Genomic DNA, 72089 nt, shown 5'->3' with positions numbered 1-72089 from the left:
ATTCTCCCTTAATATCTTGGAGGTGATCCTCAGCCTTCTTAGATTTTACTACCATGTCATCAATGTACACCTCCATGGTGTCCCCCAGCTTATCTTTGAACATCATGTTCACCAATCTTTGGTATGTTGCACCTGCATTTTTTAAACCAAAAGGCATAGCAGTATAACAATAAATACCTGTCAGTGTCATGAAAGCAATATCCTCCTGATCTGAGGGTTCCATTTGGATCTGCTGGAATCCTGATGAGGCATCCATGAAGGTTAACATTTCGTGGCCAGCAGTAGCATCCACCATTGAATCAATATGAGGTAGAGGAAACGGGTCTTTGGGACAAGCTTTGTTCAAGTCTGTGTAATCTACACAGACTCTCCATTTCCCGTTTTTCTTTTGTACGACAACAACATTTGCCAGCCATTTGGGAAACTTCACTTCCCTAATCATCTTGCTCTTTAACAGTCTTTCAACTTCTTCATGAATGATTGTGCTCCGTTCTGGAGCAAATTTCCTTCGTTTCTGTTGGATAGGCTTGAAAGACCTATCAATTCCGAGCTTGTGAGTTATAATATCCTTGGAAATTCCTGTCATATCCTCGTGTTTCCACGCGAATGTTGACATCCTGCATTTCAAAAAGTTAGTCAATTGGTTTTCAATATCCTAAGGGATATTGCTTCCTACGAGCACCGAGATATCCGGATTATCCTGATCCAGGATAACTTCTTCACATCCTGTTCTGTAGTGATGTGCACAAAAGGCAACATATAAATTAAATCAATTGTGGCTTAAAACTAACCCTTTTTAGTACTAATATTGGAAAAAGTATGCTTTTGTCTTCCTTTTGTTCTTTCAGGATTAAATGAGCTCAAAATAACAAAAGAAGCAAAAAGACAGCAAAATCTAACAAAAATACAAGAAAAGGAACAAAAGTGATATGCCCGACCCCTCAACAGCATCTCCCCAAGCAAAACAGAGAAGCCAGAAGACTGAACACGCCCCGTGCTCAGCGAGCACGAGGCCGTGCCCAAGAAGCAGCAGAAAAGACAAACCTATAGAAGCTTCTATTGCCCACCACGGGGCCGTGCCCAGCGGACACGAGGGCGTGGTCAGGTTGCTGCAGGCGCATTTATTGTAATTGCGAATTACAATTAATGAAGAGAGAGTGTGTTAGATGGACACGGGGACGTGCCCAGGCTTCTGTTCAGCCTATAAATAGGAGTGCTTGGAGCCATTTCAAATCATCCCTTGGCACACCACATCTCTCACACTTCATCCACCACCCACCACCACCATAACACCATCATCCACCACCACCATCCATTGTCCATCATAGAGTGTGTGAGTCATCTCGGGATCCAAGATTGATCGTAAGAGTTCTTGACAATCAAAGGCCATGTTTGCCTAAGTCTCTTACATCACTTGGTGAAGACAAGTGTTTAGTGTAATACTTTTTATTTTTAATCTTTTGCACTTTTTAATTGGTTTTGTATTAATGACTTTAATTACTAGTTTCTTATGTTGAAGGTGATTCTTCCTTATCGTTTGTCCGTGGTGTCTTGGCGTTATTTTACTGTCTATATAAAATAAAAGATTTTCACCATTCATATCTCCACGGTCTATATGGAGGTATGTTGGCTACCTGGTCGGGGGTTAAGGGAATGGTTTGGTAAGAGTCTTGCCATTTTTCAGTGTATAGATCCTGTAAAGGACCTGGGTCAAATTTCGTAGGACCTCCTTCAATACCCAAAGGTATTGGATGGCGGGGGTCCAAACTCTTTGATCCCCTCATAAGTTAAACTACTATTAAAACATTAACCCGGCTACTTAGGACTGTATCCCTGCTGACTCAGACTACTTAGCCGAGGGTAACATCGCCTTCAAAAGAGGGGCCTACCACATTATGCATTAATAACTTAATTAATTATCTTTCAATAATCCGACCATTTAGGATTGTATCCTTGCTGACTCAAACTACTGGGTTGAGGGTAACGTCACCTTCAAAAGAGGGGCTTACTACAATAACTAAGATAATCTCTTAAACAAGTGCAAAAGTGCGAAAATAATCAAAGGTTACACTAACACACGAGTCGGATCCAAGTGATTCATCTTGTCTATCTGTTTTTATTTTTATTTTTATTTTCAGCATTTTAGTTAGTTTTATTTTCTTAGTTTAAAAAAATCTTTTTCTAACATTTTGATTTGATTAGACGTTGAGGATAAACCGGTACTAAAAGCTCTTGTGTCCTTGGACGACCTCGGTATCTTACCAACACTATACTACGTCCACGATGGGTGCACTTGCCCATATGTGTGTTTAGTGTTAGTAATATCGTGTTTTATAAATTTAAAACTTGGCTAAAAAGTGTAAAAGGGCTTAAAATATACATCTAATATATATAACACCTTGCACACATCAAGTTTTTGGCGTCGTTGCCGGGGACACAAGGATTTTAAGAAAGCTTAAAATCGACGGCCTAATCTATTTTTCAAAACCTTTTTAAAACGCGCACACATTTTTCTGCATTTTAGTTTAGTTTGCATTTACAGTAGCCTGAACACGGGGCCGTGCTGCATATTTTTAGTTAGATACCCAGATACAGAGTCTGAACACGGGGTCGTGCTCACTTAACACGCCCCCGTGCTCAACGAGACCAGTAACTTTTATTAAAACGCCTAGATACAGACCCTGAACACGGGGCAATGTCCAGCCTCTGTTTCCGTCTTTATTTTCTGTTTTCTGGTCCCGAGACTCAGTTGTGGTCTGTTGAGTGATTCTTATGGATCAATACTCAAGAGGCTACAACTACACCTATGAGGAGGAGGATTTTATGGGAGACTATTGCACTAATTGTGGTAACCCGCACCCGGTACAATATTGTAACTTATTTCAACCATCCACTTCATACAACTATTATGAGGAGCCCAGGTACGAGCCATCGACTTCATACACATCCTATGAAGACCAAAGGTATGAACCTTACCCCTCATACTCATATTTTGATGAATCAAGGTATGAGCCTTCATACTCATATTTTGAGGAATCAAGATATGAACCACGACCTTCATACACTTATTATGAGGAACCATGGCGTGAACAACCCACCTCATATGAGTATTATGAAGAACAAAATTATGACCCTTATCCATCATATACTTACAATGAGGAGCAATGGTGTGAACCATCTACTTCATATGGGTACTATGAGGAACCAAGGATCAAACAACCAGATTCAAGCTTTAAGGATCCCGATCCTTTCTCTATCACAGAAGTGGCCGATAGGATAATAGAAAAACTTAAACTATCGAACGTTACATAAAAGAATCTCGCGCAAGGGAAGAGGAGTCCCGCGCAAGAGAAAAATTAAATAAAGAAACGACAGTTGAAGAGTTAAAAATGGAAGAACAAATAAGTGAAAAACCGACACATGAGCTAAACAACGAAAAAGGTGAGGCCGATAACGTTAAAATTCAAGAAGAGTCTAATTTGAAGAAATTAATCTCCTGTCACCTTCTTTCAAAAATCATTGTTTAGTACCAACTCATGCTAAGTTTTTAAAAGAGCTAAACACTAGCACTAAAATTGGAGAAATGGTAAGTGTTAAGTTAACTAATGATCAAACTTCGCTAATAAAAGAAAACCCTTTTGAAATTAACATTACACCGGTTCCATGTTTTTTTTCAAAATTCATTTATTAGTAACGTCACCATTGATAAAGATCGTTGTGTTAACATAATGCCTAATTACATTTTTGAAAAATTAAGTATTAGTGATTTTGCTCCACTTCAAATACCCATTTTTCTATCCAATCGGAAAATAATAAAATCAATCGGTGTAGTTGAGGATATCTTGGTTCAAACAGATCAATTGGTTATTCCAACCGACTTTGTCATCTTCGATGACGCTCCTCTAGTGTTGGGAAGACCTTTTGTAAAAACTCATGAAGCTTTGAAAAACCGGAAGTCTAATAATCTACCTCTTCAATTAGGGGCATTCAAAAGGAGCATAGATCTTGAGCGTTTAATGAAATATCATTTTGGCAATAATGACCCCCTAATTGAAGATGAAGATGAGCCACCTGATATAAGTGAAAAGATTGACCACTTTGTTGAAGAAGAGGTCGCCATAGAACAAACCTTTAAGGTTCTTGATCTAGATGAGCCCTAAAATAAGGAGTCTCCTAAAGACCCACCCCTTGAGCTCAAAGAACTTCCAAAAGGTTTGGAATATGCTTTTCTAGACAAAGATGGTAAATCACCTGTAATTATTTCGTCTAAATTAAATAGTGTAGAAAAAGAAAAAATTAATTAGACTTTTGAAAAAACATAAAAATGCGATCGCTTGGAAGCTTGTAGATATAAAAGAAATAAGCCCTTCCATGTGCACGCACAAAATTTTAATGAATGATGACTACAAATCAGTAATACAACCACAAAGAAGAGTAAATCCAAATGTCCAAGAAGTGGTTAAAAATGAGGTCACCAAACTCCTTGACGCCGGACTTATTTATCCTATCTCAGATAGTCCATAGGTAAGTCCCGTCCAAGTAGTTCCAAAGAAAGGAGGTATGACGGTAATAACTAATGAAAATAATGAATTAATACCAACGAGAACCGTCACAGGATGGAGAGTATGTATAGATTATAGACGATTAAATGAAGCAACAAGGAAAGACCACTTTCCTTTGCCCTTCATTGATCAAATGTTAGAAATATTATCCGGTCATAAATTTTATTGTTTCTTGGATGGATTTTCAGGTTACTTTCAAATCCCAATAGCACCTGAAGACCAAGAAAAGACAACTTTCACATGCCCCTATGGAACTTTTGCTTATCGACGCATGCCATTTGGTCTATGTAATGCACCTGCAACATTCCAACGTTGCATGGTGGCCATTTTCCATGATATGATAGAAAAGACAATGGAAGTCTTCATGGACGACCTTTCTATCTTTGGAGATTCATACGACCAATGCCTCGATAACCTCGAACGAATGATATCCCGATGTGAGGAAACTAACCTCGCCCTTAACTGGGAAAAATGCCATTTCATGGTAACAGAGGGAATAGTACTCGGTCACAAAATCTCGAGCGAGGGCATGGAAGTTGATCGAGCAAAAATTGACACAATTTCTCGATTACCTCCACCATCCTCTGTTAGAGCAATCAGAAATTTCTTAGGGCATACCGGATTTTACAGACGGTTTATCAAAGACTTTTCAAAAATTTCAAGACCTCTAACAAAATTACTTGAAAAAGATGCGCCTTTCATCTTTGACAAGGATTGCAATCAAGCATTTCTAACCCTCAAGGAAATGCTAGTCAATGCACCTATCATGATAGCGCCCGATTGGAAACTACCTTTCGAAATCATGTGTGATGCAAGTGACTTTGCCGTTGGAGCTGTCTTGGGACAGAGAAAAGAAAAGCATTTCCACCCAATTTATTATGCTAGTAAAACACTTAATGATGCACAAGAAAATTACACAACCACTGAAAAAGAATTACTAGCTGTGGTATTTGCTTTTGATAAGTTTCGTTCTTACCTTGTTCTTTCTAAAACTGTAGTCTATACAGATCATGCAGCTATCCGATACCTCTTCAAGAAACAAGACGCCAAACCCCGTTTGATCAGGTGGATTCTACTCCTCCAAGAATTTGATATTGAAATCAAAGACAAAAGAGGAGCAGAAAACACAGCAGCAGATCATCTTTCACGCCTAGAAGACCCAGCTTTGGAGGCAACCACGGATGAGCAAATCAACGAAAAATTCCCAATAGAGTCCTTGGAAATGGTGGAGTATCGACAAGAACCATGGTATGCCGACTATGCTAACTACTTAGCTAGGGGTATAGTCACCAAAGGATGGCCACACCACCAAAGAAAGAAATTCTTTGCTGATGTAAAGCATTACTTTTGGGAAGACCCTTATCTTTTCAAAATGTGTGCTGACCAACTCATCCGAAGGTAACGAAGCACGAAGAATTCTCCGCCATTGTCATGAAGGTCCATATGGAGGACATCATGGTGCCGCTAGTACCGCACGAAAGGTATTTGATTCAGGATTTTATTGGCCGACCATTTACAAAGATGCACAAAATCTTGTCAAGACATGTGACGCTTGCCAAAGAACAGGTAATATTTCTTCCAAAAATGAAATGCCACAGAATGGCATTCTCGTTTGTGAAATTTTTGATGTGTGGGGACTTGATTTCATGGGACCTTTCCCACCGTCAAAAGGAAACAAATATATACTTGTGGTAGTCGATTACTTGTCAAAATGGGCAGAGGCCGAAGCACTTCCAACAAATGATGGAAGAGTAGTGGTAAGATTTCTGAAAAAAATTATTCTCTCGTTTTGGAACACCTAAAGCATTGATAAGTGATAGAGGTACCCATTTTTGCAATCATCAACTCGAAAAAATCTTAACAAGATATGGGGTCTATCACCGGGTCTCAACAGCATATCACCCTCAAACAAACGGACAAGCCGAAGTGACTAACAGAGGTTTAAAATGAATACTTGAAAAAACCGTAGGGTTAAATAAAAAGGAATGGGCCGATAAATTAGATGATGCTTTATGGGCTTTTCGAACTGCTTATAAAACCACTATAGGCACAACCCCATATAAGCTAGTCTATGGAAAAAGTTGTCATTTGCCGGTAGAAATAGCTCACAAAGCCTACTAGGCAATAAAAAATGTAAACTTAGATTTAGATATTGCAGGTAAAAATCGATTTTGTCAAATAAATGAATTAGACGAATTAAGAAATTATGCATACTCTAACTCGGAAATTTATAAGGAGAGAACGAAAAATTTACACGACAAAAACATCAAACCTAATGAATTTCGAGTTGGGGATCTAGTTCTATTGTTTAATTCACGACTTCGATTATTTCCGAGTAAACTAAAATCTAGGTGGTCAGGACCTTTTTCCATCACCCATATTTTTCCTCACGGTGCAGTAGAAATTAAATCTCGGAATGGAATTCCATTCAAAGTCAATGGCCAACGGCTAAAGCTCTATCGAGGATCCATTGAGGATGAAGAGGAAGAGATCTCGCTCCAAACGGTCGGCGAGTAAAAGGAATCCACATCATACCTGGTATGTTACGAACAAGTGGGTAAACATCGAAACCGGTAAGTCTTCTAACCATGTTTTAGGGAAAACCGGGGTACTCACACGAGTACTAAAAAAAACTTTCAAAACTTTGCTCGGCACGGGGCCGTGTCCGCGCAACTGTTGGGATAAAACCCTCTTTTCACAACAGTTACACCATTCCATACGCCCCGTTTCCCCGAACAACGCTCTGGTCCAGGCGATTTTTCGAAGATTTTCGACGTCTCCTCTCATTCTAACAACATCAAGTTATGATTCTATCATCATTTTTAGTTAGATTAGTTACTTGCATGTAGTTAAAACATCAAAAATTTGGGGAAAATCTAGGGTTCTTGAAGTTCATCCGGGTCAAACCTCAAATTTTTGCAATAATCTGTTAGCATTAGTTTAGATTAGTGTAATGGGAAGTAAATACACTTGTATTGTTGATAGATTTGCCCGATTTCTCATAAAAATCCCAAACCCTCGTTTTTGAACCGAAAAAGATAAAATTGAAGGGGTAAACGGTTTGTTTTGGGAAAAACTGTAACGCCCTGCGTTTTCAAACTTCCTACATTTAGAAACCTTACGTGAAATTCTATCTTTCGAAATCTTGTGTTCTTATAACCATTCTTTCATCGTAATCGTTGTAAAATACGGAACTTGCTTCGTAAATAAAACTTGTACATTACACTCTTTACCTAGTTAAATCATGTTTTATTTCATATTTCACCTTGTTACAAGTTAGGGGAAACATTGTTGCACATTATTACACAAATTAACTAACAAAATTACTCATTATAATGTTTTAAAAAAATAAAAAATAAAGAAATATGGCAGCCCCAATTCAGCAAAATTCAGCCCATATAGTTGGGTTTTGTGGGCTGGTTTCAAGGTGTAACCCCTTCTAAACACTTCCAAAGCCCAACCCATTGAAACCCTAATCCTTCCCCCTATAAATACCACTTATAACCAGCCTCCCTACCACTTTTGCAACCCTAAAAACTCACAAAACATCCACCAAACCGTAGCTGAAAGCAAGGGTTCGAGTAGATTGACACCCCTTCACGAAAATGAGCATAACTCACTCAATTCTTATCCGATTCACTCGATTCTTTTTCCTACTTGCTTGTATAATCATGGGGTTCGATTCCTAGACTTCTCCTTGGAGAAATCAGACCTGGAAATGCCCCGCAATTGTCCATAAACTTTCTGTTTGTTTTTATGTTCATCAAAAACTTGTTTAAACCTATGTAACTTGTGTTCAACACATCTCATACCTATGTCCTAATGCTTACAACTTATCCCATGGTTGGTTAAGCTTAAAAACAAGGTTGAGACATTTAAAATCAGAGGATTAAACCTCATAAACTTGGTGTTTTGTTTAGGGTTTCAACCCACAAATCATGTCAAACATAGCCTTTGATACATGAGTGATTATGGAACAACTTGGGTTGTCCTACATACAATCCTCACATGATTTGATGATTTCTCAATAGTTAGGTTGTTTATGTTATTGTGCAAATCCTAGTTCATGACCCTCCTTGGTTGTTGTTACACCAAGTGAAGTGGTGAACATTCAAGGGGTTCCTAAATGGAAGCATGTCCTTCCTACCCCATACATGACATCTATGATAACACGAGGTGCCTAAATGAAGATTCTAATCTTCTACCTCCTACTTGAATTATTGGACTAAATAATATGTAGTACTTAACCTAGATATATACATACACTCATTCGAACCTTTAATGTTGAACTCATGTTTATATGTTAAAGTAGTAGAACATCACCTAAGACCTAAACCTTGTTGTGATTCTTATGGGTGTTCAACTCATGAAAATATTATCATAACCCTTGTGGTTACCAAGTGTCATACAAGTGTTATGGGTTGAAGATGATTACTTTCACATGCTATTCTCATATCTTACTTTTATGTTGTTTTTAAATACCGAATCTCGACTCTAAGCATACATGAACTTTAACCCTACACATTCAACCTTCTAACCTCATCAACTCGTCAACAATTGGATAATCGGAAAACATATGCAAACTTTGTGAGTATACTCGTACTTTTCCCCTTTTACTTTTACCACTTTTGGGGTGTAACATGTTTACCTATTGAAACTTACACATGAACTTTTGTCTAAACACACGAACATTCCTATAACAATGCTTGTATATGTGATGGCTTGATACTTTAAATTTGGGTGATTCTTATGTGTTGAACTTATCATTAACTTCGTACGAGCCAAACCTTGACATATGTAGCGCTATAGGATTAACGACCCGCCTCTACTGAAACTTTGGTTATGTCATGAGCAAGTTGCGTTTTCTTGGTTTAATATGTTATACACATGCCATATTTAATGTTTATCTTGAATCGCATGCTTGCTATGAGGAATTGTTCACATTTTTATCTTATGCTATGTATGTACCAAACTTGTATACTCGCCTTTGCTTTTGCATTGAACTTTATTTTAAACATGTTACAGGTTGAGGACGATGATGCTATGAAATGAAGTAGCGTTGATGCCTAGATACACATATAGACGTTTAGGTTTAATCCTTGTATCAATGTTGATTATGTTGTATTGTATTTCCTTTGAACTTGATGTTATTTGATTTCTTTGTAATGTTGACAAAAGAATTATGAAATGAAATCGGTTTATTAAATATTGTCACAAATAGCGTTATGATGTCTCTAGCAATCTTCACACTTCGTCTCATCCCGATGTTTCCGCCATTGGTTGGGGTGTGACAGATTGGTATCAGAGCCATAACTATAGGGAATTAGGAAAAGTAGGAATGCTTTCACCTAGTCTATAGTTTTAGAGCCTTATTCGTATGCTTTGCTTGGGCTACTACATGATACTTTATTTGTTACTTATTCATGCTCTTTTAAACATGTATGTTACTCGTGTGTAATATTTGACATATTGTTCTTACGCATTAATGCTTGTTTTATTATGTGTTAACACTTGTTTCGTTGTTCGATTCTTTATGTGTTATTCTTGACATATTTCTCTATGTGTTAATACTTGTTTTATCATTTCATTATTTAAGTACCATTCTTGATATGCTTTCCTATGTGTTTACACTTGTTTGTGTATCTCATTCGACATACACTTCCCTCATGCATTTTACTCGATTATTCTAAATCCGACAACACTCATATTGTACAAATGAGACGAATTCACCAAAATAGGCGTGAAACCCACAATTTGGTGAACGACTCTCAATCTACCTATTCTTTTTTTTACACGAGATATCGCCATTAAGCTAGGAGTGAAATCCACATCTTAATGGTAAATCTCAAATTTCAAATTCTATGGACCCTCGTCAACACGTCGAAATTAAATTTTGACCCGACGAGTACCAACCACACTTAGGATACGAAATCGTCAAGTTAGGGGTGAAACCCGCACCTTGTCGACTAGTTCCACTCCTTGGCATTTTTTTTCATAAATCCCGCCAAGTCTCGAAATTTCGATTGATTTGGGACATGTAGTAACCGGAAGGGTAAATACCGTTAACCGACTTGTCGGCGAGAGTATTTTACCTATTAGGCCAAAGCATGCTCCTCAAATTCAAAAGACTTTTCGACCACTTTGGTTAGTCAAAGTTCCGTTTTGGAACACTCCAAACTTTGGTCAAACATGTGTTTCTATTGTTTATTTTATATGATGCAATCTTTCAACCTCGAGTTTACCTTTGATTTCTCTTTTCACACGCACAACATATCGAACCTTTTCGATACATTTATATATGCATGATTTTCATATAATTTAAATTCATATTCCTTGTAACAACTAGTGGAGAGGTATCATCGAGATTGGAGTGATTTCCTTACCTTGACGATTAACTCCACTCCCCTTTTCTTAAAAACGACCTCACCAACGAGTTAGGGGTGATTCCCTTACCTAGGTGATCGTTACCAAAACGTCTCTTCAAAATATCTTATTATGCAAACTCGATCATATTTTATACCCAAATTGTTTATCATTATTCAAAATACCCACTCATACCGATTTCAAAATACATTGATTTGTCAAAACGTACTCAACTCATATACACGAGATTCTTAATCATGTCTTAAAACGTTTTATTACTCAAACTTCAAAACCTTACGAAATGCTACCTATCAATTTAATCGGCCCAATGAAACTCTTGCCCATGAACTTCGTATTCGACTTAATCACTAAAACTTGCTCACATTATATCGTCATACTAGAGACTTCCACTCTTAATTGAAACAAAACCAACCTTTCTCAATTACGTATAGGATCTTATAGATATTATGAGATCGTTTTACCAAACAATATTTCCAACATCAGCGAACCATTTGTCAAAACCCTTTAAAATGAACACTAAGACCTTTGATAAATCCCTTTTCCAAGGATCAACGTATTCACAAAAACTCCAAAATTTCTTGTTAGGTGAAACGAACTTACCTTTTTCCTACACCTATTTTTCAAAACACGTGGGCAAGAAGACTCCATGGGGACCGACCATCTTCGGATCTCGTAAACTCTTTTAAAAAAAGGTAGCATTTCCATTCATTACGAAATGCGATATGCATGACCAATAAGTACTTTATATCCTCTTACATATGCAAATTATATTCTACCCTAATAAACCAATCTCAATCTAAATTTGATTCAATAAACTCAACGTTTCGTTTAAACAACTATACATGCATATCATCGTACACATTTTGGTCGACACCTCGCGATAACATCATTTATATCATTCGTATCTACATACTCGACCTTTTGAATGTTTTATACACTTAGATCCGTGGTGTCCCAACAAAAACTATATACGCAATATTTATTTTTCATACCTACACCTATGTTCATACGTTTTATGCTTGTACTTATACGCATACTACTTATACGTTTTGCGCTTCTACTTGTACACATACTACTTACACGTTTTATGTTTATGCTCATACATACATGTGTATTCATACTTAAACTTATGCTCATACTTTCATCCTTACTCATGATTCATACATTCGTACCTATACGCGAGTGTAACCTGAGGGATTCGCTTGCGTGGGTCCCACACATACTAAAGCATGGACTGGCTTATATACTATATTCTTGTACGTACACATTCTAAACTTTTTATGTATACCCTGATTCATACACAACTAGTACAAGCTATGCGGATCATGCGACGATCAAAATAATCACGGGTGCACACGGGATTATAGTGATAGGCGTATGAGAACCAAAGAGTGTACTACTGTGTATGGTAAGACACGGAACGTAACATGACCCCGAGTAACGAAACGAAAGTAATGTGGTTAAAACATGGTGGATACGCCGCTGGTACTTCCTATATATAAGTGTTTTCACCATGTTACCAAACTTTCGTAAAACGTGCCATGAGAAATTCAGTGTGTTGCAGACCTTTTGGACCTAATACAACTTCACGCAACTCACAAACGCATTATATCCGATTATTCATGACGAGACTTCATCCTTAACACACTACATTCATCTATCCAACACTTGTGCTATTCACATACTTGTACTCTTTAAGAGCCGTTCGTTCATTCTATACTCGTATTATTTTATACAAAACTCGTTCGCAATCCAGCTTGTTTAAACATTTGAGTCCTAACTTACCTCATTACCTATAAAATAGCCTCCCTATTCTTGATTCTTGTGTAACTATACTTAGTATACCTCTATTGCTTTATTTAAAGTAACAAACCTTTTCGTTCCTCTCAATAAACAGGTTTTACGAAAGTATGATTTTTTTATACTATCCTTAAAAACTTCCCCTTGCAAATCTACCTTGATGTTCTCCAAAATTTGGTACTTTTCAAAACTTTCAAGCCTCCCAAGTTTCAATTCTTAATGATCACCTTTATGTCAAAAACTCTTTCAAGCCTTCCTCCTGAATAAATTTCGGGACGAAATTTCCTAAAGGTGGGGAGACTGTAACGCCCTGCGTTTTCAAACTTCCTACATTTAGAAACCTTACGTGAAATTCTATCTTTGGAAATCTTGTGTTCTTATAACCATTCTTTCATCGTAATCGTTGTAAAATACGGAACTTGCTTCGTAAATAAAACTTGTACATTACACTCTTTACCTAGTTAAATCATGTTTTATTTCATATTTCACCTTGTTACAAGTTAGGGGAAACATTGTTGCACATTATTACACAAATTAACTAACAAAATTACTCATTATAATGTTTTAAAAAAATAAAAAAATAAAGAAATATGGCAGCCCCAATTCAGCAAAATTCAGCCCATATAGTTGGGTTTTGTGGGCTAGTTTCAAGGTGTAACCCCTTCTAAACACTTCCAAAGCCCAACCCATTGAAACCCTAATCCTTCCCCCTATAAATACCACTTATAACCAGCCTCCCTACCACTTTTGCAACCCTAAAAACTCACAAAACATCCACCAAACCGTAGCTGAAAGCAAGGGTTCGAGTAGATTGACACCCCTTCACGAAAATGAGCATAACTCACTCAATTCTTATCCGATTCACTCGATTCTTTTTCCTACTTGCTTGTATAATCATGGGGTTCGATTCCTAGACTTCTCCTTGGAGAAATCAGACCTGGAAATGCCCCGAAATTGTCCATAAACTTTCTGTTTGTTTTTATGTTCATCAAAAACTTGTTTAAACCTATGTAACTTGTGTTTAACACATCTCATACCTATGTCCTAATGCTTACAACTTATCCCATGGTTGGTTAAGCTTAAAAACAAGGTTGAGACATTTAAAATCAGAGGATTAAACCTCATAAACTTGGTGTTTTGTTTAGGGTTTCAACCCACAAATCATGTCAAACATAGCCTTTGATACATGAGTGATTATGGAACAACTTGGGTTGTCCTACATACAATCCTCACATGATTTGATGATTTCTCAATAGTTAGGTTGTTTATGTTATTGTGCAAATCCTAGTTCATGACCCTCCTTGGTTGTTGTTACACCAAGTGAAGTGGTGAACATTCAAGGGGTTCCTAAATGGAAGCATGTCCTTCCTACCCCATACATGACATCTATGATAACACGAGGTGCCTAAATGAAGATTCTAATCTTCTACCTCCTACTTGAATTATTGGACTAAATAATATGTAGTACTTAACCTAGATATATACATACACTCATTCGAACCTTTAATGTTGAACTCATGTTTATATGTTAAAGTAGTAGAACATCACCTAAGACCTAAACCTTGTTGTGATTCTTATGGGTGTTCAACTCATGAAAATATTATCATAACCCTTGTGGTTACCAAGTGTCATACAAGTGTTATGGGTTGAAGATGATTACTTTCACATGCTATTCTCATATCTTACTTTTATGTTGTTTTTAAATACCGAATCTCGACTCTAAGCATACATGAACTTTAACCCTACACATTCAACCTTCTAACCTCATCAACTCGTCAACAATTGGATAATCGGAAAACATATGCAAACTTTGTGAGTATACTCGTACTTTTCCCCTTTTACTTTTACCACTTTTGGGGTGTAACATGTTTACCTATTGAAACTTACACATGAACTTTTGTCTAAACACACGAACATTCCTATAACAATGCTTGTATATGTGATGGCTTGATACTTTAAATTTGGGTGATTCTTATGTGTTGAACTTATCATTAACTTCGTACGAGCCAAACCTTGACATATGTAGCGCTATAGGATTAACGACCCGCCTCTACTGAAACTTTGGTTATGTCATGAGCAAGTTGCGTTTTCTTGGTTTGATATGTTATACACATGCCATATTTAATGTTTATCTTGAATCGCATGCTTGCTATGAGGAATTGTTCACATTTTTATCTTATGCTATGTATGTACCAAACTTGTATACTCGCCTTTGCTTTTGCATTGAACTTTATTTTAAACATGTTACAGGTTGAGGACGATGATGCTATGAAATGAAGTAGCGTTGATGCCTAGATACACATATAGACGTTTAGGTTTAATCCTTGTATCAATGTTGATTATGTTGTATTGTATTTCCTTTGAACTTGATGTTATTTGATTTCTTTGTAATGTTGACAAAAGAATTATGAAATGAAATCGGTTTATTAAATATTGTCACAAATAGCGTTATGATGTCTCTAGCAATCTTCACACTTCGTCTCATCCCGATGTTTCCGCCATTGGTTGGGGTGTGACAGATTGGTATCAGAGCCATAACTATAGGGAATTAGGAAAAGTAGGAATGCTTTCACCTAGTCTATAGTTTTAGAGCCTTATTCGTATGCTTTGCTTGGGCTACTACATGATACTTTATTTGTTACTTATTCATGCTCTTTTAAACATGTATGTTACTCGTGTGTAATATTTGACATATTGTTCTTACGCATTAATGCTTGTTTTATTATGTGTTAACACTTGTTTCGTTGTTCGATTCTTTATGTGTTATTCTTGACATATTTCTCTATGTGTTAATACTTGTTTTATCATTTCATTATTTAAGTACCATTCTTGATATGCTTTCCTATGTGTTTACACTTGTTTGTGTATCTCCTTCGACATACACTTCCCTCATGCATTTTACTCGATTATTCTAAATCCGACAACACTCATATTGTACAAATGAGACGAATTCACCAAAATAGGCGTGAAACCCACAATTTGGTGAACGACTCTCAATCTACCAATTCTTTTTTTTACACGAGATATCGCCATTAAGCTAGGAGTGAAATCCACATCTTAATGGTAAATCTCAAATTTCAAATTCTGTGGACCCTCGTCAACACGTCGAAATTAAATTTTGACCCGACGAGTACCAACCACACTTAGGATACGAAATCGTCAAGTTAGGGGTGAAACCCGCACCTTGTCGACTAGTTCCACTCCTTGGCATTTTTTTTCATAAATCCCGCCAAGTCTCGAAATTTCGATTGATTTGGGACATGTAGTAACCGGAAGGGTAAATACCGTTAACCGACTTGTCGGCGAGAGTATTTTACCTATTAGGCCAAAGCATGCTCCTCAAATTCAAAAGACTTTTCGACCACTTTGGTTAGTCAAAGTTCCGTTTTGGAACACTCCAAACTTTGGTCAAACATGTGTTTCTATTGTTTAGTTTATATGATGCAATCTTTCAACCTCGAGTTTACCTTTGATTTCTCTTTTCACACGCACAACATATCGAACCTTTTCGATACATTTATATATGCATGATTTTCATATAATTTAAATTCATATTCCTTGTAACAACTAGTGGAGAGGTATCATCGAGATTGGAGTGATTTCCTTACCTTGACGATTAACTCCACTCCCCTTTTCTTAAAAACGACCTCACCAACGAGTTAGGGGTGATTCCCTTACCTAGGTGATCGTTACCAAAACGTCTCTTCAAAATATCTTATTATGCAAACTCGATCATATTTTTCCTCACGGTGTAGTAGAAATTAAATCTCGGAATGGAATTCCATTCAAAGTCAATGGCCAACGAGGATCCATTGAGGATGAAGAGGAAGAGATCTCGCTCCAAACGGTCGGCGAGTAAAAGGAATCCACATCATACCTGGTATGTTACGAACAAGTGGGTAAACATCGAAACCGGTAAGTCTTCTAACCATGTTTTAGGGAAAACCGGGGTACTCACACGAGTACTAAAAAAAACTTTCAAAACTTTGCTCGGCACGGGGCCGTGTCCGCGCAACTGTTGGGATAAAACCCTCTTTTCACAACAGTTACACCATTCCACACGCCCCGTTTCCCCGAACAACGCTCTGGTCCAGGCGATTTTTCGAAGATTTTCGACGTCTCCTCTCATTCTAACAACATCAAGTTATGATTCTATCATCATTTTTAGTTAGATTAGTTACTTGCATGTAGTTAAAACATCAAAAATTTGGGGAAAATCTAGGGTTCTTGAAGTTCATCCGGGTCAAACCTCAAATTTTTGCAATAATCTGTTAGCATTAGTTTAGATTAGTGTAATGGGAAGTAAATACACTTGTATTGTTGATAGATTTGCCCGATTTCTCATAAAAATCCCAAACCCTCGTTTTTGAACCGAAAAAGATAAAATTGAAGGGGTAAACGGTTTGTTTTGGGAAAAACGGCACTTGGGGTTTCATTTTCGGGGGAAACCGCACCTACTTGGCCAAAAATTTTCAAATTTTCGGGACCGGGTCGAAAAATGAAGTTTTTGAGTAACACACGCCTGGACACGGGGTCGTGCCCGCTGAGCACGGGGCCGTGTCCAGCTAACTGTTTGCAATTTTTTTTCCGAAAACCTCACTGTTTCATGCTAACTTTTGGTGTATTCTTTCAGATGTCGGCAAAGTTCACAAGATTCAACGCAAATGAGCTCGATGCTAGGGCCAGATATGACATACTTCAAACAAGACCCGAAGAATACCCAAGGCAAGCATGCACGGACCTCTTAGCCATGGTGAATCAACTTGATCGGTTCAACAACCTCGTTACCAGACCACTAAGGATTGCCCTAACCACTCGACTTCGATCCGTACACGAGTGCACTTTGGAGTTCTACAGTACCTTCACCTTCACTTCAAGGTGTGACCCGTTTGACAATGAGGGGGTTGCGTTTCGATGTGGCGGAACTAGGTACTCGATCTCTATGGCGCAATTCAGGGCAATAGTGGGGCTATATTCAGAAGTGGATCCGGGAATGAAGAAAACACCGGGGGAATGCGAGAGTTGGACGAAAACGCCCGCCAAGCTGCATGGGCTCAGATTGGTGAGGGGTTTTACAATCCGAGCAGTACTAGGAGCACTAAGCTAAGGGATCCGCTCTATCGCTACATTCACAGGCTCCTTACTTACTCTCTTAGTCAGAGACATGACAGCAGCGGCGTTGTTGGGTTAAGAGATGTGGTAGTCCTTCACTGCATCCACAACCGAAGACCCCTCGATGTTCCATTCCTCCTACTCCGGAACATGCATCTGAACCGACTTGCTCATGCACCAACCCCTATCTTCTATGGGGGATGGGTGTACCGCCTCTTCAAGCACTTCACGCGCATTCCAGGTCTTTTGAAAGAAGCCCATGGTCGGGGCGGGTCGCTGTGCACATTTGCCGCGCCATGAACCTAATCTGTGAGGCGGAAGATGGATCAGTGAGCTTTCAAAGGATGCAAGGTCATGCATGGAACCCGCAAGAGGCGCTAGTCCTTCACGCTCCACCTCCCCAATACCAGTACCAACCCCACGGTGATCCGGGGCAGTCCTCCTCACAAGGAGGTGGTTTTCCTAACTTTCAAAGTTTACATGATCTTTTGCAGGAAAACCTTATGTGCACCAGGAACACCTACAACCTTGCCAACAACACATACCACCGGGTCGGAGCCATTAAGAGAAACATCACCGATATCCAAGACGATATCGGGAGCATCCGGGAGTATATGGCTGGTCATGAGGGAGGAGGTGATGACAGTGATGAAGACATGGACTAGGAGGGTAAAGAAGGAGTAGGAGTGGACGGTTGGTGAGCCCACAGGTTAATTTCCCTTTCTATCAAACAATTTCCGGCCTGTGTGCCGAAGTGTTGAACAATTTACTTTCCCTAACTTGTTTTTATTTTCTGCTTTTGTTTTTACTTTTAACTTGATGGTTTGGATGTTTGACTTGGTAATTTAGGACGTTTGGTATTGTTTGGTGTGGTATTTATTGATAAAACGGGTACAAAAGAGGCTTAGAGTACTAAACATTAGTACTACTAAAGCCAGGATAGGGAAACCGGAGAAAGAAACCTGTTTTTCAGCCTTGCAGACAGTCCACACGGGGTCGTGTCCAACCGACACGCCCCCGTGCCCACCTCTCAGACCTGTTGTTTGTTTAAAGTTTTATGCAGATTTTTACCAAACACGGGGTCGTGCCCAGCCAACATGCCCCCGTGTTCAACTTCTGTAAGTTTTCGTTACTGGCACCTGAACACGGGGCCGTGTCCAACCAACACGGGGCCGTGTCCAGACTGCCAGTAACATAAAATTTTGCTTTTAACACCATTTTACACATTCAATCAACCTAAAAACTTATTTTTAGGACACATTGAGGACAATGTGTAATTTAAGTGTGGGGGGGGGGGGATGCTAAAACCTTGAATCTTGCAAGTCCTAATAACAAGCCTTACACAAAACTCTATTGGAACCGCTAATCACCCCAAATTTTTTCAAAAATTTTCATTTTCATTTTTTTTACTTGTCTAAGTTTAAGCTAGGAATTCAAGTCTTAACAAGGTTATATTTTTACAAGTTTACAACCGATAGCGTCGTGATAGAAAGAACCAACATAAGAAAATTATGAAAAGGCATGACAACCTTAGTTAAAATTTAATTATATATACTTGATCACATAAAAACCCTTTCCCACAAAAGTGAGTTTTGAGCCTTTAACGAGCATACAAATATATATCTTTACACTAAATGCTCATTTTTCGTTTCTTGTGTGAATAGCCGCTTGGTTCGTACGACTCTAGAACTTGCCACAACAATACATTCCCGGTCCTTACCAACTTAAACCCAAGTAAGTAAATGATGGAGGCATTAGGACTAACCCTTTTTCTTTCTACACCATTATTTTTCATTTTTTTACCACCTACCCAAAATCCCCCTAGTTAACCCCTTTGAGCCTAAACCTTTTCATTTCTTAACCCGAAAACCATCACCCTTTTTACCCACCTAAACCTTTTTATTTTTAACCCTTTATTTTAGTAACAACGTTCGGTTTTCTAATGACTCTATTCAAAAAAAAAAAGATATATATTTTGATGAAACCAAACAAACAAACACGTTCATCAAAAATAACCTTGTTTGAAACAAATGGTTCATCAAAATAAAATAAAAATGTAAAAAAAAAAAATAAAAAGTCTTTTGAAAAACCAACGTTTGTTACGCTTTTCGTCTTTTTACTAACCACTAACCCAACCACCCACCTTTAGCCCAAGCCTAACCCTTCACCCAAAAAAGTCCTCTTGATATTTACAAAGGTATATAGTTAAAAAGGAGGAGGATTGATTGCTTGGCAAGCTTATGGTAGGAGTAAGTTCCATTCCGCTCTCGAGTGATTCACTAAAAATACACATTCGGCCGAGTGTTGAGTGATTCCCCCGTGAGGTATGTGAACTTGTATATAAATGGAATTTTAGAAAGGTATGTTATGCCCTAATAAATAATTTATCTTGTGAAATGTTTTTAATAAATCATAACGAATAGGATTGTAAATAAATAAAAATAAAACCTAAATAATCTTGGAATTCCCGACACTCTATGACAAGCCCAAAAACCTTCTCTTCTACCCATTCCATTTGGGAGTGAATAAAGCCACATTATAAAGAGTTTTGCTTGACGACAAGCAAAGATTCAAGTGTGGGGGTATTTGATGTGCACAAAAGGCAACATATAAATTACATCAATTGTGGCTTAAAACTAACCCTTTTTTAGTACTAATGTTGGAAAAAGTATGCTTTTGTCTTCCTTTTGTGCTTTCAGGATTAAATGAGCTCAAAATAACAAAAGAAGCAAAAAGACAGCAAAATCTAACAAAAATACAAGAAAAGGAACAAAAGGTGCCCGGCCCCTCAACAACATCTCCCCAAGCAAAACAGAGAAGCCAGAAGACTGAACACGCCCCGTGCTCAGCGAGCACGGGGCCGTGCCCAAGAAGCAGCAGAAAAGACAAACCTATAGAAGCTTCTATTGCCCACCACGGGGCCGTGCCCAGCGGACACGGGGGCGTGGTCAGGTTGCTGCAGGCGCATTTATTGTAATTGCGAATTACAATTAATGAAGAGAGAGAGTGTCAGATGGACACGGGGCCGTGCCCAGGCTTCTGTTCAGCCTATAAATAGGAGTGCTTGGAGACATTTCAAATCATCCCTTGGCACACCACCTCTCTCACACTTCACCCACCACCCACCACCACCATAACACCATCATCCACCACCATCATCCATTGTCCATCATAGAGTGTGTGAGTCGTCTCAGGATCCAAGATTGATCGTAAGAGTTCTTGACAATCAAAGGCCATGTTTGCCTAAGTCTCTTACATCACTTGGTGAAGACAAGTGTTTAGTGTAATACTTTTTATTTTTAATCTTTTGCACTTTTTAATTGGTTTTGTATTAATGACTTTAATTACTAGTTTCTTCTGTTGAAGGTGATTCTTCCTTATCGTTTGTCCGTGGTGTCTTGGCGTTATTTTACTGTCTATATAAAATAAAAGATTTTCACCATTCATATCTCCACGGTCTATATGGAGGTATGTTGGCTACCTGGTCGGGGGTTAAGGGAACGGTTTGGTAAGAGTCTTGACATTGTTCAGTGTATAGATCTTGCAAAGGACCTGGGTCAAATTTAGTAGGACCTCCTTCAATACCCAAAGGTATTGGATGGCGGGGGTCCAAACTCTTTGATCCCCTCATAAGTTAAACTACTATCAAAACTTTAACCCGGGTAGTTAGGACTGTATCCCTGCTGACTCAGACTACTTAGCCGAGGGTAACGTCGCCTTCAAAAGAGGGGCCTACCACATTATGCATTAATAACTTAATTAATTATCTTTCAATAATCCGACCCTTTAGGATTGTATCCTTGCTGACTCAAACTACTGGGTTGAGGGTAACGTCACCTTCAAAAGAGGGGCTTACTACAATAACTAAGATAATCTCTTAAACAAGTGCAAAAGTGCAAAAATAATCAAAGGTTACACTAACACACGAGTCGGATCCAAGTGATTCATCTTGTCTATCTGTTTTTATTTTTATTTTTATTTTCAGCATTTTAGTTAGTTTTATTTTCTTAGTTTAAAAAATCTTTTTCTAACATTTTGATTTGATTAGACGTTGAGGATAAACCGGTACTAAAAGCTCTTGTGTCCTTGGACGACCTCGGTATCTTACCAACACTATACTACGTCCACGATGGGTGCACTTGCCCATATGTGTGTTTAGTGTTAGTAAATATCGTGTTTTATAAATTTAAAACTTGGCTAAAAAGTGTAAAACGGCTTAAAATATACATCTAATATGTATAACACCTCGCACACATCAGTAGCCTCCATGATATCCTGGCCTCGCATCTTTAATTGCTATGCTGCACTAGGCTTTGTTGAGGATTTCATCGAAGAAGAATAACACTCCTTCGCTTCCTGTTGATCACGTTCCACCTTGACTACTCCCCAAGGGGTAGGGATCTTGATACATTGATGATAAGTTGACGGCACAACTTTCATATCATGGATCCAAGACGTACCTAATATAATGTTATAGCAGGAAAAGGAGTCCATGACACAAAAGCGCTGCATTGAGTTGACCCCTTCAACATACACGGGCAACTTTATCTCTCCTACTGTATTTCTGGCTTCTCCACTGAAACCAATAGTGGATTTCGAAGTAATGTCCATTGGGGATACATTCATCCTCTTCAACGTTTCCAGGTGAATTATGTTGACGGAGCTGCCATTATCCACCAGTATCCTGCGCACAAAATGGTTAGCAACATATAATGTTATTACCAGAGCATCATGGTGAGGATCCTGGACGGTATCCCTGTCATCGCTATCGAACGTGATTACTTTGTCAGTCGTGAGGGTTGACAACCTGGTTGGCTTATCTCCCCTCTCTGCTTTGGCTTCCTTCGCGTGCCTTTTCGCCGCAGAATATGACGTGCCGCAGATGTCGGATCCTTCTGAAATAAAGTTAATTATTTTGGCATCCGCAGGAGGTGATGCTGCTCGTTCAGGATCCTTCTCAGGATCCTGACCTTTATTCTTCTTTCTTCCCAGGAGATCCTTCAGATATCCCTTGCTCAAAAGATACCTTATTTCTTTCCTTAGAGCAATGCAATCCTCAGTAACATGTCCGAAATCCTCATGGAAGGCACACCATTTGGACTTATCCTTCCAATCAGCTTTTTGTTGATTCTTCTGGGGCCATCTTGCTTTGTCTCCTAAACCCTGCATAGCATACATCAGTTCAGGTATATTAACAGAGAAACAATATTCAGACAACTCAGGATACTCCTTAGGATCCTCGTCTTCAACAGCATTCACTTTTTTGCTGTCATTTCTGCCATATAGCTTAGAGCGATATGGTTTATACGAGAATTCTGATTTCCTGTTGGTCGACTCATAGGTTGTTAACGAATTCATCCTCTCTTGCATCTTTTTGTCATCCTCCAACCGAATATATCTTAAAGCCCTGTTACGAGCTTCATCCAGATTCCTGCAGGGATTCATTACAAGATCCTGGTAAAACTGAGAATCCTTTCGCAACCCCATCTTGAAAGCCTGCACAGCTGTTGCAACATCAAGATGCGGGATATCTAAGGATTCCCGGCTAAACTTGTTCACCTAATCCCTCAAGGATTCCTGAGGTCCTTGAGTTATCTTGTAAAGATCACTGGTTAGTTTCTCAAAACTTCGGCTGCAAGAAAATTGACTATTAAATAAATTAACCAAATGAGCAAATGAAGTAATTGAGTGAGGAGGAACGTTTAAGAGCCATTTTAAGGCTGATCCTATTAAGGTAGAACCAAAACCCTTGCATATGCATGCTTCCTTGAGATCCGGAGGGATAGGGTTGATTTCCATCCTTTCCCTATATTGGGCAATATGCTCTTCAGGATCTGTAGTTCCGTCATAGAGCTTCATGTTAGGGGTCTGAAATCTTTTTGGGATTTCAGCATCATAAATGGGATATTCGAACTGGGATATCCTGTGGCTGTCTTGGGATACTTCTGGAATTGGTTGGACCACATCAGGTACACTGGAGATCATGTCCTTCAATTTTTGAAGCTCCCTGGAAAATGCTGATGTCACACCTGCATCCTGCAAAGATCCAACACCATTAGTAGCAAGAGTATTATTATTATTGGATACATTACCAATCTAAGGATTCTGGCAATATCTCGAAGCATATCCTGAGCTTCTCACAGTTGACACCCTGACTGAAGGAGGTATCTCAGTAATGTGATTCTGGGAATGGCTAGGCACAATATTCCCCCTGCTATCCTCAGTATATACTGCAGAACTGAAGTTCAAAGCTCTGGGTTGCAAGGGAGTGATAGTATCTTCAGCAGGCCTGCTTGAACTGGATTTCAAGAGTTGTATCTCTCTCATCAACATCTGATTGGTTTCATCCTGCTGCCTCATCTGTTCCTGTACACTACCAAACAAATTTAGAATTTCTTCATTAGAGGCCAAAAAAGGACCAGATCCCTGAATATTGCGAGCGGGGATAACATCCCGAGCCACATGAATTTCAGTTCCTTGTGAAGAGGCTTGCGTTCTCGGAGGGGGTGGTGGAAGCACCGAACAAATTATTGCAAAGGTTGTAGCAGACACGTTGGAAGAGCTCATGTTTGATCTCGAGGCCATTGAAAACAGTGTAGCAAAAATTTTTGAAAATAGAAAACCAAGTAATGATTTTGCAAAAGCTTTTAGTAGAAATAGCACCACTTGCCTCACGGTGGGCGCCAAATTGTTTTGGTAAAAAATTATCGAAGCAATTAAGTAATCAAATTAGTTAAGTGAGGTAGTGTGCTAAGAATGTGTATTGAAAATATGCTAATTAAGTTGTTTGCAAAAACAGTTTTCAGGATACGGCTCAGGATATTGAGCTATATCTACAATCAAACAATGAGCAAAAATGTAAAGGGTGACACGGGATATACGAGGAAAGCCCTTCATCAATCTAGATCGCCGGCACAAAACCTCGGGAGCTGACAATCGCAGCTGCCTTGTTCTTCTTATTGCTTCAAATATCAGGATACAGTGCATGATATGATACGGATCGACTGAGTGTTACAATGTAAATTCGATACAAGTGAAAGTGTATTATGAGTGTTTGCAGCTAGAGAGAAAAAGTGTACGAGAGATTGTGTGTCCCTAATCTGACCCGATCAATCCTTTTTATAGTAAAAGAAACTAACTAACTAGCCTATTATTCCAGGATTCAGCGAATATTTCATATGTGAACGTTGTAGTCCACGTCTTCCGGCTTCAATGTCCATAATCCAACTAATTTGCCCGAGTCTTGAGGAGAAGAAGTCCACTTGAACGTTAAAGACTTGCACCTTTTTTTCAATCTGCACGTGGTTAAATTAGTCACTACCAGGATATCGTATCAGGATGTTACCAAGATCCTGATCTGGTATCCTGGTCACAAATAAACAATCAAAGCCAGAATATTAGTTGGGATATATGTCCAGAAAACTACCCATAACAATTATTATTATTATTGTTAAAATTTAACCACGTATTTAATAGTCAACAAGCATGTATAAGTTATGAGTACTAGTAAGTCGAGTATCGGTTGCGCGTATGCATTCGAGATTGGTAATATATAACCCAAGTATTTGCAACACGTATAAGCATGCACGAATATGTAACTTGTATGAAATAACGAATTTTATTACGATCAAAGTCTCAGATTTACAACAATACAACGAAAGACGATTACAAGGAATACAAGACTTCCAAAAATAGAAATACGAACAAGACTTGCTATAAATGGAAAGTACAAATAAGCAGGATGTTACAGGATAGGTGAAAACCACATTGACTGTGGCATTTATACAATGCGCCATATGGAAACTTATTTTGGTGTTGAAAACTGGGATTGCAGCTTCTCGTTAAATGAGAAATCTCATAAAGAACAAATTTCTGAATTGAGGAAAAAATTCTTGACTAAAATACTGTTGTCGAAAATGAACAATATGAAAGCTGATTTTATAAAGGATGCACTCAAATATCAAAAAATGGATGATAAAGTTAAGGCGGAATTTCAAAAGGATTTGAAGAACATGATCGATGAAAGGCAAAATCAGTTCGTTTGAATGTATGTATGTTTTAATTTGGTGGTTTGAACTCATGTTAAATGTTTGGATTTAAATTCTTGAATTGTATGACTTTTGAATATGGTTGTTTATTACAAAATGTTGAACTTTATTTTATAATATAGTTTGTTTCACTTTATGCATAATTAAACTGCTTATCCAATAATTACACTACGTCCAAAAAAGTCATTAGCATGTTACACAATTGCTATAATTTAATGTTTTACCCTATAATTAATCTTCTTAAATATTTTAAGATGTTTTTGTTAGACAAAATACTTAGTTTTTTTATATTTAACTCTACAATAAAGATGATAACATAATAACAGTAATACTTATACAAAAATTACTCTACTTTTCAATATTACTCTATAATAATTATCCTACAATTAACATATGTATTATTTGACAAATTTAAAGGTCACTTTGCCGAACAAGAGGAGGTCGAACAAACAATGAATACACATCATAAAGAAGGCAGTCTAAATGATCATAAAAATGAAGATGGTGGGCTAGAAGGTATAAGATATAGTATTTACAGATAATTATTCTTGATATAATTACTCTACTGATAAGATCAACTGTTGGTATTGTTAAATTCTGATAGTTACCCTATATATTGATATAATTACTCTACTGATAAGGACAACTGTTGTTATTTGTAACAACTACACATTGATATAATTACTGTACGCATAAGATCAACTATTGGTATTTGTATAATCCAATAATTACCTTACATATTAAAGAAGAAGATTAATCTATAATAAAACTATTCAATTATAAAAAAAATGCGAATCCAAATCCTTAAGATCGATGATACTTTACAAAATTTCAAAAATATAATAAGCTATTTATCCATAGAAACTGCACTCTCTACAACCGGACGAACAAGTGCCTTGCAAGTTCGAATATTATGACCAATTTTCCCACATACCTTACATCCTCGACGCCTTTTTCCCATACGACTAGCTGCTTTTTCTTTTTTGGATTTAATTCTCCTATGTGAGCCATGTCCCTTGTTTCTAATACAAGGAGGAAGTTTAACAGATGATGTTGATGGTTGATTATATCCAAGAAGAGAAGCCATCATATCTTTTTTCTTCAAAACCGGACTAGTCTTACTACTCTCATCTGCCTTTTCAATCATTCCTTTAAGTTGATCTCTAATCTTGATCAGTTCTTCATTATTTGTAAAATACCGACTACAAAGGCATTCACTAGCAAACATAATCTCATGGACAACCTGATTTGCCATATCAATGTTGACATTCGAACTATCTTCAGCAAAAAAAAAAAAAAAAACAATTGGCTCTATTTGTAACTGCTTCCCTTCTCCAACGCCTCAAAATATACTTTTCAGGAATTTCCTCAATTTCAAACATTCTAATGACAAGGAAAATATGTCGACAGAATAACCCATATTACTCAAATCTTTTACAAGAACACGAAGTAGAAAATTCATCATGAGCTTTAGCTAATACCTGTCAAAATAAAAAAAAAGATAATTACCCTACATATGAATACAATTAAGCTACTGGTATATTCTCTGTTGGTGTTATTGTATTTCGTATAATTACCTTACATATATTTATAATTACTCTACTGATAGAATCACAGTTGGTATTGTTATGAGATTTCGTATAATTACCCTACATATTGATATAATTACTCTACTGATACATCAATTGTTAGATTACATTTAAATAAAATTACTCTACTAATAGATCAACTGTTGGTTGTTATACTTCAAATAATTACTCTACAAATAAATAAAAATATTCTATACATATGCCATCAACAAAAAAAATTACCTTAAAGAAACCATTTCCAAAAGCCGAAATATCTCTAATAATTGAAAAACATTTATCAAAACTAGCAAGGATTTCTCCTTGAACGTTAAAAAATATGGCCCTAGTATACAACTTAGCAACATGTCGTTCAAGAAGAGAATCGATCCAAAAATCAGGTTCAGTATTACTTGTATCATGATCGTTTTTTTGATGACTATATCTTTGAGCTTCAATTGTCATATGAAAATGAGTAAAAACTCTGCAAGAGTCAATTGTGAGTTTGAAACAAGACCAAAAAATTGATTTTCACTTTCAGACCTTGAAGTAGTACGCATAAGCCCTGACATATGCTCATCACGATAAAACGCAAGAATCCACATTGATCTTAAGTCAAACATAGTTTCTAACCAAATATTCTGTAAAAGACCAAAGTCATGGATTATCTCTTGCCATTCCTTCTGAAATGTTTCAGGTTCAATTGCATCTGTCCGAACAATATTGCAAACACATTGTTTAAAAGTATCATCATTGCACAATGTAGACCCAACCTGTAAAGCAAAAAAATGAACAATTAATTACTGTACACTTACTTAATTTTACTACAACAGTTACTTAATTACTCTACGTTACTTAATAATTACCCTATGAACATAATTACTCAACACTTAATTCTACTACAGAAATTCCTTAATAACTCTACAATAATACTCAACACTTAATTCTACTACAAAAATTACTTAATTACTCTACAATAATAAATAATTACTCTATTGATATAAAACAAGAAGTACATAAATTACTCTATACAAATTACTCTATTGATGTTATATTCCTATAAATATATGAACACAAGTGTCCCCATAAAAATCACTCTACATAGTTGAACAAAGATCCACATAGAATTACTCTAGACATAATTACTTTACATAATTACTCTACTTATATTCATGATGTTAAACCAAAACTTTACACATAATTACTCTACTTATATAAAAACAAGAACTACTTAATTACTTTACCGATATTCATGATATTAAACCAAAACTTTAGACATAATTACTCTACTTATATAAAAACAAGAACTACATAATTACCCTATGAACATAATTACTCAACACTTAATTCTACTACAAAAAATTACTTAATTACTCTACAATAATAAATAATTACTCTACAGTACTTTATAATTAATCTAAACTAGTCTTAAGCCTCCCGCGTTGCGGGGCAGGGGGCGTAAAATCATGCCAAGTAGCAATCAAACGACGACCAAAGTCGAGAAAAACAACTCAAAAAACACGAATTTCTAACACTAAATGACTCACGTGAAGTAAAACGTAGACAAAGTTGAATTTATACCAACACGTATTAGAAAGTCGAGGGAGTAAAAACCTGAAATACCAAATGTTATCACCAAACGGCGACCAAATCCAAAAAAAAGTAAAATAAAAACTAATAAAAAAACTAAACAAATTTAACTTCTGTGACAAATTATTAGAAATCAAAGTATTCTTACTAAAATAAAAAATTTCAAAAGTTTACTATGAAAAGATAAAAAGAAAACCACAAAAGGAAAAAAATATTACTATTAATCACCATATTAGATCATTAAAACAAAACCATAAAAAAACCGAAATGAAGAACAACAAATCCTATATAAAAAGAAAAGAAAAAAATAACACAGTTCTCAAAGTTTGGATCTCAGACTCTAAAGCAAGGCAAGGAAAACTACATGACCAAAAATCTAAGCTTTAAAAACCTAGTGGCCAAACTCTAAAACTTTAAAAGACTACTGACGTAAACATGCTTTATAATTTGATATATATAATAATAAGTTGATCAAACTAACCTTATCCTCTACCTTCTTCATAATATGCCACATACATAATCGATGTCTACTATCCGTAAAAACAGTTTCAATTGCTGCCTTCATAGCGGCATCTTGATCCGTAACTACAACCTTTGGTTGACGACCAAATGCATTCAAAAAACATGTTAATAACCACACATAAGATTCGGTAGTTTCTTTTGCAATTAGACCAGCTCCAAGATTGACATTATGAAAATCATTATCAATACCCGTGAACGGTACAAAAACCATTTTGTATCTACTCAAAAACATAAATAATAAATTAGTAAAAAAACTAATGATAACATTAAAAATGATAAAAAAAAATATACTATAAACTTACTTATTCGTTTTGAAAGTTACATCAAATGATATTACATCATCAAAAGCCAAATAATTCTGTTTAGAAACTTCGTCTGCCCAAAATAACCCTGTCAGACAACCATTTGAATCTACAGTATATTCAAATGAAAAATCCCATAGATATTCTTTCTTATTGGTCAATCTTTGAACAATCATTTCAGCATCGTATTCTCCGATAAAACAGTTTAAATCTCTTTTAAAATTCTTGCGGTCCACAGCAGTTGCACCAACCTCTTCAAAACCACCATATTCTGTCCTCATAATGTTAAACGATTTTACAGGACCTAGGTTTAACGTTGACAAAGAATATATCCTCTTTTGTTTCATAACTGTTAAATTTCTTGATGAAGGACCAAATTGCATATCTTCTTGAGAAATCAAAGTATGATTATGTTCTTCTACAAACTTGTATACACTATATGATTCACTATCATCAGAAAATAATGCAATATGTGCGTGACAACCCGTATGGATAGAGGGCCTATTCCTACCCTTTCTTGTCTTTTTTCCATCTTTAGCAACTTCTAGAGCTTCATCAAACTTCTTAAAAATGGCTTATGACTCTTCTTGGAACATGTATAATACTTATATGTGATGAAACCATTTTTTTTAATTTGAGACCCTTTCCTTACACAAAATCCTCCCTTCTTGGCATAAATTTGATAAAACTCATATGCAACATCTAAAGATGAGAAAACCATGCAAATAACCGGTGTTATAGAAGAAGATACACTAGGTTTGAAAGTCCTTTCAACAGAAGGCGACAAACGCTGAAAACTTGAAATTATACCATATATAAAAATTACTATACTGATGTATAATTACGCTACTGATATGCATAAAATTAAAATAACTCTACATAAATTACTCTACTGATGCAACATTCCTATACGTATATAAATTACTCTATTGATGTTATATTCCTGTAACTATATAAACACAAGTGTTCTCATCAAAATTACTCTACATAATTGAACAAACGTCCACATAAAATTACTTTAGACATAAATACTCTACTGATATTCATGATGTTAACCCAAACTTTAGACATAATCACTCTACTTATATAAAAACAAGAACTAAATAAATTACTCTATAAAAATTACTCTACTGATGTAAGATTGCAATACGTATATGAATGTAGGTGTACAAAGAAAAATTACTCTACATATTCTAAAGAGTAAATTACGTTTTTGGCCCCTGTGGTTATGTCAGTTTTACTATATTAGCCCAAAATAAGAATTTTTAACGTATCTGCCCCCATGGTCTCTATAACTAACTATTTTGGCCCCTGAGTCTAACTCAATCCATTAACATGGTTAATTATTTGTCACATGTAACTCACATGATGGGCATATTTGTAAATTCACCTCCCACACATATTAAATTATCTTTAATATATACTAAAAATATCTTTAAAGAAAAAATAATTTATATTAACTCATCTTCTTCTCTCTCACAAAATAAACCCACTTTCTCTCTCTACTCTATCTCTCTCCTACCACTACGGCACTACCTACTTCCACCACCGCCACCAACCACCATCATATCCCCCACCAACTGCCACCGCCACAACCCCTCACACGCCACCACACACAGCTCCCCACAACCCCACGCGCAATAGCCACAAACCCACATCTAAATAAGAAGTCGATGCAGTCGGATTAGATCCCACCGGAGCAACTTTCTCGAACTTAATCTGTTGCAATTAGATAAATTTTTGAAATTTGGACGATTTGAGATGAAGAAGGTGAAGCCAGGAGAGTTGAAGAAGAAGATGATGCTGCTACTCTAATGGGTGCTGCCATTTTGATATGCAAGTATAGTATTGTGTATATGTATGAATCAATGTGAAAGATGAGAGAATGATAAATTTGATGAGTTGTTTCCTGATTTTTAATTTGAGTGTTTGGATAATATCACATTTGATTTGCAAGTACTTTATATTTGAGTGTTTGGGTGTTTGTCAAATTGAGGGTGAAAAGGATCTGTATTTAGGGCTACTGAAGAAGATTGAATCGGAGGGAGGTGATGAATAGTGGTGGTTGATGATGATGTTGTGCGACGGTGGTAGGTGAAATCGATGGTGGAGGATGGTTATCGGTGTAGCAGTGATGGCGGAGGTGATGGCGACTGGGTAGTGGTCGTTGCTGTTGCTGGGTGTTGATGGAGGGTTTGGGTGTTGATCACAAGTAGACCCAAATATTCAACAACCCTTACATTTGATGGAGGGTTTTGTTTGTGTTAGGTTTGTAATTAGGGTTTCAGAGGTGTGTAATCTAGTGATTTGTGTTGGGTTTTGGGCCGTTGTTAGTTGGTTATTGCTGGATCAGTTGTGTGTTGTCGGGTTTTGATTTGTGTTTGAAGTTTATGTGGGGATGATGATGATGGTTGAAGATGATGAAGATCTGGGTTAGATTTAATTGAAGATGAAGTTCTGGGGATGATGATGGTTGAAGATGATGAAGATCTGGGTTAGATTTAATTGAATATGAAGATCTGGGGATGATGATGGTTGAAGATGATGATGAAGATCTGGGTTAGATTTAAAGGGGAGGAGAAATTACAAAAATACCCATCATATGACTTGCATGTGACAAATAATTAACCAGGGTAATGGATGGAGTTAGTCTTAGGGGCCAAAATGGTTAGATATAGGGACCATGGGGGCAGATACGTTAAAAATTCTATTTTGGGCTAATATAGTAAAACTGATATAACCACAGGGGCCAAAAATGTAATTTACTCTATTCTAAAAACAATCATGTATATATGCATGGTGTTAAAATTACTCTGCATCCATATTAATTCTACAAAAAAAATCAGCTCATGTAAAAATTATATCACTTCCTACAATAAAAACAACACAAACCTTCCAAATTAGAGTTCATATGTTCTTCAGCCCCATTGATGATAAAACGACGAAGTGATCAATAGAATAGAATCAGGGACACTGATTTGTAGGTTTGTATGATTTGAGACGATAGAGAATCGTAATTATTAGACCCTAGATATAAAATGGGGCTACTCAATCTGATTAAATCATAGAAGAATTTGAAATAGAATCAGGGACGTTGATTGTAGGTGTGTACGATTTTGGTATGAGAAAATAGATATTCACATAATTATCAGATTGTCACCGTCCCTTTTTAATTTTTCATCCAATTCGTACATTTTGAATGTTAAAATTGTTTGTATTTGATATTGTGTATACACATAATTACATAATCACATATAATAAATGACAAATTAACCTCAAATAATATTAAATATATAACAAATATTGACTCTTATAAGTAGTTAAAATCATAAAAATTTAAAAATGATACGTTGCTACCCCTAATTTTCCAATCGCATGTCATAATATTACAAAGGCGGGCAAAATTCAAAATTTCATTAAAACCAAAAATTCCCTATTTCTACTTCCCCTTCAATCTTTAAACACCCATCTCATTACAAGTTTCTCAAACTTCCAGATTCAAATTTATTTCATCCGATTTTTTATCCAGCAAGGTACAATTCTTCATAATAATATTCATAGTTTAACCTTATCATGCATCTAATTCTGTGTACTTTTATTTCTTTTATATTCTGGGTTTCAATTTCTTGCAATACCCTAAAAATCCCATCTTTTTTTATCCAATTATAATGTTAAATTCATTTCTGATTGTCAGATTATAGCAATTTAATGTGTGTTTTACTGTTTGTTGGTTCGGCTAAATTTGATAGAACATTTGCTTAAAACCAAAAAAACATGAAGTAAAAAGTTTAAAGATTTGCTTTTTTATTGGATTTAAACTTATCTTGTTGAATTTGATTTGTTTGATTTGTTTATATTTAAATTAATCTTTTATTTGATTGGATTTTACCAAAATTAGTCTTTTTTTGTTCAGTGTAATTTGAATTTTTGATAATATATTAAATTTACGTTAGGAGGTGAAAATAATAATCTGTAGTTCAACATAATTGCAAGTGGGATTTAAGTCTAGTTTGAATTTTGTCTGAATTTTGAGCTGACCGCCAAGTGTTCGATGAAAATCCTCAGAGAATGGACTCGCTGCCAGATGCTGTTGTCCAGTACATTTTGTCAACCATAAACAATGCGAAGGATGTGGCGTCTTGTAATTGCGTCTCCAAGAAGTGGAAAGACTCGATGCCTTACGTTAAAAGCCTTTACTTCCCTCGTGGAGTCTTCGACCACCTTAAAAATGGTCAAACTTCTGACTGCATTGTGATGCAGATGGTCTCGTCTACTTTTCAACTCGAAGACCTTGTAGTTTACTGTCCCTTTACCGGTTCAGGGCTGGCTTCATGGCTGTCGGTTGTGGGACCGTCATTGAAAAACCTTGAGCTGCGAATGGATAATTTTGTTGACCAGGATACGACACAAGATACTCCATCTAAACTTGAATGCATACAAGCTGCACGAAATTTGGAGTCGTTAAGACTTTGGGGCGTGCTAATGGTTGATGCCCCTAAATGGGATGCGTTTCAAAAGCTACAAAATCTTGAAATAGTTGGAGCGAAGTTCGAGGATTCGGCATTGGCCGAGGCGCTTAGAGCAACGCCTAACTTGACCCGTCTTGTACTTCTTCGTTGTGAGGGGTTACGGACTGTTTGGATCAAACTTAATCGTCTTCAACATTGCAAACTTGATTTTGATTGTGCGGGTAGCTGCTCGCTAACTCTCACCGCGCCGAACATTGAATACCTTGAGGTTCAAGGCTGTAGTTTGATCAGGGTTCGCGAGACTAATTGCTTAAAGAATCTTTCCCTTGCAAACAATGACGGTAAACTTTCAACTTTCAAGATCATCATTAAAGATTTCATATATTTATATTGTAATTGACTAATTTCATGTTGTGTATTTTTACTTTGCAGGGAGAGTTTACATGGTTGACTTCGGTAAGCTTCCGGCACTTGAATCGTTATCGATTAGAGGTGTTCAATGGTGTTGGGATGCGATAAACAAATTGCTTCAACTTGCAAGTGAAGTAAAGCATCTTTATATGAAAGTTGAATTCACCGGAGATTTCGAAGCTCTTCTCCCCTTTCCCGAGATCGATTTTGTTGACTTTTTCAAAAGTCATCCCAAGCTCAAAACATTCGATATCCATGGTGCAATGTTTGCCGCTCTATGCCAGAAGAACAGTCTAAAGAATGTGAGTTCGAAAAGCAACGCATTTTCTTACTAAAACAAGAATCTTGGTTCAAGAAAATCAAGAATTTATTTTTTTTTTCTGATTTTTCAGGTGGATTCAAGTTTTAGGATTCCTTGCCTTGAAGAGGTGGCGATCACTGTACGATCACCATTAAATGCTGAACAGAAAATGAACACGCTTGAGTCGTTGGTGAAGTTTGGGAAGAATTTAAAGAAGTTGAAGATCAAGATTCTTGGGATGAAAAGTGGCCATAGCAGTGCTGATGATTTTTTTGAGGAGATATGCATGCTTCGATACATGAATCCGAGGTTAATCTCCATAGAATAAAACTGTCATTTTGACTCAATTCGCATAATGCGATCTTATAATTGATGTTTGGAGTAGAACTTTGTTTACTTTGATTTTTTTTTTTTTTAATATTGACATTCATATATGAGATTTAAAGTTTCATGCACTTGTCATGTTCAAATGGGTAAAAAAATTGGGACCCAAGGGCCGAGGGTCGGCAGGGGCGGATCTAGGCCACTTTTGTGGGTTCCCAGGAACCCATTCGATTTAGAAAAAAAAATGAGAAAAATTAGTTAGAACCTCGTATGATTTGGAAAAAAAAAATAGTGAGAATTAGTGAGAATCTACTAAAAGGAACCCAGTGAAAAAAGTTGTTAGATCCGCCACCGAGGGTCGGGGCAAATTGTCTATGGTCGTTTGTCACAATGTCCGGCATGTTAAGACGTTTGTCACAATGAGTCTGCAACTCCAAAAGGAACAAAACTTATGTGTGTTTAGAGTTTGGTCCTTTTCTAGCACGTTTGTCTATGTCTAGTTGTGTACGTTTTGATTAGCTCCATATCACACACCGTAGCAATAAAAAATACCTAGTATCGAGTGGAACAAAGAAAACAGATGGTCTATAAAACATTTGGAAGAAAAGCTATTACAAAACAAACTCAACAATTATTTTCTTTGTAGTATTAGATGAGAGAATAGCATGATGTTAGATCATCAAGTCCTATTTTCAAAAAAAAAAAAAAAAAAAAAAGAATATATCCCGACCGCATAAAATAAAGCTCTCCACAAGCCAAGAGGTTTTAATGTAAACGACTTATTCTTCGGTACCACCAGCACTAGCGGCACTCAGGTCCACAGAAAGGTCAAGTTCCTTGAAGTGCACAAAGAAGAGTATGTATTAGAATGGTTAAAATCAACAGTATTAAGTAGATATGAAGTGAAAAAGCTGTTTGGGGGCTGAATTAAGTCAACGTATTAGAGTGGGTCGGGTCAGGTTGACCCGTTAACATTTTTGTGTCTTGTTTTTGGTATAAGCAGTTAAGGTTAAAAAAACCATATTTTTCCAATAATTGTATAAGTTTCTGAAATAAAACGATAACCATTAAGAGTCCACTTCAGGCAGCTTCCAACCCGTTTGATCCGCTATGGATAAACAACCATAACATAAACTGGTCCATTCTTAAGTAAACGGGTTGGAATTTGCACCTTTAATATTTTCCCAAATGATAACAAATATGTTCAATATGCTTTTAGGATCATTTTTCTTAGTTTGTTTTTGTTAATGCGTAAATCCTGCTTGATTCTACATAAACTCAGTCTAGGTGCATGTATGTAAAAGCAAACCTTTCCGGTTATTTTGGTGTACATGGTTAGAACATCTTTCATCGTTGTCTCAAAGTGTGTCGTTGCATCATAACTCTGCAAGATATATAGAATTAGAATTTGATAATATGTAGCAATAATATTTGGCGTATCTTTACAGTCAAAAGGCTACATACATATATAAACCACAAATAGTGCGTATACGCCTACTTACAGTAGATACGAAACAGTTATCAGCAGCACCATCATCTGTTGGCTCAAATCTGTCCAAAGTTTCATAAAAGACCTCATCCACGGGTCCCAGAAGGTCAACGCCGGGCTTTAATTCGCTCTGAGGGTCGTCAGTCTCTGCTTCCGTTGTCACCAATGCAATAAACTTGCCTTGTGGAGCCACATTGTGTGAATACGAACAACAAAATAGATACCTGAAGTAACACAATATCAAAAAACTCGTTAGACCTTCGTCTAGTTACTGGTTACTTTACACTTTCCTCCACATCAGAAAAGTCAACTTGGTCAAATGTTGCTTTAAACATACATGTCTGATTTACGTTTAAGTTGCTTTTGTGGAATAATGACTTGGGCCGAGTGACAATCGTTGGTATCTGGAATCGGGTGACTCATTATACATATGGCTCGAGCAACTTTCCCAACTTTTTTGACCTGTTTCATAAACGTACTCCAAAGTCAAACAGTTAAACCGAAAAATAACAAACAAAAGAAGTTGGACTTCGTTCATATCATTATAAACTTTATTACCTTATCGGGCACGTATGATGGATCACATACAACTTTTTTGCATTTAGCAGTTTCTCCGTCAGAGGTCACACCAACCACCTTCCCACTGTCATCAAATTCTACCTGTAATTCCGGGAATTACATATTAAGTTATAAAAGTAACATGATTCACATCTCTTAGTGAATTTTCTGGGTGCGATAAGCTAACGTGTTACCTTACATTGTGGCTTGTTAAGCATGTAAGTCCCCCCATAAACCGCACTTAATCGAGCAAATGCCTGTAGGATCAGGTGGCAAGATGGACAGGTTAGGTAATGTGTTGCTTTTGTACAAGTAAAAGTGGCCTACATCGGATTGGGTTGGCCCGCAAATACTTTTTTCTGTCTATTTTGTTTTTATTTTTTATTTTTTATTTATGTAATAAGTTAGCCATGAGTACAAAAACAAGATTATTGCATTAGTGATTTAAATCAATGAATAACAAGATTTAGGGGCTTGTATGCATTAACGTAGACTTTGACATACTTTCGACGTGTTTAACTTTAACCCATTCTCCTTAAGCTAAGGTTTTTAGATTTGACCGTTTATAAACGACCCAAATGGACCCGTTATAAGTATTTGGGTCAAAAGTACGACCATCTAATGGAAACATGTAGACCAACCTGTGGCAACTCTCCAAGCCCATACATTGGGTAAATGTAAGGAGATCCCGATTCAAAACGCGCTAAAGATTCTGCATATAGCTTTAAGGAAGCAAACGTCGAAAATGAAATAAATGAACAAATTTTAGAGAGGGCATTGATGATGCTGAGAACCAACCAACAAAATAAAGTAAAATTATGAATAAAAATTGCACCCTGATTCTCTTCACAAAATCAATCGCGGGCTGTTCCAAATAACTGTCACTAGTATAGAGTGCCAATGCATGACCGATAAATTCGATTGTATCATCTTCAAGACCATATTTACTGCACCAAAAAAGTGGGATTTATAGTAACAGTTGATGACTCAACGTAGTCAACTCATGACTCTACACACTCTTCTTTTCTTGAATTAAAACTCAATATACGTATCGAGTTTGATGATGATCATAAGGATCACAAAGAGGGCAAGATATATACCTAATGAGCTCTTTTGCAGGAATTGTGTTCAAATCCAAACCTTCGTGAGATTTAGGATCGTTTTCCTCAAAGTCTTGAACATATATAAAGAACTTTCGTGCACGCCTTTTTTCAAACAGACCCATAATCGAAGATTTCAGCGCTTCAACATCTGTTGCAGGAACTTTGTAGATCTGGATACCAATTAAATGTATATCATATGAAACTGAAGAAACATTTCATATATTGGTTTTCAAATTGTAATGATAGAATGGTAATATCAAAAGTATATTAAACTTGTAGGCACTTATGTACCTTCCCATTGTTGTATACAAAGCTACCATCTACCGCCTTGAAATTTAGATACTTTGTAACGTTGGTGTGGATCAAAGCGCGTACCAAAACACCATTTGCCATCATGAACTATAAAACACATAGAAATTCAATATTTGCATATAGAAAACTATACATATAATCAAGGAAAAATTACAAGTTTTCTCATTTATCTTAATACCACTAATCAGGCGGTGTCCTTTTTAACGAATTTTGACAAGTTTTGCCCTTTACAAGGAATTCTGTTGCACGTTTTGTCCTTTAGGCTTAACCCAGTTAGATTTTCTTGTTAAATCTTGTAATTTTTCCTATAATCAATCAAACTATTGTGTGTAAAAACTTACCTTTGGAATCATATCAACATTATACTCCTTGCTACTGCCCAAGGATTCTGGAGGGTTTTCATCTCCTTTAAACCGCTTCCATAGCTATAATCAAGGGCGAAAGATAATCAATCGCGTAAAAATACTCATGGCAACTAAGTAAATATCATTCTTGAGTTTTAAAAGCATGTATGGAAGAAACTAACTACATTATACACACAATACCTGATTTAACATGAGGGAGCTTGATTCTCCTCCATAATAATCGTTTCGGTCCATATGCAACACCTGTTGAAATTGTCGCGCGATTATATTATATAGATCTTGATCTTGAAGTGTTAATTCGGTTCTTATCCACAATTTTATTATTAGCATTGTCAAGCTTTTATAAGTTGTTCACGCAATGTTAAAATCCATATGATGATAAAAAAGACACATACGCTTCAGAATCAATAATATGTCGAGAACTGCACGATAAACTAATTGTGCATAGTGCACAAAAGTATTCTGAAGAGCGGGAGACGAAAACAAAGAATAATAGGTACCAATGCATTATCGCGGTTATCAACATATTATTGGTTCTGAAATGGACTCAAACGTAATATATAAATATTAGGAAGTTTCTCGGTTTCTACAATCATAAATGTGATCTAATATCAACCATATAGAGATGGATGGGCGTACTTTGAGGCCATCAACGGAGAGGAGACCGCTGAGGATGCATTCTTTGAGACCAGTGCCGAGAACTATAACGTCGTACTCTTCATCCATGGTTGATTCTACACAATAATCTCACAGATTCAACAAATAATATGAAAAAGAAGAAATGATAAACACGTGATGATGTGTGTTCCTGATCAAATTATAGACCAAGAGAGGGGATGTATATGGAAAGTTTGAATCGGACTGCTGTTTTTTTGGAGAGAACAAAGGAACGGGTCTTTCGCGCCACAGTGTATTTAAATGTATTTATTATTTATAACAACTTTAATGAAATTGAAAAATAAAAAAGAGTTAATTACTGTTTTCGTCCCTGTGGTTTGTCAAAAATCACTATTTCAGTCCATTAGTTTAAAAATTGTGATTTCAGTCCTTGTGGTTTTACTGTCGTAACCATTTCAGTCCCTGTGGTTTCACTTTCGTAACCATTTCAATCCATTTATTCTGTTAGTACAGGGACTGAAATGGTTACGAGGTGGACTGAAATGGTTACGAAAGTGAAACCACAGGGACTGAAATCGCAATTTTTAAACTAATGGACTGAAATAGTGATTTTTGACAAACCACAGGGACGAAAACAGTAATTAACTCAATAAAAAAATATTATATCATAATTTATATACATTTAATGTATTATATTACATATTACATATTACATATTACATATGTCCGTCAGTGATCCAAATTTGCCGTTCAAAAAAAAAAAAAAAAAAAAAAAAAAAAAAAAAAAAAAACTATACAAAGTTGACATGAATAGTGATTTTCAATTTTTAAACAATTGTTTCAACTTTTTTAATAATATTTTCTTTATCATATACTAGTATTAAGCCTCTGCGTTGCAGCGGTTATCGTGAAACTGTGTCAAGTAATACCAACGCTATATCACCGTCAGCGACCACCAATACCGGAAAAGCTTGTAAAAACAAAATAAAAAAACAGAAAAAATAATGCCGCGTGAAAAGAAGATGTAAAATCTTTGAATTACACACGCTCGTTGCAGAGAAATTAAATCAAAACGTAAAACATAGAAAAAAATAACTACGTCAATCCAGGACCACGCGTTTCGACGAACTTGTCAAACGGAGAAAAATAGAGGTGTTGCAACGGGCTAGTCAAATGGGAAAAATATACGAAAAAATGTTGAAGCCCACACTCACATTGCGGTGCGTTAACTAACAAAATTAAGAACGAAACAAAAAACTTGGGAATGATGAAATGTATGGTGGACCAAAATTGAAAATAAAAAAGAGTTGGGGTTAAATTGCAAAAGATGAAAAGCTTTGGGTTAAAAGTAAAAAAAGCAAAGGGTCTAAATTGCAAAAGAAGAAAAGTTTTAGGTTAGAAATGAAAAAAGAAAAATAATCTATAAATGAGGTACAAAACTATAAGTTACAAAAAAGTTAAAATTTAATTTTTGTAAAATGTGAATAAAGTATTATATATTAGATATTAATAGAGTAAACTCCAGTTAATGGTTAAATACTTATTTATTATCTGCATAATACACGATAGGGTTTCAATTTATTTTTTATTCTTTAATTAGTTTAATATTTGTGAATTAATTTTTTTCATATTAGTTCAAGAGATATTAATAATTTATTAGATATTAAAAATATTATTAAAAATTAAAGAAGAAAATGACATGTGAGATTAATTAAAGTTATTTATTAATTTTAGATAAAGATAAATATAAATATAAGTGGTATCTATATATTAGTTATTAATATTAAAATAAATATATTAAACAAATATAAATAAAATTTATGAGGTTGAATGAGAGAATGACATGTGTTATTATTTCGAGTCTCTTATTATAAGTTGGATTTTTATTATTTTTCTGATAAGTTGCCTTCTATGTTTATTTTTTAACATTAAAGTATAAATTTATGGAAAACGGACAATGTGCCACTATCGTACTAAACCGAACCAAAACCGATTGTTTTTTCAACTTTGCAATATATATTTTATTGAAACGGATATTATGCCGCTATTGTACCAAAAAGGATCTGAAACCGACCGAATGATATATGTATAACCAATATTTATTTATATGTTTTTGCTTTCGATAAACCAATATTTATTTATATTGTTTTTGCTTCTAATAAATTGACATCGTATCGCTACCACATCGTACCAAACAACATCGGTACCTATACATGTATTCATTTGTATGGTTTCCATTTGGTAAAGAGTTTTGTGCTGCTACCGTAGTTAACCAAACCAAAATCGACCGAACAACATCGGTATCGGTACCGGTACTTATTTTTATTGTTTTTGCTTTCGATAAGATGACGTATCCTACCGAACAACATTAGTACATGTGCCTGTATTCATTTTTATGGTTCTCGATTTCGATATTTTTATTTATACAACCCTGTTTGCGATTATAAACGAATATCATTACCAGTTCCGTGACGATCTGGACTGATTGATGCTGTTCGGACAACATCGTTGTCGGTACTGATGTTCGTTTTTCATTTTCGGTCGATGTAAAACATGTGTTGATTTATATACCGAGTGCATGTATCGTACTAGTACTATAACGAACCTAACCGACACTAATTAAATGCCTGCGTTAACGTACCGCCGCAACGCGTGGAAAAACAACCTATATATATTATATATATTAACAGAAAGAGCTGATGAACAGTGATTCAATTTTTTTAATATTGAGTTTTTCTAAGGTTTTATATTATAGGGGAATTGGCCTGCAATAATCCCACCTAGACCTTATTGGCCATTAATAATCCCACCTCAGAATATTCCCCCCACCAGTCCCACCTTTCACATATTTTTCCTACAATGGTCCCCCGTTAAAAAAAACTTAACGGAGTTAAGTTTTTTTCCAAATTACAAACAGATTTTTTAGGGCTTTTAATCAGAACGATGATACAGGTCCATTGATGTAAAACTTACTTCGAAATGGTGCTCCAAGTGACTTGATTTTGGTTAATTGGAAATTTAAACACCCGAATTGAAGCGCCGTTTTTATCGTTTGGAGCACCGTTTCGAGCCAAATTTTACATCAACGGACTCGTATCGTCGTTCTAATCAAAAGCCCTAAAAATCTGTTTGTAATTTGGAAAAAAGCTTAACTCCGTTAAGCTTTTTTAACGGGGGACCATTGTAGGAAAAATAGGTGAAAGGTGGGACTAGTGGGGGGAATATTCTGAGGTGGGATTATTAATGGCCAATAAGGTCTAGGTGGGATTATTACAGACCAATTTCCCTATATTATATTGGTTTATTAGATAATTTTGATTTTAAACATATTTTTTTTTTGTAACTTTTAACATATGATTAAAGTATTCATTATCAAACAAGAAACCATAAAAATTAATGTATATTGGTATTGGTGTTGTTCGGTTCAGTTTGGTACAATAAGGTAGCAATACGGCGTTAGATTATCGAAAACAAAAAATAAAAAAAGTAAAATCGATACAGAAAATTTTCAATCGGTTTAGATTTGGTTTGGTAGCAGCATGAAGGACCATGAATAGTAAATAATTTTTTAAGTATTTGTTTTAATTTTGTTAATAGTATTTTACTTTTTATTTAATATGATATTTTTGCTAATAACTTGCATATGTTAATTTTTTAAAATGATCCAAAGACGTAACTATGTTTGATTTTTTTCCCAATATCCCGATATAAATCTTATTAAAATGGACGTTGCGCCGCTACCATGCCAAACGGAAAACCGTCTGAATAACATCGGTACCGATATTCATTGTTATGGTTTTCGGTCAATCTTATTGAAAACAGATACCGTGTGCTACCGTACCGAACATAAAATTGACCAAACAATATTAGTATTGGTACTGATATTTACTTTTATGATTTTTAGTTTCGATAAACTGACACCATATCACCACTATACTGCACTCTACCGAGCCGAACCAAACAACATCGGTAGCGGTACCCGTATTCTTTTTTATGGTTTTTGGTTTCGACAATACTTCATTTATACAACTCCGTCAGCGAAACAATACCGATACTGTGACCAACTGAACCTATATCATCCAAACAACATCGATACCCGTACCATATTCATTTTTTTTTGTTTTCGATCGATGTAAAATGTGTGGTGATTGCTATATCGAATGAGTGTATTGTACTGATACAAGAACAAACCAAATTGACCAAATTGATATCAGCTGAAATGCCGCCGCCAAGCGCGGTGCAAATCAACTAGTACATATGATTTGGAAGATATCATGAATAGGGGTGCAAACGAGCCGAGCCGAGCCCGAGCTCGACCAGGCTCGAGCTCGGCTCGATTCGAGCTTTGTTTTCAAAACTCGAGCTCGGCTCGTTTGTATTTTCTCAAGCTCGAGCTCGGCTTGTTTATTATCTATTAATTAGTATATTAAATAAAAATAATATAGATAATAGACTTTTTAGGCTCGCGAGCTCGATAAGTGAAGCTCGGGCTCGTTTACTAAATAAGCTTATTTTTAGGTTCGAGGTCGGCTTGTAAACAAGTTTAAATAAGCTCGGCTCGACTCGGCTCGTTTACACTAAGGCTCGATAAGGCTCGACGAGCCTAACGAGCTTCACATGCGAGGCTCGAGCTTGGCTCGGGCTCGATAAGGCTCGACTCGTTTCGAGCTTTTTCTCAAGCCGATCTCGAGTAGCTCGCGAGCCGCTCGGCTCGTTTGCACCCATAGTCATGAACCAGTGACTCAAATTTACTTTACTTAAAGTAACACATTAATATTTTAATAATATATATATGATTTGAATTTAATTTAAATTTATAAGTAATAATAATAAATATAAAATAGGAAGTTGTCATGAGTGATTCTAATTTATTTAACTTTTTTATTCTATTTAAAATAATTAATTAATATATTAATAATATATGACTTAAATTTTGATATAATAAATATGATTTTTATTCAAATTTATTTCATTTACTTTATTTAAAATAATTAGTTAATAAATTAATTATATATATATATATATGATTTAATATTAATATTAATAATATATATGATTTAACAAGGTTAGGGACTTGCGATTGCTTCTGATTGGAGACTTGACACTCATGAATTGGAACACCTAAATTTTTATTTTCTCGATTTTTGTTATCGTGGCGAACTGAACCGAACCAATATCGACCAAACAATACCGACACTAATATCAATATTCGTTTTTATAGTTTTTATCGATGTAAAGCACGTGTCGATTGATAAACCGAGTGTCTGCATCCTACTGGTACTACATTGAAACAAATTGATACCGACCCAAACACCCGTCACGAAGCGCGGGAAAAAAACCACTAGTTATTATTTTATATATATTAATACAAACCTCTGATGAATAGTAACTTGTAGTTTTATTATATATATTAAATTTTCTTAAGAGATTGGATTTAAACTTAATTGTGATTTGATAAATTGATGGTGAAGATGAGTGAATTTTAATTTTGAAATAATCACCTTCTGTTATAAGTCTATTTTCAAATTTGTTTCTTGTTAATACTATTTGAATTTGATATTTTTTTTAGTTTATATCTATTTAAATAGTATGTTAGATAAAGTTTTGAGTATGTCGTTGCGAAACGTCTGTTTTTGATTACATCTACATTTAAATATAACTCAAAACTGAGTTGTAAGTGACAACGTATAAGTGGTCAAAGAACAAATGTACATGTTATCAAAGTTCTATCGAGTTTTTGTTTTAGAAATGTAATAATACCATTTTTTTTATAAAATTTGTAATATACCGCTGTGACGTGTTTATATTTATCTACGATTAAATAGATGTTCTATTTTTTTAGTAATGTAATATGACGTTTTATAGAATTCCGAATACACCGTTGCGTTGTGCCTAGTTTTACTACGATTCGATGAAAGTTCTATTCTAACAGGTCAAATATAGTTAACTTTTTTGGTTCTTTACCATGACGGTCCGCCATTTTCATTTATATGGTTTTTAGTCAATGTAAAACTCATGTGATTGCTATACCAAGTGTTGGTATTGTACTATTACTGTAATGAACTGAATCGATACCGACCAAAAGTCCGCCGCAAAGCGTGGGAGAAATCCGACTAGTTAATCATGAAATGTTTCATTTAAAACAACACGTGTTTCTACGACTGGTTTGACATGCATAAAGATTACGTCTTGTTAAGTTTACGAAACAACATGACCAGTATGTTTAATTGCGATAATTGCTTATATTAGGTTTGTATCTATACTATACTAGTTTAAGTCTCACGGATTACACGGATATTCTCACAATAAATTATATTATTTAACAGTGTTGAAAGAAATGTTTACATAAAATTTTAAATAAAAGAAATGTTCCATTACTAATTTTGATTTTAATGTTAATGAGATGATTATGCTTATTAAATCAAAATTGGTTTAAACTTATTTCATTAAATCAAATTTGGTTTAAACTTATTTAGTTACTGAATTTATATTTAAATTTAAATTAAACTTGAAAATGATTTCCTACTATATACAATTTCATAAAAAAATTATAATTATTTGATAAGTTAGGAAAGATATAAATATTATATTTGTTTTTAATCTTAACTAGCCTAAGACCCCGCGAGCTTCGCGGGTGGCTAAACACCAACTAAACACATAAAATAATTTAAACGTAGAAGCGTTAAAGTGTGATTTGTTAAGCCTAATATTTTGAGACAGTTGAGCACGTCCCAATCGTACATCTACATAATGTTTGTTACAAATTAAGTTTTTGTCAACTAAACCTTCATGATGTTTTGTTTTCATGATGTCTTCTTTAACTCCACTATCGCATTCATCCTCTGACATTATCAATTCCAATCAGGACGACTTAGAATTTAAAGCTCTATTGCTAGATTATTAAAAAGAGTTAATTACTGTTTTCGTCCCTGTGGTTTGTCAAAAATCACTATTTCAGTCCATTAGTTTAAAAATTGCGATTTCAGTCCTTGTGGTTTCACTTTCGTAACCATTTCAGTCCACCTCGTAACCATTTCAGTCCCTGTACTTACAGAATAAATGGATTGAAATGGTTATGAAAGTGAAACCACAGGGACTGAAATGGTCACGAAAGTGAAACCACACGGACTGAAATCGCAATTTTTAAACTAATGGACTGAAATAGTGATTTTTAACAAACCACAGGACGAAAACAGTAATTAACTCAAAAGAGTTAATTACTGTTTTATATACATGAAATTAATTTAAAAAAAATAGATTCTTACTTAAGTGTAAGAACAACTCAAACGGGTTCTTAGAGATATCAACTGGTTGGCTACCCTCCAAACCTTGATTTGCTATAAATCCCTTTTACTGTTATAGAAAAAAAATAAGGTTATAACCCGGAAATTTTCCGGGTAGAAAAATTTAATTTATAACAAATAAAAGTATAAAAATAACACTTTAACATCTAAAGTATCTTCTTTTCCTTTTCTCCATCATAAATTTTTAATTGGTTTCTTAAACTTTTTCTTGTTATAAAGAGCCATAAAAACATACAATAGCAAGAATGTAAAGTAAACGTCTATATTTAGAGCATTTACATTGGAACCTCTATTCTATATTATATAGAGAAAATAATAGAGGAAACAACAAAAATACCATCACATTGGAATTTCTATATTAGAAAAAAATTAAAGTAAACTACACCTCTATATTTATAGGGTCACATACATTCAACCCTCAATATTATTATTCTGAGTGTGTAATATCTAATATGATTTTGAAAAGCTTCATTTATACCATAGCCTCACCAATTTTGAAAAGACCCATTAAAAAAAAAAAAGACTCATTTCATCACAACCTGTTTTAATCGAGTTAATCACAGGTTATCCTCTAAATATCTTTTGACATCTATACATAAAATAAATACAAACAAACTAATCATAAGTCCGTCTTTAAACAATTTTTCAAAGTTTACCTACTTGAGCAATTAGAGATAAATATAAAGCAAATCACCCGTTAGGTAAAAACGGTTGAAATTGCATTTTTTTTTCAGTAAACCAAACTTTATTAATCACCAAAAGAGGCATACAAACAACAATTAAGCTTCAAAAAAAAAAAAAAAAACACACTAAGATACATCCAAAATACTCTTACCCCATTACACATCCAATCACTTTAAAAAAATTAGCTATACACATACACTAACCAAAGTCTAAACCAGAGAAAGTGGACCAGATTGAGAGATTGACGCCTATCGATCTGTTAATCATCCACCAGAGAGTAGCCTCCTTAATGTCTTGCACTATTTTAGTTTGAAAAGCATCGACCCCTTTGAAGATCTTATCATTTATCCTTAACCATAGCCTTCATACTGTCATGAGAAATACAATATAAATCGGCATTTTTTTTCGTGGGCGTATCCAGACTAATTCTACATACAAAAACCTTCCAACATATTGATTTAGCGAAGATACGTGAAGCGAACAAAAGACAGGAAGAGCAGCTTTTATATTTTTTTTATCATACCTGTAATCATTTTATAAATAATGCTATACAAAATTACAGGAAGAGAAACTGTTATAGTTATTTTTTTTTATAATATCAATCATAATGCTATACACACCTTGGCGTAGCTTAAACACATTTCTTCAGATTATGGCCCAATTTGATCAGATTCTAAAAAACAAAGAAAGATTATCGCGAGATACTGTAAAACTGGGGTTTAGGATGTAAACCATAAAAATAACAAATTAATTTAGATGATTAGCCTTGCAGAAAACCCAAATCGGGAAAGTTTACCTGAATCGTTAACGAAAAAAATCAGACTCAGATTGGGTTACTCAAGCGGATATTAATCACTGGAATAAGATCGGGTATCAAACATAAGAGCACACATGAGTTGATTAATGGAACAAAATGGTGAGGAGAAGAATATACATCAGTGAATCGAATAGAGATCAATTTCCCATAGGATCCCATTTAAGATATATAGATATATAGATATAGATAAAGAACGGTGCAAGATATACCTTTCTTTTAACTTCTCATAGGATCCCATTCAAGAGTTCCTTCTAGGGGAAGGAGTCTGAAAGAAGCTCATCACCTAAAATTACAAAACACAGTTTGAATTAGATATGCAACTCGAGTACAAAAACAATAGTCGAAGAAGACTTGAAACATCCCTAAAATTACAAATAATATAGTCAAAGCATCTCATAAAAAACATCAAGATTTCAAAGCATTCAAAATTTAAAATCAAACACAATAATGGTTTACTTCAAAATTTAAATTTAAAATAATGATTGACTTCAAAATTTAAAATTTAAAATCTGAAAATCAAATCACTAATATCCAATCCCGTAAATCAAGCAAACTTATTAGGAAAGTCTAACCTTTCAAATTTAAATTCAATTTACAGATTCGAAATTTAAAATGAAACACATTAATGGAAAACTTTCAAATTTAAATTTAAAATAATAATTGACTTCGAATTGAAAATTTAAAATCAAACACAATAACGGTTTACTTCAAAATTTAAATTTAAAATAATGTTTGACTTCAAAATTTAAAATTTAAAATCTGAAAACCAAATCATTAATATCCAATCCCGTGAATCAAGCAAACTTATTAGGAAAGTCTAACCTTGCCAAGCAAAACCAACCGACATAGAAACAAACTCATAAGAGAGGGAAAAAAATATAAAACAAACAAAAGGAGGGGTTTCAAAAAACGTAAATGAATTTATTTATAGAAACACTACAAATTTCCTGAAAATTAATACAATACCAAATTTATTAGTAACTAAAAATACAACCAAAATTAAATGAGCATAAAAGATGAAACCAAACATTATACCGGATAAAAAATAGGAAAAAAAACAATAAAACTAAAATTTTTGATTAACATGTCCGACGAAGTTTAATAGTCCAGCAATGGCATAAAATTTAGGGTTAACCATGAAAAAATAAAAAAACAAAACAAAAGAATCATTAATACATATTAATACAATACAAAATTTATTAGTAAAAAAACAAAGATATTCAAATTTAAAAAATATCATAGTTTGATTTGCCAAAAAAAAAAAAAAACAAAATAACTTAAAAATTATAGAGATTAGCATAAATGATGAAAACTATCATTATACCGGATCAAAAAACACAAAAAAAAAAAAAAACGATAACATTAAACTTACCTCTTGTGTTCGAAGAAGATTCATTTCAGACTCCTGCAATTGCATAAAAATTAGGGTTTATCATGAAAAAACAAAAAATAAAATTAAAAAAATAAGTAAGAGCATCAATCTTTCAAAGACATCAAGAATAGATCCATTAATAAGATCAGATTCGAAAAATTTAAATCATCATCAGCAACACAAAAATACAGAAAAATGATTAAAAAAAGTGCGATTAAGCATTTAAAATACATAACAATCTAATCTAGTTTACATACCTGCAGAATAAGTGGAATGATCTACAAAAAAAGAAGAAGAACAAATTCTGAGAAACTTGAAAATTAATGTGATTGTCGAAAATTATGGAAACTAACATAAAATTTGTAAGCAATTAAAACTTTAATATAAGTTATCTTGATAAATTTGGAAATGCGTTACAATTTAGACAACTTTTGATAAGTATCCATAATTGATATAAATTTCAAAATTTCAAATTTTGAAATAATCAGTCAAAACAATTTACCTAAATAGTTAAATATTATTCAAACTTAAATTCAAAACCAATGAGGTTAATATATTCATAATATAATCAATATCTAAATGATTGTGAAAAAAAAAATCAATCACAAAAAATACAGAAAAATGATTAAAAAAAAAGCGTGATTAAGCATTTAAAATACATAACAATCTAATCTAGTTTACATACCTGCAGAATAAGTGGAATGATCTACAAAATAAGAAGAAGAACAAATTCTGAGAAACTTGAAAATTAATGTGATTGTCGAAAATTATGGAAACTAACACAAAATTTGGAAGCAATTAAAACTTTAATATAAGTTATCTTGATAAATTTGGAAAATACGTTACAATTTAGACAACTTTGATAAGTATCCATAATTGATATAAATTTCAAAATTTAAATTTTGAAATAATCAGTCAAAACAATTTACATAAATAGTTAAATATTATTCAAACTTAAATTCAAAACCAATGAGGTTAATATATTCATAATATAATCAATATCTAAATGATTGTAAAAAAAAAAATCAATCACAAAAAATACAGAAAAATGATTAAAAAAAGTGTGATTAAGCATTTAAAATACATAACAATCTAATCTAGTTTACATACCTACAGAATAAGTGGAATGATCTACAAAAAAAGAAAAAGAACAAATTCTGAGAAACTTGAAAATTAATGTGATTGTCGAAAATTATAGAAACTAACACAAAATTTGGAAATAATTAAAACTTTAATATAAGTTATCTTGATAAATTTGGAAATACGTTACAATTTAGACAACTTTGATAAGTATCCATAATTGATATAAATTTCAAAAATTCAAATTTTGAACGATAAAGAAGACTCAAAATAACACCAAATCTATGGAAAACGAACCTGCTTGCAATCGATTGGAAGAATGATCAGCTCTCTAAAGGACCTGTTGTTAACAAAGACATCACAATTTTAAGGATTTAAATAGAGAATGATGGATTAAACATTGCTTAAGCTTAAACAATAATCTGTAGTATAACCTTTCTGGTATGCCAAATCATCACTCCCAATTGTTGAACTGGAATAGTGTCAGCAAACAACGTCACCTCTGACAATTGCTCAAAATCTACTTCAATACGTGAATTTAATCAGAAAACCTAAAGATGAACATATGATAGAGAACATCAAACAGGAAGCGACATTATCAAACATGAATCGATATTTGAAGAATTGTTACCTATTTGTTAAATCGTTTGGAGAAGACAGTGATGGATCCCATCTTTCAAAAAGCACAAAATCTTGAAAAATATCACAGAAGCACTCAAGAAATGAATATAGGTATTGATGAATGCATAAGTTAGAAATCACTGAAACCCTAAGAAGAGGCGGCGGCTAGGTCTTCCAGACACCAACAACGCCGCAAAAAGAAAATTGAAAACACGGATACATACCTTATACGCCACATAATAAGGACTGGTTGCTTCCACTCGCGATTTAAGGAAGAAATAGATAGTGTTTAACAATGACAAAGAAAAATCAAACAGGGAAAAGAAAAATAACATACCTATGTTTTTCGAAGATCAATCGATGAAGAAGGAAGAACTGGATGCAGGAGATGGGTATTAGGGTTTTGGAGTGAAGTGAAGCGTATTAAAGAAGCTAAGGAGGATGGTTTTGGCGGAAAAAGCAAAAAAAAAAAAAGTGGTCTAAGCAAATGCCACGTGGCAAGTAATGGCTTAAGCTAATGCCATGTGGCTTAAGCTTGTTTTGCTTTATTAGAAGTAGTAGATGACACTTACGTATATTAAATCAAATTTTGTAATAAGGAAATGATTAATTACGGAATATGAATTTGAATCAGAGTCGAAACCATTTACTACTTCAAAATTTTTAAATTCAATCCAATTGATAATTAAGGAAAAAAAATAGTTATTATATTTGCTCTTAATGTTAATGAGACTATTATGATGGATTACCTCTATATTACATGAGTTATATATCATCATGACTTGTCCTTTGTCTCTCTGTTGTAACAATATTGGAGCTACATATCTTGTAGTTAACACGGTGTTTCATCAGCGCACCAAACAATTGTAGATTGACTTGCATTTTATTCATGACATGGTTTTGAGTGGTATTATACATTTTCGATATGTTTCCACTACATTTCAGATTACAGATCTTTTGATCAAAGGATTGTCTAGTGTTCGTTTTAACAGTCTGCGATCCAAAGTTCACATGGATACTCCTCGTCTAGCTTGAGGGGGCATATTAGAGTGTCTATTTGTTATGTTAGTTATGACAGTTGGTATGTGTTAGTTAGTTGTTAGATAGATCAGTTGTATATATAGATGTATATAGTGTACGTTTCAAAACAACACAAAATATAGTGAAATGAGAATATACCTTTGGAGATTTCTTTTACTAAAATTACTTAATACCAAATTGTTCAAGAGTTTATTATCGGTTGGTTTACTATTTATATACATATATTTATTAACAGTTACCGACAGCTTAAAACTCTCCGCATTGATGATATCCTGCTGTCGCTTACATAAACTAGCTACTCTGCAACATATGGAGATATTGCATTAAGTTATTAAGCTGTTGTACATTATTATGTCATGGAGGTTAACATCCAACAAATGTTAGTACATTATTATGTCATGGAAGTTAACATCCATTAACAGTGCAACAAATGTTGTACATTATTATGTCATGGAGGTTAACATCCATTAATAGTGCAACAAATAAATGATTTTTTTTGGCCAGCAAAATAAATAAATGAATGATTTCAATTATTATTTATCTCATGTTGTCGTTTCAATGTGGATTGTGGGCTATCCAATTTGGTAGAATCACTGTCTTTTAGAGGAGAGCCCTCTGGTTTAAACCTAAGCATAAACGATTAGTTTAGGATTATTGGTGTAATAGAGTAGAAGTAAGCATTGCCATTAAAAAAAATTATCTCATGGTAAAGAGAGGTAAAATACAAAAGTAAAATAATAGTTTTATAAATCTACATAAATTATCATCATCATCATACTTAAATCCCACCAATAGCAAAACTAAGGTAGAGTCTGAGGAGGGTAAGATGTAGACAACCTTACCTCTACCCCGTAAGAAGAGAGAGTCTGCTTCCAGTGAGACACCCGGCTCGATGGTAGTTTTGCATCAAACCTTGGACATAAGACACATAACACTAGGCAATTAAGACAAAGGCCAATTAGTGCATGTACTCCCTTGTCTTTCGGCTATCAACGCCACCACACGATGCATGATTAACCATCCCCCTCTTTTAACATTATTTTCACGAAATTAGTAAAATAATGTTAAAATTAGTGCACTTTCACTTTTGCCCCCCCCCCCCCCCTCTCCCGAACATCCACATATATATACATTATATGCATATAACACAAGCGAGGCGTGAAATCTACATAAACTATATGACTAAAAAACCATCAATAAAGGAACTCTAACGTTCAACCGGTATAAATTTAGTATATTATCTTTTTTTTAAACATGTTATCGGTTAAACATTTTAACATATTAGTTAATCCGTCTGAGTTATTTGTTTTTACAATTCTAACGCATTGCAGCATGATGATACACAAAGGAAAAAGTTCGTAAGTTATTTTTAACAAATTAGTAACACTGATCTACCATGTATTATACATCATCACCTTCTTAGGTATACCATTTACTAAGATTAATTAACAGTATATATTATTTCATGTGTCTTATAAACAATGCTTAAAGGTGTAACAAATCTTTTGAGTATGTTGAAAGTAAGCGTTGTACCCTAATAACATAAAACTTATTGCAACTCAGTATGTATTAATTAATATTAATGTCATTATTATATTTATTGTTGTTATTATTATTTTCATTATTATGACAATTATTATTTCTATTATAATTTTATTAGTATAGTTTAATGCTGTTATTACTTTTAATACTTATAGGGTAAAAATAAAATACAAATGACTCCTATATACTAAATATGAGAAGTGAAAAGAATTTTTTTTTATTTTTTTTTCTATCTACTTAAATATGATGTTTACTTGCATTTAAAAAAATCATGTATTTACTCTAGTAGAATAACCGTGTGTTCGTAAAATATTTTGAAAGTTGTGTTATACATGTTGAATACTCATAGAAATGAGAAAATTTGTAAGATTTGGTCAGGTTAGATTGATGTATCTTCATTATTAAAAATTTCAAAAAAATATAAATAGATGATATGTTGATGTGGTACATGAAAACTAGGGTTATGATCAAATTCAAAGTGTTTTAAAAATAAGAAGTGTAAGAATGGTATCTAACAGACACCGATTGACCTCATTCAAGTGACATTGGAACCATCTCATCGAACCCTACAATACGAGATTTTAGGTTTTCACTTTTGGATTTATAGCTTGTAGATTTTAGATTTTTTGTTTATATTATTGTGTCTTTTTAATTATTTAGCATTGTATATTTTCTATATTTGCATCATCGTTTATTTTTTGTGATTCATTATGTCCTTTTTCCTCAACATTATACGTGTCATATTTTTCGGCACTGTGTTATATTTTGTATGACATTATATTATATTTTATGATCAATAGTGTTTTTATACAATTCTTATATGTAGAAGACTTTATAGAATAACTTTACCACTCAAAAATATAACAACCAACATTACTTTTACCCTTGAAAATATAACCATTAACATCTTTTATCTAGTGAAATATATCAAAATATTATACATTGTAAGCATACAAAAACATCATTTTAAATTCACATTTTACAACTAAAAATATTCAAGTCCAGCACCTCTATATATAGCCACCCCTTGAGTATTCTTTTTCACTCACTCCAACCCAAAACCAAACCAAACCAAATACAAAAACGCACCCAATGGATTTCACCAAGCTTGTTCTCTTCTCCCTCTTTGCCGGTCTCATACTCTCCGGCAATCTCCAAACCACCGCGGGCCGTCGTCTCTTGACGATCCCTGGCTTCCCCGGAATCCCCGGTATCCCTGCAACGTTCCCAACACCAACACCCTCTATGTCATTCCCAACATTCCCTCTTACCCCATCCACCGGATTAATCCCATCACTTCCCAACTTCCCTCTTCCCACCGGTGCTCCATCCACCCCGACGTTCACCGGAATGTTTACTCCTCCGGGTGTTGGAACCACCACTCCATGAAGCTACTTGGTGTCTGCATTTGTGATCTGTTGCTACAATATGTACCGTGTTATTTTTCCATAAGCAGTAGCTAAACTAAGTTAATTATTCGCTTGTTTGATGTATGCTTCTTTGTGTCTTGTTTCTTATGAAACTTTAGTTTGTTTCAACGCATGTTTGTTATATGAATTTTGCTTTTACCCGTGCAATCTGTGTAAGAGATTTAAAAACAAAGATTACGTATTAGTTTTCATAATAATTCAAACAAACATTTTTAAAAATGTTTTTAAATATTACTTTGGATAATCTATGAAAGTCATAATAATAAATACATGAAAAAGTAATATTTGAACTCACTGAAATACCAATATAAACATGAAATGTAATCATGCCTGGATTATAAAATGTGCATGGATCTATTTGTCAATTTATTCACACGATTAACTTAATTTTTTAATGTGGAGCTATTTATATCTCAACCAACTTCTTGTAGCGATTTAAGTGAATCAAATTACACAAATTGAACTATACAGAATTGGTGTGAACAGAGGCGTCTCTGAGAATTCACATACCCTGTTCGAGCTTGAAAAAAATGTGCCATTCAATTTTGTTTTGTTATTACTTAAAAAAAAATCAAATTAGTATTGGGTTCAATAAACCTAATTCCAAGTGGGCTAAATTCTAAACCATAAAAAATGATTTGTAAATGAGCCTCTATTAGAAGTGGTATGTGTTTACTATGTAGAAAAAATAACATATACATATCGGATTTTTTTTTTGAATCACATGCCCTCAAAATCGCGAGCCTTGTGCGAAGGTCCTTCCCGCACACCATCAAAGCCTCCCAAGGGTGTGAAGAAAGTATGACTAAACTACACAAGTCCCACATTGCAACACATCTACATGGATTGAAGTCATATTCTCATACAGAATTACCTTTGGTAGAATTATTGCGCTGAAAATTCACCTTGTATACAATTTTATAAAGGATGATTATTCCCCGAACACCATGGGCACTCCAAAATTGCCATCGCTCCGGAAATTTAACATTTAAGCAACAAGTTTTCACAACAAATTACATAAATCGAATTCGGTCCAAAATGGCCTTAAAGCCTTAAATATAATTGTGGATATTCATAAGCTCAAACATTAACTTTTAATTAGCACAACAATAACTAGTGCGCAAATGATTAGGTCATAACAAATCATTCAGGTGCTCATGGTATATGTTGAATGGTAAGTCCACTAATTGGACCTCAATGGGATTTATCACGTGAGAATGTGTTATTTTACTCTATAACAATAACAAGCCACATTATGTCATAAAAGACCATTTAGGTGTTAATAACATATATTCGATGATAAGTTCACCGATCGGACACTGTAATGTGCTATTTTACCCGACCACAAGTCACATTAGGTTATTACAATTCCTTTAGGTGTAAATGATATACATTCTTGTTCTAGATAAGATACAAACATCAATATGTAAAGATGAGAATCATGCATGCATTATTGTAGATGAGAATCGCCATATCTTGAAATAAGCCTATCTCCTGATCTAAGAATTGTAGCAATTGACTTATTAGGCATTGTTGTAGTTGTGTTTTAGTCGATGAACTTGCTAACAAAGGATTAGATTTAAACGTATGCAAATGGACCTACTATTCTTGCATATGTTAAAAATGACATACATCATCATACCTTATTTAAATTCTGAGACGCCATGTACAACAAAGCATCAAGCACCATGTTAGCTCAGATAAAGGATTCAACGTTACATTTCTTATGCTCAATGTCACAATCGTTTGCTTACTAGGTTTAAGTGACGACAAGGTGAACAAAGGAGAATGGTTCGACCTACTAAATTTATTTAGAGGGTCAATATTATGTTTCTTGTTTAGCAAGTAGTTAACCCTAGTTAGTCTCCGTAAACACAAACCTATGTTATTATAATCTTTGAGTACCTAAATAAAGAGAAAACCTAGGTGAAGCCGTGGACGTAGGTTTCACATTGAAATTGAACCACATTATATTGCCATGCTCATTTATTTTCTGGTTCTACATGATAATCGTTGTGTGTGTGTGTTGTTTACTCCCATTGCGTATCACTTGATTCCGACCACATGGTATCATAGCCTCAAGCTGATCTTGAGTAGTTTTCGATCTTCTCCCATGCTCTCCAGTTTGCACACATGTTTTTCCATATTCAGACATTATTTTTGTTACAGGACTACCAGGCTATGGTGGTGCAGCTTGAACATCAATTTCGATTAGAAAGACTCTCAAAACAAGGTTTATGGTTCTATTGGCAGGTACTTTTCCATTAAATTTACTACACATTTTCTTGTGTATTTTCCACTTGATACTCAGTCAGTCAGATAGAACTGAACGACTCTTGATGAATCCCATGAACTCCACAATACTCGTATCTCTAAGCTGTAACTGCATACAAGTTCATCCAAACTAACCACAAATGACCAACAATCTCTTTGTTTCACCATTCATGGGCATGTGATGTAAAGGCTCCAATTAGGTTTTAGGGTTTTGTTTATAAAGGGTGGGGGCATGTAATAACCTATTAAAAAAGGGTAAGTTAAATAAATTAAAAGAAGAGAAAAATGCAATTTGCGTCCCTATGGTATGTCCCAAACATCAACCTGAGCCCCTAAATTAAATTTTTGGTTTTTTGAGCCCCTGACCTTATGAATTCATAATAGTTTGAGTCCCTGCCGTCAGTGTTCCGTCAGTTTTACCGTTTGACAGTTGTGAAAAGTCCATAATACCCCCCACCCTTAATATCTACACTTAATAGCATACCACTTGAAAAAACAGAGGGTTGATTTTGGGTTTGATGTATCAACTGAGTATATTGTTCAAAATGCATCAAAACAGAGGTTTTGAATGTGTTTTGGTTTTAATTCTTGTGGGTTTAGGGTATCAAAACAGAGGTTTTGAATGTGTTTGGTTTTGATTCTTGTGGGTTTAGGGTTTAGGGTATCAAAACAGAGGTTTTCAATGTGTTTTGGTTTTGATTCTTGTGGGTTTAGGGCTTAGGGTATCAAAACAGAGGTTTTCAATGTGTTTTGGTTTTGATTCTTGTGGGTTTAGGGTTTAGGGTATCAAAACAGAGGTTTTCAATGTGTTTTGGTTTTGATTTTGTGGGTTTAGGGTTTAGGGTATTAAAACAGAGGTTTTCAATGTGTTTTGGTTTTAATTCTTGTGTGTTCATCATATTGATTTTTGGTTTGATTCCATGATTTGGGTTCCTCATATTAAGAACTGATCGGATCAGTGGTTTTCAATGTGTTTTGGTTTTGATTCTTGTGTGTTCATCATATTGATTTTTGGTTTGATTTGATGATTTGGGTTCCTCATATTAAGAACTGATCGGATCAGTTTCGGATTGATGTGTTCCTCATATTGATTTTTGGTTTGATTCGAATGTGTTCCTCATTTGAATGTGTTTTATTGTACAGAATGGCTGCGGATGTAAAGATACGCAAAACACCAACTACGAAGGCGAGAACACTTGACAACCTCCTAGAAGATGGTGCGGTGCACATAAGGAAGTGATTGATATGAATGAATATAACCCCAGTGTAGCTCTTCGATTTTCCTTGAAATTCCAGAGCTCGCTAATTACATATCTGCCACTTGGGTTATATTCATTCATATGAGAATGAATATAACCCCAGTGGCAGATATGTAATTACCTACACTGAGGTTATATTCATTCATATCTGCTACATTCCGAAGTGCACCCGTCAGTAAAGATCCACAATTGCTTGTGGATCTTTGACGTTTTGTCTCTGTATTGTATGTTACGGTCTTTTGTTATCGAGTCATAAGTTCCGTCAAGTCTACGAAGTTGGTATGACGTTTTGTCTCTGTATTGTATGTATTAAAAGTTTACATTTAATATACAGTTTAGGCTTTAATAATTTGTTATATATAGTATACATTTAATTATTAGATTGCATTTATTTAAAAAGAGTTAATTATTAGATCGCATTTATTTAAAAATAAAAGAGAATTTAGGCTTTAATAATTTGTTATATATAGTATACATTTAATTATTAGATTGCATTTATTTAAAAAGAGTTAATTATTAGATTGCATTTATTTAAAAATAAAAGAGTTAATTTGAATTATTAGATTTCTTAAGAAAAAAGCAAAAAATGAATTTAGGAGCTCAGGTTGATATTTCACTCATACCATAGGGACGCAAAGTGTTATTAATATATGCCAAAAGACGGTCTTACCCCTGCCTCAAACAGTCAAACTGACGGTAGGGACTCAAAGTGTTATGAATTCATAAGGTCAGGGGCTCAAAAAACCAAAAAACTAATTTAGGGGCTCAGGTTGATGTTTGGGTGTCACACCCCGATTTCCACGTGTATCACCGGTTGGCCCGGTGGGGGATTACCGTGACGTAGTTGGCAACAATATAGTCAAACCACAATATATAAATGCACAACGGAAGCATAAAGATAAATATAATTCAACCATTTACTGTAATATCAAATGTATTACAATTAGTTGAATAGTATCCACAGGAGGGATCAAAATAAATAAAAACGTTGTTCAACAGATAAGACATCAAGCTTGCGAGACTTCTTAAGATGCTAAGGAGCTATTGCCAGCCGATTACGTGTAGTACCTGCACTTAATCTTTTTGGTAAAATACGTCAGTTTACACTGGTAAATACATTCAACCGACACTTTTGTAAAATGTTTATTAAAATTGATTTGAATGCACGAGGCACAAATTCTTTTATAACTTGGGAGAATTATTTAAAATTATAATCTTGTGAACGAATTACATGTTCCTTCTATGCATTCAGTAGCCCGGATCTAGTCCGGGTTAAAGATCAATAGACACACCACATTGCGTAAAACCGAGGTGGGTAAACCATCGGCTACGTCTTTTAATAGTATAGACATAATACCGGGTGTACGCCTACACCCGACTGTCAAGGTCGTGGCCATTTCTTCGAATGATGCCAAGGATATCCGGGACATGGTCATTAACCCCCCAAAGGCTTTTAAGTAACAAGACTGTTTAAATGAGCCGATCAAATTATTCAATTAACCACCTAAGCGATGGAAGATTTGATGCTCAATCAAGCGGTATTTTATATACCGTAACCCAAGCCCGTATAAGGGAAAATAAGTTAAAAGTATTTACCTTTGCAAGTATTGTCCTTAATCGGTTAAATCACAGATATCTTTTACTGGGGCTCCTATTCTGGAACGAAGGTTTTAAAATAACCTATTAGAATCCTAACGGGTCTTTATATTAGCCGTAGCCTAGACCGGTTAGTTTCGAGGGATAGATACGGTTTAATCGCGTGAAAGGCGAAAACCGAGAATGGAATGTGATTCTGACCCCAACAAGTTCGGAGACTTGTTTTATACGGGTTTAATATTCACACTCTGAATCTTGGGGTCAAAATGATATGGTTTGACCCGTATCGGCTAATTTATGTAAACTAGTTACATAAGCCGAACCGTGCGCGCAATAGGCGCAACGGGTAACCGTGGGAGTCCTACACTGATTTCCTAAGTCAATATACTTAAAGAGGTTGTGGTATCAGTAGGATACCTTCCATAATGCCCGTAACGAGTTTTAGTTCATTATACGCCCCGTAGGGGTTTTCCGGTCATTTTAAAGACTTTTAAAGGGCTTTCTGAGTTCTATAGGAAACCTGAGTTTCCCGATCAGTTTAATAAGTCTAAAATATCTTGTTTATTGTTTAAAATCAGTAGCAACAGGAATCGGGTCAAAAGACCTTGTAGAACTCAAGTTTTGGCCGAAAAGGGCATATTCGGTATTTATCGAACCGCAGCCATAACCATAGGTTATGAGCAGGTTAAAATTAATTAAAAATCTTTAAAATCCCAAATTATTTTATACAGTGGGTAAAAGTTTTGGTGACGAAATCTTGGTTTAGGTAGGCGTTATGCTAATTGCGCCGTTTATTACAAAAGTTTCTTATAAATGCGCTATTTAGCATAACTCCCATTCTAGACCTCGGATTGGCGTGAAACTTTAGGGACATGCTTAGAATTTAGTAATCAAGGTTATGGTCCTTTCACGTGTCCGAAATACTCGTTTTATTTTAAAAAGGGCGTTACGGTCAACTTTTAAGTAATTAACGGAAATGCGTAAAAGACTCGGACAAACAACGAACCGGTCACAGAGGGTGATACCATCACGTGACCTGGTCCTAAGAGAGTCCTAAGGCATATCTACATTGCACTAAAACGGGTCAGAACCGAAGTCAAAGCAAAAGTCAAACTTTTGCGACATTCGGCTCCGAACCGGGTCAATATGGCAAATGGCCGAATCAAACGAGTTTAGACAAGTTTATATACTTAATATCATGTTTTATGAGTATTCAAACAGGTTTCATATCATCTATATTACAGATTATGCAAGAATCGCAAAAATGGCTTTCTGTTGACTTTTTAAGTATACGTTTGACTCGATATTTGACATAGTTAGAGTGGTGATCAGGGGGAACCCTTTCAGAGGTTTATTACCCACATAAATACCAACGCATAACTACTTTTGATTCGAGAATTCACTGGACCATTCGTGATTTATCGCAAAGTCAATCGTTAGTTATGACGGATTGACTTTTTGGCTAAACTAAGCAAAAACAAAGCCATAGAAGGTTTGGCATACTTACAGAGACTTGATGTAAGACTTAGAACTAGAGAAGAACACTTGGGAGCTTCAGAAATGATCAGAGAGTGTGTTTTGAGGTGTGTTCTAATTGTGAACCATGTATGCCTATTTATAGTGCAAGAATTGGCTTTAAGATCCTTACAACTTAGCCTACAAGTGATCATGGATGATGGGCAGGTGGCCTAAGGTGCTATGGGTCGAGTAGGGGACGCCCATACCTCTGGGAAACCCATTCATAAATGTTTTACCGCTTTAAACAGCCAACAGCCAACTTTCTGTCGCTGGGCATCGCTTACGGACCGTATGGCTTGGGCCTTGCGGTCCGTAAGCCTGTGGCGGAGACAAACTTAATCATTCACCCCTTTACGGTCCGTAAGGCAGGACCCTTGTGGTCCGTAAGGGTTATTTTTAAATCTTTTTCAATCTTTTGTAATGATTAATAAAATCCTGGTATTTAGTAACGAAATCTTTGGTAATTAATAACCTGTCCTTTCGGGTTTGAAGGGGTAACTTTGCGATTTGGCCCTTGATTATTTACAACAAAGGGCCTCGTGTTATTTACCCATACTGACAAGTCCTCGGTTATCTTGTTAATTATTCGAACAGCTTTAACTTTCATTGTTGACGCTTTTAACCCTTCTCGTACGAATTTGATCATAACTTTCTCGTTTTAAAACGGAACTTCGCGGAATTTATACAGTATATTCTAGTGAGCGTATTTTACTGTTACAAAGCCTCGGGTACGTCAAAGGGTCACTCAGAGGTATAATTAAACATGTTGACACAGTTAACCCCCGCAACTTGTAATCTCTCACTTTCTTCCGCGTTTCGCTTCCGTACGATCCATGATTTATTCGTTTGAAGGTACGAGCATCGTTTAGGGTTACTATACAATATACTTACCCTTGTTTGACATTTATAACCCTCAAATTTACATACTTTCAAGGTTTGTCAACTTTAGTCCTTTATTTAATATTAAATGCCACGTGTAAACTCAAGACACGTGTCAATACATTATTGGACACAAAATTTCGAGGTGTTACATTGGGACATACCACAGGGACGCAAATTGCATTTTTCTCTTAAAAGAATGACTAAATTACCTCTCTATCAACTTAGTATTGTTAGAGTATTAGTCATTTTGGATGGATTTAACAACTTTTTTGAAACCTCAGTGGTTCCTACAAGAAAAAAATCCTTTTTGGATGGATCTAGCAAATGTGAACAAACGCCGGGGACGATTTTAGCAATTTACTCTAATTTACAGGTACTGGTAATTTAATTTTGCTATAAGTGAATTTACAGTTGGATGATGTTTTCATTTATTTGTGTTTAGGTTTGGTGTCTGATGCATTTCATTTGACCTTTGGACGTGGTCTTTTAACATTTTCTTTGTTTGGATGTAGTTTTAATGATTTGTTTGATTTTTTAGTTAGATTTTAGGTAATTTTTGGTTATATCTACCGGACAACTTGGTGGGGATGATGGCAGTGCAGTAGTGGGGATGGTGGTGGTGCGGGGGTGGTGGTGAAGTCGTCGGGATGGTGGTTGAAGCCGTCTGGGATGGTGGTTGTTGGGGTTTTGAGAGGATGGTGGTGTTGGTGGTTGTTCAGATGTGGCGGCAGTTGGATGGTGGTGTTGGGGTTTTAGTGGGATGGTGGTAATGGCGGCAGTGGGATGGTGGCAGTGGGGATGATGCGGTGATGTAGGTGGTGGTGATGTGGTGGTAGGATGTCTAGAGAGAGAGAGAGGGTGTGTGCAGTTTGTGAAATTGATTTTATATATAATATTAAAATTATTATGCATCAAAGACTTGTTCATTAATTTATACTCTTGTGCATATAAGAGTTGTACTTTGTGTCTAAATGACTAAATTCCCCTCGTTGTTAACAGATTTGGTGGATGTAGTTAGAAATTTGGACTCAAATGGTTAAGAAAAGTGGCTATAGGGAGTCAGGGCGTTAAACATTTTGATTTTGGACTCAAGTGGTTAAAACCCCTAAAACACATGGACTCAAAAAGTAGTTTACCCGAAGGTTTAAAAGCTAAATAGAAAAGTAACAACCAATGAGAGGATAATTGTCAACTGCGTGACACTATTCCCCTCATTGTGTGACATTAATAAATCCAAATCCCAAAAAAATGTAGTGGATTTTGGTAATTAAAAGGAACTTCAAGGGCATTAGGCGATACGTGATATGCTCATGCAGCCAAATAAAACGTTGGGTGGCTTCTTGAGGTAAATAATGGGAACTTCAAGGGCATTTAGGACTTTTGCACTCTAAATACCACTAAGGGGCGGAGGTAGTGTATAAGCAGAGCTACCTCTCAACTTTGTCTCCGCAGTACGTGTAAAAATACTCTTCAACTTCATTTACGTAGTGTAATTTTTTTATTTTTTTAATCCAAAGGGTATCCCTGGCAAAAAAAAAAAAAAAAAAATTAGGATACCCCTAAAACTTTGGGATAGATTCGCCACTAATGGGATACGCGACGCGGGCCCATTACATTCTTCGCGATGCGCCTAAAGGCCATTAGGCCAGAAAAATATCTTTTGTCAATCAGTTCCACTCTTGTGGTCGTTCTTTCACCATATTAGCTCGTTTAAGCTCTGTTTGCTCGTTTAAGCTCTGTACACACTATAAACGACTCGAAAACTAATAAAAACTATACAAAAATACATAGGAAAATAGGATGTGTTTTGCAATACATCACTAGTTTTTCTCAAGATCATAGCTGAGTCAATGATGGTGTGAGTTCTTATGAACAAAGGACTAGTCGGGTACAAGGTCGCACAAATGTTCGAGATAGAAAGATGCCAAAAAAATACAACTAAAGATCAACAAGATTTTCCAAGAAAATCAAGACAAATAAGACATGTTTGGAGTTGAGGACCCACCTTTTGAGTAAAAAATTAGGGGGTGAATGTTGGAAGTAATTCTTGACCCATTAAGTTGGATCAGATTGGGCCGAATCAATTAACGAATGGGTTTATTAATTAGTGGATCGGTTTAATGTAACTTACTATAGAAGTTGGTTGGATTAAGGGGCAAGGATTAAATAAGTAGGTTTATGTCCTATTAATTAGCTATTTGATTTGTGTTCAAATAGGTTACCTTCGCTATTGAAGAAACATTGACCTTATGGGTAAGCTCCGGCTAGGACTTCAACTCTTTGGCGATCCGAACAGCTGACTGCAAAACAGAACACCGTTAGGACTCGTTATAGGAATGAGGTTATTCTTGTAACCACCCTCCAGCGAGAGAATAAGTCTCGGTTTGGGAGAAAGAAAGTATGAATGTAGAGAGAGAGAGAGTAAACGAGAGCAAGATGATCATACCTTAGATGTTTACCTCTATTTATAGTTTACTATTAGGGTTTCCTCTAACTTAGGATGGGCTCCGATAAGTTAGGGATTTGCATGATCTTCCTAAAAGATTGGGGATTTGGTTACGTGGTTTATCCATGCAGAATAGAACATTCTAGAATAAACGTTTGTAATTAAATATTTGTAATAAAATAATAGGCGATGACCGGGCCGGGTTAGCCGATCCGGGTCATACCTCGTCATGTCCCCAGTCCGATGTTATGAAATGAAATTCATGAAATCAGACTAAAAATGGAAAAGTCAAGATTTCCCCCTTTGAGTGTAAATTTCTCGAGTGGGGTACCGTTATGTTTTTTGAAAAAATGGCGGCGATGGGAAAGGATGTGACAATTAAGTCATCATTAGGATGACAGTTGTACCTCCCCTGTCCCGACACGCGTTCCCACTTGTTTTCCTTTTTGAATTCGAAAGGTTGCAATCCCTTATAAATAGGTTTCCCATTTAGGGTTTGGGATTTCATTTCCTTGTTGACAACCACTTCCTTCAACTTCTTGAATCCAAAAATGGCTTCCAAAACCGGCGAATCCTCTTCTGCTGCCCCATCAAGTTCTGATGCCCTGTATGTCAAGTGGGGGCTTACTTCGTTCAACAATCTTATTCAAGATTACGATATTAGGGCGGAGTGGAATCCTGTACTGCCGTCAAAGACAGACACGACATTTCCGTTGAAGAAAGGTAAAATCACTTTGTTTAGTGATTTTTTCAAGTTTTGCAACTTCCGATTGCCGATCACCAAGTTCTGTAAGTTGGTTCTTGACCACTATCCCATCCACATTTCCCAACTGCATCCGTTAGGGTTGGTTAAACTCCGACAATTTGAGTTTTCTTGTATAGCCCTGGGACATATCCCGGAACTCATCGTTTTTATGGCTTTTTTCGTCCTTGTATGGAAATCCCCCTTTTTTACCTTCGACAGAAGGGACACCGATGTGTCTTGTTTGAGGGACATACCTGCCAGTTCCAAAGATAAGGATTGGTAGAAAAAATTCTTCTATACTGATGCCAGTGTCATTCCCGGAGAAATGCAATGGAGGGAGATGGGGCCTAAGGACAAGGTTAAAGACGACGGTCCCCCAAAAGATGCTTATGTTGGAAACGCTCTTTTTAAGAGACTTTGTGAATGTCCCTACGAGTGTACAGTAATTCCAGAGGGAGCCTTGGTGATGGCGGGATGAGCCTGCTATGGCGTGATATCAAGCTGTACCTTTCTTTCCGGAGGGATGATAAAGGTATGTAGTTCTTTGGCTTTGCATATGCTTTGTTAATTGTGTGTGAATTAACATGTGTACATGTCATAGGTAAATGAAGTTTGTTTGACTTTGTGGATCCTCTGCGGAACGCTGCTTTAAGGGCCGCGGACAGAGTGATTGGTGAACAGGTGTAATAACCCTCGGTAAAACCAACACCCTCATAATAGTTCTGACACCCTAATATATCTTAAAATGTCTCAATATGTCTTTATATGCACCCCGTATGCGAAAACCAATCCGAAATACGTTATAGTTTATAAAAATAAAATAAAAATCTGAATTTAGAGCTGAGGCGGGCCACGTAAGATCCCACCTCAAGCTCACGCGGGCCGTATGAGAGCGTTAACCGGACTCCGCTGAATTCTTTAGTTCAAGCGGGCCGCGTAAGCTTAAGCTTACATTAACGCGGGCCGCGCGGACTCATAAAACGCGGATACATCCGGTGCTGACACGTGTCGACATCGTGTCAAGCCTAGTGGTGATCCGGGCGAGCTATAGGTTGACCGCATGTTGACGCGGGCCGCGTAAGGCTAAGCCTTACCTTACGCGGGCCGTCTGGAAGTCTGATATCACAACTATAAATAGAACGCATCGGACTTCAATTTCGTTCGCTCAGATTTCAATTCTCAATCTCAAAATTCTGTAGGAAGTTATTATACGCGGGTATTATACCCCCTAAATAGCGAGGTTCTGCTACGATGTAAGTATCATAACACCTGGAGACGTATTAGATACGCTGCCCGATTGATCTAGGGTTCCGTAACGGCTGTCGTTGTTCTGCCCGACGTAGTCGTTGGAATGTCGTCTCGGGGAGGGTATTACTAATGTTAAAATGGGTTATTATACTAACACACGTGCATTTATGTAAATTATAGATTATTCCCAGGAAATCATTACTGAAAACCCTAAGACAGCAATGTGAGTTGATCCACTTTTTGTAAACCTTTTGTTAATTGTTTTTACAAAACCTTAAATACCTTTCCATGCGAATAACAGTTATTGAGTATTTGTAAGAGTACAATTATCGTGGGTATGTTGGGGTTTTGTATACAAAATTTGTTACCACCTGGTCAAGGAGTAACATTTCCACAAGTCAGGTCTGACAGTACCAACGGGTGATAATTGATATAACTTGGAAACAAATATAATTGCGGGATCGCCCTCAATACTGTTCACTGTGACTTTTTATTTAAACTTGATTAAACTGGGATTCACTCACCAGTATTTCCCACTGACAAAATGTTTTTAAAACGCGTTTCAGGTAACAAAATGTGAAAGCCAAATAGAAGCCAGCTGGACAGCACTAAAGGCTTGGAAAAGTGGCAATAAAGTTACCTAAGAATAAAATAGATGTTTTTATTAAAGGAAATAGGATTTATTCCTATCAAATGTGTGTACTGAAAACTTGGGTTTTACCCATGTGTTTAATATTATAAAACGTGGTGGTTTACTCTGATTAAATATTTCCTAACTACGGTCCTGATGAAAATTTCCGCTGCCAAATTGGATAAATAAACGTGATACCACCAAAACTGGCTCACGACCGCCCGTTCCCGGGAACTAGGGATTGGGGGTTGTGACAGAAAGTGGTATCAGAGCTATGCCACTGATTCAGCCACAGGAGTGTTCTGTTGACATCAAAATTCAAAGTGTTAGGAAATTACGGAAATATGTGCATAATTGTATTTTCTTGTTATGTGTTATCTGACTATTTGTTAGTTTACAGTATGAGCGACTAAGGACCATCTGACGCGTATCGTCAATTGTCTGGTTCGCCTAGGAGCGAAGGCACCTCCTCTTCTCAGCCTGTCCTCTCAGGGTACTCTGCTGATACGGAAGAAGGAATCTTTGTGTTTAAGGCTCAGTCTGAAGAGCCATTTCCTCAGAAAAAGAGGGGATGGTTCGGTAGGGGAGCACACGAGCGTAGGAAACGTATGAAAAAGTTACAGGAACAGCGAGTGTTAGCCGCAGCTAAAAGAGAAACTAATGCCTATCCCCAGGATATGCTCAATAGGGGTATAGCTAATATCCACATTTTAGCAACCACTGCAGCTGACTCAAACCTGGAACAAATACTAGCACCCCAACCACAACCACAAGTTCCTGATCAACCCATGGAGCTAGAAAACCCTGAAAACCAAATAGAAATGCCTGATTACAACCCGGAGGAGATACCTAGGGTACCTGCACCAAATCCCCTAGACCTAAACGACTACGACCCCTGGTGGGACGATGTTAGGGACTATGTGCAACAAAACCCGATACATGAAAATGTGCCAATACCCAACTTAGGAGCCTACCCAGGATTAGATCCTCAAGATCCCTATAACGTTAGTGATGCATACATTAGGGAGATCTTAGAGAATCCCTACCCATACCAGGCCCCTATCCCTCCATACCAGGAACCCGTACCCCAGATTCCAAACCCAGTCCTAGAACCTGCACCCCCAATGAGTGCAGAAAACGTACAAGAACTTAGGACTTTCGGTGAGGAAATTTTAGAAAGCAGTGAGAGAATGCGACAGGTGGGAGAGCGTCTCGTATGGAAATACGACGAGCGCAATATGGATTTTTGGATGAATCCGTATCAGTAAATGTGATGGTGGAAATGGTAATAGTAATAATAATAATAATATAATAATATATGTGTGTATGTGTTAGAAAAAAAAACTACGGATGCATACTATTAGTATTGTAGCTTTACATTTCAGTCGGTATTGTAATTTTAATTTCAGTACTGGTGTGTAATGATGCATATTATATGAATAGAGTAAAAGTCGCAATGCTCGACGCTTTTGACTAAAAGTGCGTGTCATGTAATTGGCTATATTCAAATATTATTTGTGATATTAATATTTGGTAAATGTTTAAAATTCAGATGGCCGACGAGGGAAATCAAGATAATCTGAATAACGATAACCAGAGTAACAATAACGTGGTTAATGAGAATCCAGACAATGGAAACCAAATGGATAATAGTGCCGTTCAACATATAGTGGCACAAGGAATTATAGATGCAATGCCATTTATTATTCAAACGGTTCAAGAAGCGAATAATAAAAGTAAGCATAGTAGTAAGCGACCAAGTGAACCGGAACACAGCGTGAACAATGGACTCGTACTTCAAGCGCATTCCCAAAAGAAGAAGAACCATGCCATATGGTTGTTCTTATAAAGAATTCTAGTCCTGTAAACCAATAGAATTCTCGGGCAATGAAGGACCCATTGTAGCTCTACGCTGGATAGAGAAAACTAAGGCTGTTCTGAAGATAAGCAAGTGTGCCGAAGAAGATAAAATAATGTTTGCTTCGAATCTGTTTAAAAATGCAGCTCTAGAATGGTGGAACACTATCCTTCAGTCAAGAGGAAGTGATAGGATCTATAACATGGAATGGGAAGAGTTCAAAAATATGGTAGAAAGGAAGTTCTGCCCTCCCAATGAAAAGGAGCAGATAGCAAACAAGTTTCTGAATCTTAGAATGACCGGGGTAGACAGTAAGGGTTACACTACCACATTCTTTGAATATGCTAGGATAGTACCAACCCTTGCATCACCTGAGCCGGTATTAATCTCCCGTTACATCTGGGGATTAATTGGAGAGATTAGACATGTAGTCAAGCCAGCTAGACCCCAAACCATAGAAGAAGCTGTAGAACTAGCTAATACATTGACAGATGAGTTAATCCGTACTAGAGAAGAAGACCAGAGGAGAACCCTGACCCAAAGGCTTACTCAAGAATTCCGTTCTGGGAATTCCAACCGTAGGAATGTAGGTTCTACCTCTGCACCATGCTGCAGGATCTGCAAGAAGAAGCATTCTAGAAAATGTTCCACTCACTGCAATTATTGTAAGGCACCAGGACACAAGGAAGAAGATTGCAGGAGAAAAACCAGTAATGGAATGTGCTTCAACTGTGGAGAAAAAGGTCATATCAAGCCAAACTGTCCGAAGTTAGCTCCAGCTACAAACAACAAGAACACTAAAAATGCTAGAGCATTTGTTCTAACTGCAGATGAAGCCAAGATGATCCCGGACGTCATAGCTGGTACGTTTTTAGTTAATGATATTTTTGCTAAAGTATTATTTGACTCTGGTGCAAACCAAAGTTTTATTAATACTTCATTTTGCAAATTCCTAAATCAATCATTAACTAAACTACCACAAGAATGTCTAGTAGAAACAGCAAATGGAGAAACCGTTAGGATTTCTGAAATCTTGCAGGGAGCAAGAATAAAAACTTTTAATCAAAAGTTTATTGCAAACCTTTACCCAATGAATCTGGCTGGATTCGATGTTGTGCTAGGAATGGATTGGTTAATAGCCAATAAAGCCAGTATTTTATGTGATCAAAAGTCAATTCAAGTAAAATCACCAAGGGGTGAAAAGATCACAATTAAAGGAGATAAACCATCCAGATCTACTAAATTCATCTCTATGATGAAAACTGCAAGCTATATAAGAAAAGGATCTATAGTGTATTTGATTTCTATAATCAATAACACTAAAGGAAAAGAATTAAAAGACATTCCAGTAGTGTCCCAATTTTTAGATGTCTTTCCAGAGGAATTGCTAGGACTACCGCAAGACAGGGAAGTCGAATTTAGAATCCATCTGCTACCAGGAACAACACCGATTGCCAAAGCACCTTACCGTTTGGCACCCGCCGAAATGCAGGAACTGAAGAAACAATTAGATGAATTGCTAGAAAAGGGATTCATACAGCCCAGCTCATCGCCATGGGGAGAGCCGATTTTATTTGTTAAAAAGAAGGACGGATCAATGCGTATGTGCATTGACTACCGTGAATTGAACAAAGTCACGATTAAGAATCGGTATCCATTGCCGAGAATCGATGATCTGTTCGATCAACTTCAGGGAGCTCGATTTTTCTCAAAAATCGATTTAAGATCAGGATATCATCAATTAAAGGTACAGGAAGAGGACATTCCTAAAACCGCATTCAGAACAAGGTATGGTCATTATGAATTTACTGTCATGCCATTTGGTTTAACCAATGCCCCAGCTGCATTTATGGACATGATGAACCGAATATGTAAGCCATATTTGGATAAATTCATAATTGTCTTC

At 35.6% G+C, this 72089-nt stretch overlaps 3 protein-coding genes across 3 annotated transcripts; 1 reads left to right on the top strand and 2 right to left on the bottom strand.

Moving 5' to 3' along the window:
- Positions 1–26753: 26753 nt before the first annotated feature.
- On the bottom strand, positions 26754–30166 carry LOC110919558 (protein FAR1-RELATED SEQUENCE 5-like). Its single transcript, XM_022163827.1, has 7 exons — positions 29886–30166; positions 29543–29801; positions 28015–28244; positions 27718–27955; positions 27484–27555; positions 27345–27387; positions 26754–27184 (listed from the first exon to the last, which is right to left on the bottom strand). Exons 1-7 carry the CDS (start codon positions 30164–30166, stop codon positions 26754–26756), a joined length of 1554 nt encoding a protein of 517 aa, XP_022019519.1.
- Positions 30167–33272: 3106 nt separating this feature from the next.
- Positions 33273–35484, top strand: LOC110917465 (F-box protein At1g10780). Its single transcript, XM_022162013.2, has 4 exons — positions 33273–33418; positions 33951–34695; positions 34787–35067; positions 35158–35484. The coding sequence occupies exons 2-4, from the start codon at positions 33954–33956 to the stop codon at positions 35392–35394; spliced, it is 1260 nt and encodes a 419-aa protein (XP_022017705.1). The 5' UTR covers positions 33273–33418; positions 33951–33953; the 3' UTR covers positions 35395–35484.
- Positions 35485–36085: 601 nt separating this feature from the next.
- On the bottom strand, positions 36086–40048 carry LOC110915986 (guanosine nucleotide diphosphate dissociation inhibitor At5g09550). Its single transcript, XM_022160733.2, has 13 exons — positions 39857–40048; positions 39398–39460; positions 39194–39277; positions 38832–38939; positions 38538–38710; positions 38273–38384; positions 38079–38159; positions 37632–37694; positions 37438–37539; positions 37217–37341; positions 36893–37103; positions 36700–36774; positions 36086–36226 (listed from the first exon to the last, which is right to left on the bottom strand). The coding sequence occupies exons 1-13, from the start codon at positions 39941–39943 to the stop codon at positions 36170–36172; spliced, it is 1341 nt and encodes a 446-aa protein (XP_022016425.1). The 5' UTR covers positions 39944–40048; the 3' UTR covers positions 36086–36169.
- Between the last annotated feature and the right edge of the window lie 32041 nt (positions 40049–72089).

This window comes from Helianthus annuus, chromosome 16 (genome assembly GCF_002127325.2).
Source record: "Helianthus annuus cultivar XRQ/B chromosome 16, HanXRQr2.0-SUNRISE, whole genome shotgun sequence".
NCBI lineage: Eukaryota > Viridiplantae > Streptophyta > Magnoliopsida > Asterales > Asteraceae > Helianthus > Helianthus annuus.
This window is presented reverse-complemented; position numbering and strand designations above follow the sequence as displayed.

Coding starts and splice junctions, on each gene's coding strand:
- LOC110919558 (XM_022163827.1), bottom strand. CDS start 30,166: ATGAGGACAGAATATGGTGGTTTTGAAGAGGTTGGTGCAACTGCTGTG. Junction 28,245..29,542: donor TGAAGAAGGTAGAGGATAAG/GTTAGTTTGATC, acceptor TTTGCTTTACAG/GTTGGGTCTACATTGTGCAA. Junction 27,185..27,344: donor ATTTTCTACTTCGTGTTCTT/GTAAAAGATTTG, acceptor TTTTTGCTGAAG/ATAGTTCGAATGTCAACATT.
- LOC110917465 (XM_022162013.2), top strand. CDS start 33,954: ATGGACTCGCTGCCAGATGCTGTTGTCCAGTACATTTTGTCAACCATA. Junction 34,696..34,786: donor TTCCCTTGCAAACAATGACG/GTAAACTTTCAA, acceptor TTTACTTTGCAG/GGAGAGTTTACATGGTTGAC. Junction 35,068..35,157: donor AGAAGAACAGTCTAAAGAAT/GTGAGTTCGAAA, acceptor CTGATTTTTCAG/GTGGATTCAAGTTTTAGGAT.
- LOC110915986 (XM_022160733.2), bottom strand. CDS start 39,943: ATGGATGAAGAGTACGACGTTATAGTTCTCGGCACTGGTCTCAAAGAA. Junction 38,385..38,537: donor CCTGCAAAAGAGCTCATTAG/GTATATATCTTG, acceptor TTTTTGGTGCAG/TAAATATGGTCTTGAAGATG. Junction 36,775..36,892: donor ATAACTGTTTCGTATCTACT/GTAAGTAGGCGT, acceptor TATATCTTGCAG/AGTTATGATGCAACGACACA.